Source organism: Rana temporaria, chromosome 1, assembly GCF_905171775.1.
Source record: "Rana temporaria chromosome 1, aRanTem1.1, whole genome shotgun sequence".
Classification (NCBI taxonomy): domain Eukaryota; kingdom Metazoa; phylum Chordata; class Amphibia; order Anura; family Ranidae; genus Rana; species Rana temporaria.
In genome coordinates, this window is record NC_053489.1 from 365,026,408 (window position 1) to 365,098,496 (window position 72,089).

Here is a 72,089-nt window from a genome sequence, read left to right on the forward strand (position 1 = left end):
CTGCAGTATGTCCACCATCTCTTCAAGTGACATATTCGTGGCTTTGTATTGTCTGGGCCTGGATCGGGACGTTCTTGCCTCTGGGCTTTCCTCGTCGGTACGGGGTATACCACGCACATATGACATCGCCATATTGTCGATTCACATTGAGAAGGGGCGTGGAATAGAGGAAAAGGTCCGTCATGGTCGGGCAAAGAGGGTGGTGTTTCACGCATGCGCTGGATATATAAGGAGAACAACGTGACTACGTTTGTTTACGCGGAGTAAGGACGAGCGGAAGTGACGACCGACTGAAACAAAGGTAAAAAATAAAATGGGGCCAGCAGAGGCCTATATATACTTGAGTCATGATATCAAGGCAGGGATAAGGGGTTTATGTTGATTGGACCCTTGACCAATTTAATCTTGGGGCCCCCCATGCAATTTTGCTCTCCATCTGCTCTGAGACATCTACAATATATAAATGCGAGACTCAAAAACAGAATATTTTACTGTGTATCAGATCAGGCAATGATTGTGATTGTTGGACAGAGGTAATTAAGCAGTGTATCATCTCATCAATGCAGAGGGGCATGATATATACACATGAACGGTGCCTTGATGAATGCTCTCATTACTTTTGCATTCTAATGCCACTTATTTATTTAGATGTAAACACAGGGTCTGCAGTTAAATCATTACACAACAATGGGGCAGAGCTGGGCAGCATTTAGTGGCAGCAGTAGACACTTAGCTAGATTCACATAGATGGCCGCAACTTTAAGGCGGCGTAGCTTAAGGCATTTAAGCTACGCCGCCGTAAGTTAGCGAGGCAAGTACTTGATTCTCAAAGTACTTGCCTGCTAAGTTACGGCGGCGTAGCCTAAAGCGGGCGGGCGTAAGGGCGCCTAATTCAAATTTGTCTGAGGGGGCGTGTTTTATGGTAATGAGGCTTGACCCGACGTGATTGACGTTTTTTTTTAACTGCGCATGCGCCGTGCGCCTACATTTCCCAGTGTGCATTGCGTCTAAGTCTGCCGCACGGGCCTATTGATTTCGACGTGGACGTAAACAACGTAAATCCCTATTCACGGACGACTTACGCAAACAACGTTAAATTTTCTAATTTCGAAGCGGGAACGGCGGCCATACTTTAACATTGGCTACGCCACCTAGGGGGCAGCTTTAACTTTAGGCGGCCTATCTCTTACGTAAACGGCGTAAATGTACTGCGGCGGCCGGGCGTACGTTCATGAATAGGCGCAAGCCGTTGTATCTTAGATATGTTTAAGCGTATCTCTGTTTGAGAATACACTTAAACATAGGTCGGCGCAGATTCTGACCTAACTCTACCTGAATCTAGCTAACTGTGTTTAAAGGTCTAGATTGTGATAAGATTAGGACAATTTAAACTGACCTAGTGTTTATATGTTTTTGGTTTTATCTTCTAGAAATTTTGAGTATGGATAAATTGCGTGAACCAGAAAATATGATGAGATTCATCAAAAAATACAGAGAACTCAGAAACCTGTGGGAGATTAAACACAAACATTATTATAACAACAATGTTAGAAGGGCAACAATTAAGCAATTGGCCATTTATATGCAGACATGGATTCCAGAGGCAGATTCAACCATGATAAACAATAAAATCAATAACATCAGGAATGCTTACAAGAAGCGATTTAAAGAGGTCCGTGCTTCTCGGAGGTCAGGAGCAGCAGCAGACGAAGTACAGGAGCCAAAGCTGTGGTACTACAAACACCTCCGTTTTCTGGACGATCAGATAGAGGCCAGAGAATCACTTTCCAGTCTTCCTTCCACCCTTCCCTCCACCGTTCCCTCCAGCGTTTGTTCCACCCACACCTGCAGAGGGTGCAGAGGAGCAGGCTGAGCTTGAAGAGCCAGATCTGAACATCTTCAGTCAGGTATAGTAGTTTACAACATATTTCCTGGCCTCAAATTATTGTTGGTTTAACGAGATGTTTTTGGAAACAAAATGAAAGCTTGAAAACAAAAAAAAAAGTTGTGGGCAGAAATTGGTGTCTGTTCAATTTAAAAAAAAAACATTCTAATTGCAACAGTTATGAGCTTTAAAATGTGTGTGATTGATGAAGCAAAAAATAAAACCATGTCCCTTTTTTTATACACAGAGCTCAGCCAAGAGGAGGAGGCTCCGGAATGTGGCAGCCAGGAGGAGGCAGGGGTGAGTGGCAGCCAGGAGGAGGCTGGGCCAAGTGGCAGTCAGCAGGTGCCCAGGCCCAGTGGCAGCACTGAATCACAGGTGCCTCCCCTCCAGATGCGACAAAAAAGACCTAAACGCATGTCCCAGCTGGAGGAGGAGTCTCTGCAGGTCATTCGGGAGGCAGCTGCAATCATGAAAGCACCCCTTAACCCTGTAGAGGGCTACAGCTGCTACCTCGCAGACCAGCTGCAAAGAATGGAGGAGGGACAACAAGCACAGGCAGAAGATCTTTTTGCCACTGTGATTCAGAGGGGAAAAAGGGGCCTGCTGACTGAGACCACACACCTCAGTGACCTGGCCCAGTCTTCTCCTCCTCCTCCTGTTGCCATATTCTCACCACCAGCACCTGCAAGGGGCCGTGGAGGGAGCCGTGGAGGGAGCCGTGGAAGGAACGCTGCAGGGAAGCGTGGAGGGAAGGCTTCAAGGAAGACCAGAAAGTGATTCCCTGGCTTCAAGCTGATCTGCCAGAAAACGGAGGTTGTTGTTGGAGTACCACAGCTTGGGGACATGTATGACATCTGCTGCTGCTCCTGATTTCTGTGATTTGGGGACCAGATTGTGATCCCAATTAGAGGGACTCCTCATGTTATTTATTTGCCTTTGGGATCCAAAGTCTGCATATATTTGGCTGATTGCTCAATTGTTGCCCTTCATCTTTATTTAAATGGAGATTTAATTTAACCACTTAAGACCCGGACCAAAATGCAGCTAAAGGACCTTGCCCCTTTTTGCCATTCGGCACTGCGTCGCTTTAACTGACAATTCCGCGGTCGTGCGACGTGGCTCCCAAACAAAATTGGCGTAATTTTTTTCCCACAAATAGAGCTTTCTTTTGGTGGTATTTGATCACCTCTGCGGTTTTTATTTTTTGCGCTATAAACAAAAATAGAGCGACAATTTTGAAAAAAAAATTCAATAAATAAATTGAAAATATTCAATAAATTTAATAAATAAATTGCAATATTTTTTACTTTTTGCTATAATAAATATCCCCCAAAAATATATAAAACAAAAAAAAATTTCCTCAGTTTAGGCCGATACGTATTCTTCTACCTATTTTTGGTAAAAAAAATTGCAAAAAGTGTTTATCGGTTGGTTTGCGCAAAATTTATAGCGTTTACAAAATAGGGGATAGTTTTATTGCATTTTTATAAATTATTATTTTTTTTACTACTAATGGCGGCGATCAGCGATTTTTTCGTGACTGCGACATTATGGCGGACACTTCGGACAATTTTGACACATTTTTGGGACCATTGTCATTTTCACAGTAAAAAATGCATTTAAAATGCATTGAGCTAGGGAGCTGCGGTGGCTCAACGCGATTGGCACTGCGCTGACAAGCCATTCACCTCTGCAGCTAGGGGTTCGGATCCCAGTCTCGGCTTCGTGTGAATTGAGTTTGGTGGTCTCAGCCCGGCTCCCGGTGGGTGTGCTATGCAAGGTAAGCCTGTGCTTAGTACGCCCACCCCCCTCCCACAAAAACCACCACACGCACTCTAAATTGGGTTAACACACACACTTTGACCACGCGGTCTCTAAAAGAGAGGCGAAGGACTAATGGGGCTGGTTGAGCGGGCTAATCCTCTCACTCCCTTATAGGGAGTCCCTCTGCCCTGTTGGGCTTCAAAGCGGAGCAGGTAGGGCGGGCTGTGTGGGAGGACCCCCTCACACACCCGCCATTGCCACCCGGGGCATGGAGAAAGATGGCAGATTGCCTCTGGGGGAGGCCTGCCTACTCCCAACTCCTGCAGTCCCGCTCCTCTCTCGAGTACATGCACAAAATACACTTTAAAAGAAAAAAAAAAAAAAAAAAAATGCATTGAGCTAGATTCACGTAGCTCTTACATCGGCCTATCTATAGATACGCTGCGTAAGTAGAAAGATGCGCCGTCGTATCTATGCGTGCCATTCTGGTAGCTAGATACGCCTGAATTCCCCTGACCGACGTAAGTCTAGGGTGCATATTTACGCTGGCCGCTAGGGTCGCTTCCGTAGATTTATGCGTAGAATATGTAAATGACCTAGATACGCCGATTCACGAACGTACTTGCGCCGGCTACGCCGTTTACGTAAGGCTTACGTCCGGCGTAACGTTACCCCTGCTATATGCGGCGCAGCCAATGTTAAAGTATGGACGTCGGAACAGCCGTCGAATTTTACATTGTTTACGGAAGTGGTACATGAATGGGGATGTGCGTAGGTTACGTTCACGTCGAAAGCATTGAGCCGACGTATCTTAGGGAGTATATGCAACGTGACTGTGCCGATCGTTAGTGGAAAAATTTACATGGGGTCACGGCTATTTTGAATACAACATGCCCACTACCTTCCACATTTGAATTAGGCGGGCTTACGCCTGCCTATTTACCCTACGCCGGCACAACGTACGGCGCCAGACCTTTGTGAATAATGGTCTGGGCGCCCTAGTTTACGTCGGCGTAACGCATATGAGATGCGCTATGCCGGCCAAACTATACGCTGAGCTACGTGAATCTAGCTCATTGTTTATTGTGAAAATGACAATTGCAGTTTGGGAGTTAACCACTAGGGGGCGCTGATGGGTTTATGTGTTCCCTGAAGTGTGTTTACAACTGTAGGGGGGTGTGGCTGTAGGTGTGACGTCATCGATTGTGTCCCCCTATAAAAGGGATGACACGATCAATGCTGCCGTCACAGTGAAGAACGGGAAAGCCGTGTTTACACACGACTCTCCCCATTCTTCAGCTCCGGGGACCGTTCGTGGGACTCCAGTGGCATCGGGTCCGCGGGTCCCGCGGTCCCGGAGCTTCGGACCGGGTCGCAGGCGCGCGCCCGCGACCCACGGCTGTGTACTAGTGCAGGACGTACCTGTACGTACATGTGCCCAGCCGTGCCATTCTGCCGACGTATATGTGCAGGAGGTGGTCCTTAAGTGGTTAAGTTAAATACTTGTCTATGTGTTTTTCTGGTGAATAGCCATAAAACATTTCAGAAATACAATGTGTAATTAACAAAGGACACAACCTCCTTGAGGGGGGGAACAAAAAAAATATGTTGTTGTGATAACTTGATAAAAAAAAATAATATCACCTGAAAAAAAAAAAGGAGATGTGGAGTAAAGAAAATTATTAGGGAGATCTGGCTTTTTTTTTTAAAAAAACATTTTTCATGAGATCACAAGCAAAAACTACAAGAAGTCAGTATGTGAGAACTCTGTCTAAATACCATCAGCAAAACAACGTCTTTATTCTAGCAATAGAACGAAGAAAAAAATGCGCTGCAATGAACGAGGCACTAATTTTAAAAATGTAGAATGTACCATCTCCATAACGAACGCTAGTTTTACCAGAACGAGTGCTCCCCTAATTTAGTCTGAGCATGCGTGGATTTTTAACCGATGGACTTGCCTACAGACGATCGTTTTTTTTTCTATCGGTTAGTTAACCATCAGATAATTTTAAAACAAGTTCCTAGTTTTTTTACCGATTTAAAAAAAAAACGATGGGGCCCACACACGATCGGTTAGTCTGATGAAAACGGTCCATCAGACCTTTTTCATCAGACAAACCGATCGTGTGTACGCGGCATTACACTTTTGAAGGCCCTGGAGCACCAGGATAATGAAAACACCCCAAAAATTAACCCATTTTGGGAAAAAAACACCCCAACGTATAATCTATGAGGCATATTGAGTCTTTTGAACATGTTATTTTTTTCTACAAATTTTTGGAAAATGTGGAAAGAAAATTAAAACACTTTTTTTTAACACAAAATTGTCCATTTAGACAATATTTCTAACACATAGCATGTACATACCAAAAATGACACCCCAAAATAGATTCTCCTACTCCTCCTGAGTATGGTGATGCCACATGTGGGAGACTTTTCCACAGACTGGCCACATACAGAGGCCGAGTACGGCCGACGACTGAGTATGGCTGGGTGTACGGCTTGGTATGGCTGGGTACGGCTGAGCATGGCTGGGTACGGCTGGGTACGGCTGAGTATGGCTGGGTGTACGGCTCGGTATGGCTGGGTACGGCTGAGCATGGCTGGGTACGGCTGAGTATCGCCAAGTATGGCTGAGCATGGCTGGGTATGGCTGGGTACAGCTGACTATGGCTGGGAGCATGGATGGATGAGTGTGGATGGCGGGATGGCTGAGCATGGATGGCGGGATGGCAGGGCGTGGATGGTGGGATGGATGAGTGTGGATGGCTAATACAGAGGGATGGATGGCGGGATTAGTGCTGCAGTTGTTACTGAGCAGCGCTGTGGGCACTACACATCCAGCCCACAATGCTGCTGCATCCGGCGTCATGTCTAGTTCCTCTCTTCCCTCTCCATACAGTGTGAGAGGAGAGGGGAGAGAGGAACCAGACATGACGCCGGGTTGTTTACATGTGATCGGTTTGCCATTTGACGTCAGCAGCCATTTACCGTGATCCGTGATGCGACTCGACGGTCACGGACACTCCTGTATGCATGCCCCATAAAGTAGCGAAGACCGTTAAATCTGGGAAAGCACCCGGCCCTGATGGATTTACCATACAGTACTACAAGACCCTCCTGCCTCTGTTAGGCCCACATATGATCAAAGTGTTTAACGCATTGGAACAGTCTATTAGGCACCCTCCGGCCGCACTTTTGGCACGTATATCAGTCATCCCAAAAGGGTGGAAAGACCAGTCTGATTGTAGTAGCTACCGGCCATTTCCTTACTCAATGTGGATTTGCAAATTTTCACCAAATTACTTGCCTCTCGTCTTCATTCTTAGGCCCTTTTCACACTACAAAATAAATCCGTTTTAATAATCCGTTTTAAAATCCGTCAGATAATGTTAAAAAACGGAAGTTATACGTCCTTTATAAAATATCATTAAAGTCTATGGGATTTTTTTATGTTCCGTAAAGATCCGTAATAGTCCGTTATAACATACGGACGTTAGTTATAACGGAATATGTGACGGGTCTTGCACTATTTTTTGTCAATTTTTTGTCCGTTGCAAGTAACGGATATATTAACGTCCGTTATATTTTAACATTGAAGTCTATGGCACACGGACGTTAGTAAATGTCTCCGTAAATGTCCGTTATGTTAGCGGACGTTAATTTTACTGAGCATGGAACAAAAATGACGTGCGGTTCCCGGTAAATATCCATAACCAGACCCTTCAGGTCTGGTATGGATATTCAGGGGAACCCCGCCGTCAATTTAAAACAAAAATGACGTGCGGTTCCCCCTAAATATCCATAACCAGACCCATTATCCAAGCACGTTGACCTGGCCGGCCGCAGAAAAGAGGGGGGGACAGAGTGCGGCCCCCCCTCTCTCCTGAACCGCACCAGGCCACATGCCCTCAACATGGGGAGGATGTCCCCATGTTGATGGGGACAAGGGTCTCATCCCCACAACCCTTGCCCGGTGGTTGTGGGGGTCTGCGGGCGGGAGGTTTATCAGAATCTGAAAGACCCCTTTAACAAAGGGGACCCCCAGATCCTGACCCCCCCCCCCTGTGTGAAATGGTAATGGGGTACACTGTACCTCTACCATTTCACGAAGGAAGTAAAAAGTATTGTAAAAAAAACACACTGACACAAAAGAATAAAGATCCAGCGTCGGGTGATCTCCGCTCCGGCGATGAGAAGATCCATCCATCCTGCGCAGCAGCATCCCGGACCTCCTCTCACCGCTGGGCACAGCCCAGCGAATGAGCGGCTGAAGCTGTGACATTTCTTATATAGAGGAGGCAGAGCCACCCGTCACGTGACCCCGCCCCCTCTGACGTACCCTCTGCTACGTCACTGGGGAAGACCAAGAAGAGGAAAGACCTTTCCTCTTCTCGGGCTTACCCAGTGACGTAGCAGAGGTACGTCAGAGGGGGCGGGGTCACGTGACGGGTGGCTCTGCCTCCTCTATATAAGAAATGTCACAGCTTCAGCCGCTCATTCGCTGGGCTGTGCCCAGCGGTGAGAGGAGGTCCGGGATGCTGCTGCGCCGGATGGATGGATCTTCTCATCGCCGGAGCGGAGATCACCCGACGCTGGATCTTCTCATCGCGGGAGATCACCCGCACCCGTCGCTGGATCAGGACAACGCAGGAAGCCGGGAACGAGTGGATTTTTCAGCGCTGGAGTTTTTTTTTTTTTTTTATAAAGGACTTTATTCTTTTGTGTCAGTGTGTTTTTTTTACAATACTTTTTACTTCCTTCGTGAAATGGTAGAGGTACAGTGTACCCCATTACCATTTCACACAGGGGGGGGTCAGGATCTGGGGGTCCCCTTTGTTAAAGGGGTCTTCCAGATTCTGATAAACCTCCCGCCCGCAGACCCCCACAACCACCAGGCAAGGGTTGTGGGGATGAGACCCTTGTCCCCATCAACATGGGGACATCCTCCCCATGTTGAGGGCATGTGGCCTGGTGCGGTTCAGGAGAGAGGGGGGGGCCGCACTCTGTCCCCCCTCTTTTCTGCGGCCGGCCAGGTCAACGTGCTCGGATAATGGGTCTGGTTATGGATATTTAGGGGGAACCGCACGTCATTTTTGTTTTAAATTGACGGCGGGGTTCCCCTGAATATCCATACCAGACCTGAAGGGTCTGGTTATGGATATTTACCGGGAACCGCACGTCATTTTTGTTTTAAATTGACGGCGGGGTTCCCCTGAATATCCATACGACTTCTGGAGCTGGACTTCAAGAAAGGGTGAAATGGTTTTTATTAACGGACGTTAGAAAGGAATGATATAACGGATGTATACGGATATATACGGATAAACATTATCCCTTTTCAATAAAGGAAGAATGGTAAAATATTTATCCGTATGTATCCGTTATTAAATCCGTTAATAAACGTCCGTTAATAGGTGTAATACGGATATTATAAAACGGACATACAATCCATAGTGTGAAGGAAGCCTTAGCTTCCCAAGGTACATTTGGACCCTTGTGTTTTTCTGAGTACCGATGCAGATGGGGCCTTCAATAGGGTGAACTGGACCTTTATGTTTGCAGTTTTGAAGCACATTGGTTTTGGGGACCAGATGCTTTAATGGATTACCAGTGTGTACTCAGCCCCACAGGCCATGGTCAAGATCAATGGGGTGTTCTCAGATTCTGTACCTGACAGGGTTGCCCTCTTTCACCCCTGTTGTTTGCCCTTTCGTTGGAGCCTTTCTTGAATAAAATCCGGTTGAACCCCGATATTTCGAGGATACAAATAGGAGATTCCAATGATAAGTTTCAGCCTATGCAAATGACTTACTCTTTTCAATGTCTAACCCACATTTTTCATTGCCTAATCTTATGAAGGAAATATACTGCTATGGAGCCCTATCAAATTTGAAGATAAATTATACAAAATCTGAAGGTATGGAAATTGCTTTACTTTCCTCTTTGCGTCAAACCTTACAACTCAATTTCAATTTTAAAGCAGAGTTCCTGACTTTTAATGTTTATTTAAAGTCTGTAGCTACAAAAAGTATAGCTGCTGACTTTTAATAAACAGACACTTACCTGTTCCGCGGTCCAGCGATGCGGCCGCACAGAGTATTGCTCCTCTTCCCGCTCCTCTCCTTGGCGCCTCCATTCACACTCTTGGCACCTGGCCGTGACAGCTTTTGGCTTCACAGCCAGTCGAGTCGCGCTGCGCTCCCGGAGTGGACAGGCGATCTCCTGGGACCTGTGACATGTCCCAGGTGATTGCCTAGAGCAGGGATATGCATTTAGCGGACCTCCAGCTGTTGCAGAACTACAATTCCCATGAGGCATAGCAAGACTCTGACAGCCACAAGCATGACACCCAAAGGCATGATGGGACTTGTAGTTTTGTAACAGCTGGAGGTCTGCTAATTGCATATCCCTGGCCTAAAGGAAGGGGCAGAGGAGGAGTTGCCTAGGCAGTCCCTAGGTGGAAGTAGGAAGTGGGACAGTAAGGAAAAAAAATACATGCCAAATGTGGCATGTAAGGGGGCGAGGATCAAGCTGCTTATCTTGGTAGAGATGTTGATTGGTGCAGACACAGAGATCTTAAACTATGGATGGTCATTGAGCAACAGTTTAGCTCTGTACCTTTACACAGGGCACTGTGATGCTATGCAGATTTACCAGCTTCTCTTAAAGGAACACTAAAGGCAAACATTTTTTTTTTTTTAAATAACAAACATGTTATACTTACCTCCACTGTGCAGCTCGTTTTGCACAGAGTGTCCCCGAATCCTGTCTTCTGGGGTCCCTCGGCGGCTGTCTCGGCTCCTCCTCGCAAAAGCTTTCCACCTTCATGCGAGCGAGCTCGCATGGTGGAAAGCTTTTGCGGGCGCGCTCCCGTGATACAACGGTGGACATAGCCGCCGACTGTATCACTTGGCCCCGCCCCCGGCGCCCCGCATCATCGGATTTGATTGACAGCAGCGCCAGCCAATGGCTGCGCTGCTATCAATCCGTCCAGCCTAGCCAATCAACAGCCAGGCTGGGAACCGAAGAGGATAACGAGGATGCGCGCTGGACTTTCGAGGGGTGAGGTAAGTAAAACTGGGGTTCGGGGGTGGTATCGCCGGATGTTTTTTCACCTTAATGCATAGGATGCATTAAGGTGAAAAAACATTTACCTTTACAACCCCTTTAAAACACGTCCCATTATAGGACTGTATCGCTTACCCCCGGAGGAGCCGCTGGTAAGATTTGGGATCGGCGTATTTAAGTTACCTCTATGTTGTGTCTAGGGGTGATGGTAGTGATGAGAGCAATAATAGAATGTCCAGGCCATTGGTTGACGTTTTCAATGCTTTATTCTCTGGTCAAACACGACCAACATGTCAACTTGAGGTAGACAGGATAGGTTGGTGAAGGAAGAATAACTTCGCAGAATCAGGCTATGGATAAAGAAGCAGTCCTGCCTTCTATAATTACATTCTTCTCGTCACCACTCTAGCCAGAGTGGGTAAAGTGCCCCCGGTCAGACCTCTTTCACAGGCCTGGCAGCCAGAGCGTCACTTAAAGCTTCTGGGAAGGAACAAGTCTCTGCCACCGACTTGGCTCTAATTGAATTAGGGTGTTGAGGTGAGACCTCTGCCACAGGCCTAGCGCTTGGAAGTTTGAATGATAGAGCAAATCCTCCCAGTATGTCTTTGGGGTCACCGACTGACAGTCTGAATGTGACCTGTCAGTGTCCGGTCACCCAGATCCCCGGTGGTTCATTCAAGCCCTATTGGATCACCTGCCTCCGGGTTCTCCTCAGACCGATCCCCCACCGAACAGCACCCAGCTTGGGATCTTCTCAATAGAAGTGGGAACCCAGTAAGTCACTGGGGTCCCCTGGCAGCATCAGTTGCTCCGGGCTATGAGAGCCCAGAGCCAGGAACTCCGCGTAGCGCGCGACCTTGGCCTGGTAGGCCATAGTGGTGGGGCCCGTGATGTGAGCACACCCTAAAGGTGGGTGCCGCACCTGGAACCAGGAACCTGCGAAGAACCCCGAACAACGGCCTCCGCCACAAAAATACCCCTCCCAGCATGCCCCGCGAGGGAAAACTCCTCCAATTGGCTGCTGGGAAGAAGCGGCTCCGCCCGGACCCCTCTGGCGCCACCTGCCTTCCAGAGATGAAACTGCATCTCTGGAGTACAGACTGACCCACAGGACAATCCAGAATTGGCGACAGCCAAATTTAACAAATCATTGAATGAGAGCAACATAACTCTCTCATTCCCCCACTAAATTTTATATAGCACCTGTACGAAAAAGTACACAGGCGCTACAGGACCTACACTTAGAATAGGATCTATGGTTTGTAGGACTTCTAGACTCTCTTCCATACAATAACCGTTGTTTCCTATACTGTGAAATCCTGGCTTTCCCCCAGGTATGGCGTCTGGCCCGTTTTGTAGTCTATTAGAAAGGGGATGCTTTAGATGCTTATACTAATGCAACTGGAGGGCCGATATGGATTAAAGTTCTGGCAGGCAATGTAGTTATGTCACTATTTTTGATCACTAGGATCCCCTGCGATTTACAGACAACAGCTGACACCATTTGAATTGTATTGCGAGGAAGAGGAACCCCTTCGTAATACCCTTCCAAGATATATACTTTGCTATTGCTAATAGCCCCTCCAGATGACGTTTTGATGACGGGCCTTAGCAAATGGGAAAGAGATTTGAATAAAACATTTACAGTTGCTACATATGGGTGTCCCTGTCCTAGGGGAGATGGGGTCCCTGTCCTTAGGGGAGATGGGGCCCCTGTCCCCAGGAGAGAAGGGGTCCCAGGCCCCAGGGGAGATGGGGTCCCTATTTTTAGGGGAGATGGGTGTCCCTATTCTTAGGGGAGATGGGTGTCCCTGTAGGGTGTCACTGTCCCCAGGGGAAATGGGGTTTCTGTCTTTAGGAGAGAAGGGGTCTCAGGCCCCAGGGGAGATGGGTGTCCCTGTCCTTATGGGAGATAGGTGTCCCTGAACCCAGGGGAAATGGGGTCCCTGTCCTTAGGGGAGATGGGGTCCCTGTCCTTAGGAGAGAAGGGGTCCCTGTCCCCAGGGGAGATGGGTGTCCCTGTCCTTAGGGGAGATGGGTGTCCCTGTCCTAGGGGAGACAGGGTCCCTGTCCCCAGGAGAGAAGGGGTCCCAGGCCCCAGGGGAGATGGGGGTCCCTGTTCTTGGGGGAGATGGGTGTCCCTGTAGGGTAGGGTGACCAGACATCCCCGGTTTCCAGGGACAGTCCCTGGATTGAGGACACTGTCCCCGGACCAAGTTTGTCCCCAGTTTTGTCCCCAGATTGGATTTGGGCAGGGGCAATTTCATAGACAGTAAGTGCAGAATAAAAAAGAAAAAAATTTGAATTACACACCCCTGTTCTGCCGCTCCTACTGGCTTGGAGGGGGGGTGTATTTTTTTGTCATTATCTGTGCCCCTTTCTGATGATCATGTGCTGGTCTGATCGGAGGGAATATTCTTCAGTTTTGGGTGCATGTCTGTTCTGCTCCCGCTCGCATGTTCTTCTGCCGTGGCTCAAGTCCCGGCCAGCCGCCTGCCTTGACTTGCCTGGCGGAGTGATCTTCCTCCGCTCCCCACCCAGTAGTAGCCGTGGCCCCGAGAGTAAAACTTGACAGGCTGTGAGACAGGCGGCAACTGGCAGAGAGTCGCTGATTGCCACCATTACTAGTAAAAAAATATGTCCCCGGATTTCATTTTAAAAATCCGGTCACCTTACTGTAGGGTGTCACTGTCCCCAGGGGAGATGGGTGACCCTGTCCTTTAGGAGAGATTGCTTTGTATATCGTAAGTGTCTGATAAAACATGTACATTGCTTTGTATAGAGTTTGATTAAACATGTGGATTGCTAGCGTGTGATAATATATGTGCATTGCGTATGATAAAACATGTGGATTGCTAGCGTGTGATCAAATATGTGCATTGCGTATGATAAAACATGTGGATTGCTAGCGTTTGATCAAATATGTGCATTGCGTATGATAAAACACGTAGATTGCTAGCTTGTAAAAAAAATACTATATGTGCATTGCGTATGATAAAACATGTGGATTAATATGTGCATTGTTTTGTATAGTGTCTCATAAAACATGCGGATTGTGCTAGCGTATGATAAAACATGTGGATTAATATGTGCATTGTTTTGTATAGTGTCTCATAAAACATGCGGATTGCTAGCGTGTGATAAAACATGTGCATTGCGTATGATAAAACATGTGGATTGCTTTGTATAATGTGCATTGCTTTGTTTAGAGTGCATTGCTTTGTATACTCTGCTTAGTGTAGCGTGCATTGTTTTGAATTAATTTCTTAGGTGACAGGCCCCGGGCTAATCCCCGGAAAAAAAAAATACTCTAACACCACTCGCCGCTGCACTGCGCCGAGTGGTGTTAGAGTATTTATTTTTTTTCCGAGGATTAGCGTGTTAATGAAAGGCCGCGCAGGCGCAGAGTGAAGTTGGTATCTAGGCAGACTACGTGAATCAGTGACGGTCTCGTGGACGCGCATGCGCAGGAGACTCTGTTGGAGAATCTGATGCGTTGGAAAATATGACAGAACAGCAGAATAGCGGGTGTCCGCTTCTCTGCAGAACAGAGCACGTGATCTAGGAGCCCGGGCAAACATGGCGGCGCCCTTAGAGCTGGTGCTGAGCACCGATGCAGCCGGCCAGGTGGCCAATTGTTCAGTATGGGATCCTCAGACAGGCGCCGTACTGCTCACCTACCGGGGAGGGAACAGTACACCCCACGCTCTGGAGCTGCTCGGCGGACAATACCTCCTCGGAGGACAGATGGGGAAAAACTACATCAACGTGTGGGAGCTGCAGAGAAAGGCGAGTGAGACATATTTAGGGTATTGTGTGTGTGCTCCTGTGTTATGGGTCTTCTGATCAATCATCTTTCTACCAACTATAGGACCAGCTACAACAGAAGATAGTGTGCCCGGGGCCAGTCACCTGTCTAGCTGCCTCTCCTAGTGGACTGTACTTGGTGGCCGGGATTGGAGAGAGTATCTACTTGTGGGAGGTAAGTCAAAGTAAACATTGCTGAGAAGTGATTCCAATGAGCGGTCTAAAGATGGCCATCAGAGATGAGCGTTAAACGCACACTCTTAGGACTTGTTTACATTTTTAGGGGGGCAGTTTCTTTTTTTTACCACCCCCTTAAAGAAGTATGGCCAAAGTAGGGTTGCACCGATACCGTTTTTTCATCTGCGAGGACTAGTACCAATGCTTTCGGTCAAGTACTCGCCAGGCAGCCTGAGTCAGCTGCTCTCACTCCCCTGTGCAGCCTGCTCTGAAGAAGAGTGGCAAAGGTGTGCGCAGTCTATTGGATTTGGGTGTGCACCCAACACTTAAACACACGTGTGTAAATATATATACATATCTGTAGCAATGAACAGGGCCAGTAAAGCAGTGGATGAGGACAGTAGGGCAGAGATTGGTGTCGGCAGTTTATTTTATTTTTTGATTTTATTTTTACAATTCTTTAGGAGCCCTATTGGGGGCTTTGGTGAAATATCAGGGGTCTAAACAGACCCCTGATGTCTCACTTTTGAGATAGGGAAAGGGGCTGAGGACAGTCTTTCTCTGCAGCCAAGCAGCAGGGGGAATCTGCTCAGCAAAGGGTGATTAGGATGTGCCTTGGCACACCCTGTGCGCATGCCTATGATGAGTGGAGACGGATAGTCACTGCTCTCTGCTCCCAGGAGACCAAAAACTGAGCAATCAGCAGTCATGCGATCACCCAGTTCTCAAGCTTAAAGCCATCTTTGTAGTGTTGTAGCATCTCAGCAATGTTACAGAATAGAGGTCCGTATGTATGTTTCTTTAGTAACCCCCAAACTCCTTTAACGGATACGTTCCTCTTACCAAAAAAAAATGCACACTTTTACAGGTTAAAATATGTGTGTATTTTCTTTCCAGAGCCATCAGATTATGGTGAGGAGGGAACATAACGCCTCTCAACAATCTGTCAAACGCCCTTTGAAAAGTGTTCTACTGCAAATCAGAAAGTGACACTTTTTTTTTCTTCCTGTGAGCCGCAGGCCAGGCCATTCCTGCCTCTTTGTTTACATGAGCTGCCAGGGTGGGAATGACCCAGCTTGCAGCTCATCGGATTAAAAAAAGAACTAGAGTTCGGCTAGACGTGAGTTTGGAGGATGCTTAGGCAAAACTTTACCTGATAAAAATAATGTTCTTTAGTAAGGAACATACGATCGAGATTACTATGTTACCAAAATTGGTGTGTGCTGTAAATTGCCTCCAGCATTGCTTCTGTTTCTTCTTGCTAGAGGCTGCCATTTTGCTGAAGCCCAGAGCCCCTGGACAGCAGTAAATCTTTAGGGCTGTCAAGAGATCAACCTCTACAAATTTGGCACAGTGACTAAAAATAGCAACTAAGCATGTGAGCAGGGTAACACCGAGTTACTGAATTTTAAACAGTATAGATACTCATTTTATGTTTTCCATAGCTATACCTGCAAAAAGTGCCAGTCTGAAACAATCTAGTGGGATCTAAGTTTCTGACTAAAGTTACATTTTTAGGCTCATCTCTACCAACATTTTTCGTTTCATATGAAATAGCAAACTGACAAATATCACAAGTTGAGCATTTCTTTGCTTTCAACATTTAATTTAGGAATTAATGGAATTTTCCAAATGAAAACCACATAGTGTACGCTATTAGAATTTCCATCCTGGTTCTTCAATTTTATGTTTTGAAAAATCGAGTCTCTCAAAATTCTACTGTTTACCTTTCTCACTATGGGACTTTTATGGGGATAGCAGATCTCCAGTGGCTATGCAACCTTTCCTGCCCACATGCATTTTGGCTAAAACCATCTTCCAGTTTAAAGGCATTCAGGAAATGATACTGCTGTATTCTATTATTTTTTTTTTTTTTTTTTTTTTTATCCCATTGAAGATTTTACACTGAACTACTTTGTCACGGCAGCATTTGGAATGCACTTGTGACATGGTCCCATTGATGTAAAAATTGCCACAAAGCATTGGGATTGTGGGTGGGATTCTGTCAAGAGAACCCTGTCACTTTGCCCATTGAGATGAAAACGGTGATCAGTGCCTAGCCACCCAACAACTTCATCAACACATAATTGTACTACAGATAAAGAGTTCTGGCTGCGCACTTGTTTCAGGTTAGTGACTTGGAGAACATTTAAAGTGGTTCTAAAGGCTGAAGGTTTTTTACCTTCATGTATTCTATGCATGAAGGTAAAAAACTGTGTGCAGTGGGTCCCCTCAATCCTTTATTTGCGCTCCCTCCGATCCAGCGATGTTCACCATTTGGGATGAGCCGAACACACCAAACGTTCGTGTGAACTTTAGAACCCTATTAAAGTCTATGGGACTCGAATGTTTGAAATCTAAAGTGCTAATTTTAAAGGCTAATATGCAAGTTATTGTCCTAAAAAGTGTTTGGGGACCTGGATCCTGTCCCAGGGGACATGTATCAATGCAAAAAAAAAGTTTTAAAAGCGGCCATTTTTTCAGGAGCAGTGATTTTAATAATGCTAAAAGTGAAACAATAAAGGTTAAATATTCCTTTAAATTTCGTACCTAGGGGGGTGTAAAGTTGGCATGTGAAATAGCGCATGTTTCCCGTAATTAGAACTGTCCCTGCACAAAGTGTCATTTCTGAAAGGGAAAAAAAGGCATTTAAAACCGGACTTGCGGCTATAATGAATTGTCGGCTCTGGCAATTCAGAGAGGATTCATTCGTAAAAAAAAAAAAAGCGTGGGGGTCCCCCCAAATCCAATTACCAGGCCCTTCAGGTCTTGTATGGATATTAAGGGGAACCCCGCCGTCAATTAAAAAAAAAATTACGTGGGGTTCCCCCCAAATATCAATACCAGACCCTTCAGGTCTGGTGTGGATTTTAAGGGGAACTCCACCCCAAAAATCTACACCAGACCCCTTATACGAGCAGGTTAACCTGGCCGGCCGCAGAAAAGAGGGGGGGCAGAGTGCGGCCCCCCCCTCTCCTGAACCGTACCAGGCCACATGCCCTCAACATGGGGATGATGTCCCCATGTTGATGGGGACAAGGGCCTCATCCCCACAACCCTTGCCCGGTGGTTGTGGGGGTCTGCGGGCAGGGGGCTTATCAGAATCTGGAAGACCCCTTTAACAAAGGGGACCCCCAGATCCTGGCCCCCCCTATGTGAATTGGTAATGGGGTACCCCTACCATTTCACGAAGGAAGTGTAAATAGTTGGAAAAAACACACACCGTAGAAAAAAGTCCTTTATTAATAATAATAAAAAAAAACAGCGGTGGTAATCTACTCGGTCCCGGGTCCCCGCTCCAACGTTGTCTGCTTTCAGCGACGAGTGATCTCTCCGGTCCATCGATGAGAAGATCATCCGGCATCCAGAGCACAGCATCGGAGGCCGCCTCTCTCCGCCGGACACAGCCCAGCGGAATGACGCGGCTGGAGCTTTTGACATTTCTTATATAGGGGAGGCGGGGGCACCTGTCACGTGACCCCGCACCCTCTGCTACGTCACTGGGGAAGCCCAGTCTTCCCCCTTGCGTCAGAGGGGGCGGGGGTCACGTGACGGGTGGCCCGCCTCCCCTATATAAAAAATGTCAAAGCTCCAGCCACGTCATTCCGCTGGGCTGTGTCCGGCAGAGAGAGGCGGCCTCCGATGCTGAGCTCTGGATGCCGGATGATCTTCTCATTGCTGGACCAGAGAGGAGATCACCCGTCGCTGGATACAGACAACGTTGGAGCAGGAAGCCGGGACCGAGTAGATTACCACCGCTGGATTTGTTTTCTTTTTTTTTTTATTATTATTAATAAAGGACCTTTTTCTACTGTGTGTGTGTGTGTGTGTGTGTGTGTTTTCCAACTATTTACACTTCCTTCGTGAAATGGTAGGGGTACAATGTACCCCATTACCAATTCACATGGGGGGGGGGGGGATCTGGGGGTTCCCTTTGTTAAAGGGGTCTTCCAGATTCTGATAAGCCCCCCGCCCGCAGACCCCCACAACCACCGGGGAAGGTTTGTGGGGATGAGGCCCTTGTCCCCATCAACATGGGGACATCATCCCCATGTTGAGGGCATGTGGCCTGGTACGGTTCAGGAGAGGGGGGGGCCGCACTCTGCCCCCCCTCTTTTCTGCGACTGGCCAGGTGAACGTGCTCAGATAAGGGGTCTGGATTTTTGGGGGAACTCCATGTCATTTTTTTTTTAAATTTGGGGTTGAGATCCCCTTAAAATCCACACCAGACCTGAAGGGTCTGGAATGGATATTTGGGGGGAACCCCACGTCATTTTTTTTTTTAAATTGACGGCGTAGTTCCCCTTAACATACATTCCAGACCTGAAGGGCCTGGTAATTGAATTTGGGGGGGACCCCCACGCTTTTTTTTTTTTTTTTTAAATGAATGAATTCTCTCTGAATTGCCAGAGCCGACAATTCATTATAGCCGCAAGTCAGTTTTAAATGTATTTTTTTTTCTTTCAGAAATGACACTTTGTGCAGGGACATTTCTAAGTATGGAAAACATGTGCTATTTCACATGCTAACTTTACACCCCCCTAGGTACGAAATTTAAAGGAATATTTCACTTTTATTGTTTCACTTTTAGCATTATTAAATTTACTGCTCCCGAAAAAATGGCATTTCTTTTGCATTGATACATGTCCCCTAGGACAGGACCCAGGTCCCCAAACACTTTTTAGGACAGTAACTTGCATATTAGCCTTTAAAATTGGCACTTTAGATTTCTCCCATAGACTTTAACAGGGTGTTCCGCGGCTCTTCGAATTTGCCGCGAACATCCCAAATTGTTCGTTGTTCAGCCGAACAGGCAATGTTCGAGTCGAACATGAGTTTAACTCGAACTCGAAGCGCATCCCTCTTCAAGATGGCCTTGGCTGCCCCGTGTCTCTTCCTCTTCGTTGGCTGAGGCAGCAATGGCAGCCCATTGGCTCCCACTGCTGTCAATCACAGCCAGTGAGCCACTGCTCTGTACGTCCTTATAGATGCATAGAGCAGCGGCTCGGGAGCCAGCAAACGGCTTTCTCTGGGGCCATTGCTCGAGGGGGAAGGAGACAGGAGTACCAGCGGCGGACCCAAAAAGAAGAGGATCGGAGCTGCTCTGTGCAAAACCACTGCACAGAGCAGGTAAGTATAACATGTTAGTTGTTTAAAAACAAAACAAAAAGATTTATTATCACTTTATGCCATAGACACCCAGGGGCCTAGCATCTTCAGTCAAGAAATTGCATACTTTATTTTTTAATTACAGGTATCCTTTAATGTATTGCATAATTTAAATGTAAATATCAGATTAGGAAATGAATACGTGCTTTTGAGGAAAATGTAAAGATTAATCTCATAAATATTTGTTTTTATTAAAAAAAAAATTTTTGTGTGTGCTTTTGTTGTCACTTTTGAATTCAGCCTTTTTTTTTCTTTTACATTTCCACTGTGGTATCTAGGTTTGTACAGGAAATCTCCTTGCCATTCTCAACAGTCACTACCAGGATCTGACCTGTCTCACGTTCACAGATGACAGCAGCCATTTTGTGTCTGGTGCAAAGGATAGCCTGGTCCTGGTCTGGAACCTTTTCACGTAAGGGATTTTTTTTTTTTTTTTTTTTTTTTCCATAAGAGCGGTTTGAAAGGTCTGCTCAACATGTAGACATATATATAATTTGCTTTTGATTGATGAGTGTGAGGAATGTCAAAAATAGATCTGTAATGCAGATAAATGTAATAAGGTTAGGTGGAAAAGGGGTTGCCCAAAAAAATAAATCTAAACACATGGTCCAGGTACCAACTTTGCCAATGGTAAAGCACCTAACAAAAATCTTTGTATAAAATGACATGCAGTACAGTCCTTAGATTGGCTAGGGATATATATCCGTTTGGTGATCATGTTGATGTTCAAGACTCTATCTTAACCACTTACCACCCAAGCCAATTCCGGCATTTCTCTTATGCCTCGTACACACGATCAGAATTTACGGTGGAAAAAGTCAGACGGAATTTTTTCATCGGATATTCCGACCGTGTGTGTGTGCGCCCCATCAGAGTTTTTCCATCGGAAATTCCAACGGATTTAGATTTTTTTTCGATGCTAAAAATTTCTATCGGAAATTAAGTTCGCCTGTATGGAACTCGGACGGAGAAAAAACAACACATGCTCAGAATCAAGTCGATGCAATGCTCGGAAGCATTGAACTTAATTTTTCTCTGCTCAATGTGGTGTTGTACGTCACCGCGCTTTGGACAGTTGGAATTTGGTGCGACAGTGTGTGTGCAAGACATCTTGAACGGAATTCCGTCAGAAAAATCCGTCGGAGTTTATCCCGACGGAAATTCCGATCGCGTGTACGTAATATGTAAAAAAAAATTGCTAGAAAATCACTCGGAACCCTCAAACATATACACATACAGTGGCTATAACTGTCAGGTTTCTGTTCTCATTCAAAATGAGACAAAGATAAATCATTTCAGAACTTTTTCCACCTTTATAATGTGACAACTCGATTGAAGTGCAAACTGAAATCTCTTAGGTGGAATAAAGTAAAAATAAAATAATGTGGTTGCATAAGTGTGCACACCATTATACTAACACTTTGTTGAAGCACCTTTTTGATTTTATTACAGCACTCAGTCTTTTTGGGTATGAGTCTATCAGCATGGCACATCTTGACTTGGCAATATTTGCCCACTCTTCTTTGCAAAAACACTCCAAATCTGTCAGATTGGGAGGGCTTCTCTTGTGCACAGCCCTCTTCAGATCACCCCACAGATTTTCAACCGGATTCAGGTCTAGGCTCTGGCTGGGCCATTCCGAAACGTTATTCTTCTTTTTCTGGTGAAGCCATTCCTTGTTGATTTGGATGCTTGCTTTGGGTCGTCATGTTAAAGGATGAAGTTCCTCTTCATGTTCAGCTTTCTAGTGGAAGCCTGAAGATTTTGTGCCAATATTGACTAATATTTGGAACTGTTTCCTCTACCTTGACTAAGACCCCTGTTCCAGCTGAACAAAAATAGCCCCAAAGTATGATGCTGCCACCACCATGCTTTACTGTGGGTATAGAGAAAGGATCACCGCTCCAGGTGGATCACTATGTAGAGATGGACTGACTCAGGATACCGTGGGTGCTGGCGATGCACTGACCATGCATACGATATGAAGAAAGAGGATGGATAGCCGCACTCCAATGACCAAACGGTTGTCTTTTATTCAAAAAAACACAGCAAGTACATCACTTCACAAGGTGCAACAAAGGAACAGGTAGATAGCGTTTCGCACTGAGCTAGTGCTTAATCTAGCCATGATTAAGCACTAGCTCAGTGCAAAACGCGTCGGCTATCTACCTGTTCCTTTGTTGCACCTTGTGAAGTGATTTACTTGCTGTTTTTTTTTTTTAATAAAAGACAACCGTTTGGTCATTGGAGTGCGGCTATCCATCCTCTTTCTTCGTACCTTTTACTGTGGGTATGGTGTTCTTTTGGTGATGTGCAGTGTTTTTGCGCCAAACATATCTTTTGGAATTATGGCCAAAAAGTTCAACCTTGGTTTCTTCAGACCATAACACATTTTCCCACATGCTTTTGGGAGACTTCAGATGTGTTTTTGAAAAATTTACCTGGGCTTGGATGTTTTTCTTCGTAAGAAAAGGCTTTCTTCTTGCCACTCTACCCCATAGCCCAGACATATGAAGAAGGGGAGATTGTTGTCCTATGTACCACACTGCCAGTACTTGCCAGATATTCCTGCAGCTCCTTTTAATTTTGCTGTAGGCCTATTGGCAGCCTCCCTGACCAGTTATTATTTTTTTGCCATACTGGTGGCTAGTGAGGCTGCACTGCAGAACACTGGTGGGCACAGGCGGCACTGCAGTGGTGCAGGTGTGGCACTGGTGGGGCGCAGGCGGCACTGGTGGGCACAGATGGCACAGGCAGCACTGGTGTGGCTCAGATGGCACTGGTGGGGCAGAGATGTAACAAATAGGGGCACTATTGGGCACTGTTTAGCACTCACGTTTTGTCGCTTATCTCTCTCCTCTTCTCTCATGCTGCAATGGTGTGAGGAAAGGAGAGAGATTTAATTGGCCCTTTACCGCGATCGTTGTTTCTGCGGGTCCCGTGGACCCGGCGAGCAACATTGATCGCGTGTGCCCGCTCGGGCGCACGGGAACGATTCTCGTCTATAAGGCGGTGATTAAGTGGTTAAAATTGCGCACACACGTGTTGGATGGTGGCAAGCTACAGTACTTTAAAAATCTCCAAAGGCAACGCTTTAAAAACGCTTACAGATTACCAGTTTAGAGTGGCAGAGGAGGTCTAGTGCTAGAAAACTTGCTCTCGCTCGAACCTTTGCAGGGATACCTCACATGTGGTTTAAACGCTGTTTACCTATGTGGGTGTGACCTACGTATGCATTAATTTTTGCGTGCAAGCACAAGGGGATGGGGCGCTTTGAAACATATTTTTTTATCTTATGTTTATTTTTACACTTTCCCTTTTTAAAAAATTTATCACTTTTATTCCTATTACAAGAAAGTGAAACATCCCTTGTTATAGGAATAGGGCATGACCGGTCCTCTTTACGGAGGGATCTGGGTTCTAGAAGTCTCCTCTATGCTAGAAAGCCTGAGATAAAAAAACAAAATGGATCTCGGGCATTCCTGCAAAAAGTGGCAGTGATTACATCTACCAGAGCTGGAAGTGACGTCAAGACCACTAAGATGTCTTTTACAGTGTAGGGAATCCCCAACTGAAAAAAAAAAGATATCTAGATAATGCCTGTAGCTGTAGGCATCGTCCAGATATCCCCACTCAAAGTAAATGACGTCTACCCTGGGGAAGTGGTTAAGAAGAACTGATTACTACGGATGAAGTCTCTACCATTCATATTCAACATTGCGGCTATTCTCAGGTTTGGTAAAGACCACCTTGATCTTCCACAACACTAATGGAAAAAGGACTGAAGGGACAAACATTCAACCTACTGGTAAATGCATATAGCATTATGTCTGTAGAAAGCGCAACACTGTGCAAGCACCTTTTCCAGACTGCAGAAAGTATAAAGTTGTAGGCCTCATGTACTCCCTTGGGGGGCCTAAACAGTTGGGAAGCTTAATACTTGGAGCCAATGAATTCCTTCTGGTTGGATTTCCTTTCACTTCCTGTCCTGAAGATGCAAAAGAAAGTGAGACGATCTCTACAATGTGAGGGAAATTACCATTTATAAGCAGATGTCACCAGATAAGCACCCACATTGAAAGCTTTCCCTTTTAACTCTTGTTTTCTAAAAACCATTAACATTTTGGATCACTTTCTGTTGGTTTGACAAGTCGCAGAACAAATGCGGGGCATGCATCTACAAAGCGTGGTCAGAGGCAGTAATAACAAAATTATAATGCACCCATTTTTGAAGGTAAAAAAAGTGGATTTACTAGGGTGTGTTTTTTTATTTTTTTTTTTTTTTTTTTTTTTTTTTTTTTTAGAAGCCTGGAAAGCATCAATGATCAGCAGATCACTGGTGCCATGAAGGGTATCCTGCAGGCTGTCAGTGTAAGCCATCTGCTCATACACCACTTACGGGCAAGAAGATACACTGACAGGAAGCATTGAACTTCCACAGCGAACTACAAGCCAACAGTTGCAAAGGCTGTTGGTAGTTGTAGTTCATTCATTGACAGTGCTCTGCGAATGAGTGACACGACCGCATGGCAGAGCCCCACACAGCCACTTTTTTTTTTTTTTAAAGTGGCTGCTGGTACGTGGAACGTCTCCCCGTACTGCTGTCACAGCGAAAGCTTGGGTTGCCGAGCCGCTTCAGGCGCAAACATGTTACACCCTAAAATGGGTGGAGCATGTAACCTGTTTTTCAGAGCTGAACTTATCCTTTAAAAATGGCTATACATACATACACTTTATTTCTAAATTAATTATGTAGCCTGAAATTCTGTGGTTATGTAACAAAATAACAAACACAATGATTGTATCCAACAAGATTGTCCATAGTTCCTGGTTTATCTCAAACTAATAAGTCTCTTATTCAGTGTATTGCAGGCTGAAGGGTCTCGAGGGCCTGAACCAAGACATATGTGGACCCAACACACACTGCCCATCACAGATGTACAGTGTGGTTCTGGAGGCCCTCAAGCTCGGGCGGTAACTTCGTCTTTGGACCAGACTGTTAAGGTAATTGTAGTCATATAGACCACATTTCTGAATAAATCCGGATATTAAGTTGCTGATTAAGGAAAGAACACAGACTCGCCTGTTCAATGAGCTGCTTGCTTCCTTAACAGTCTTCTACAATGCAGTGAAAGTAATACAACTTGATCAAAAGTATGTGGTAGAATCCTGTGTACGACAGGGGCAGGCACCCAGCTTTTCAAGTTTCAAGAAGACTGTTTGATGCCTTTAAAATGGTATTAAACCGAAAACCAGAAATGCAATATAATTGCAGCTTACCAATCCTTAGATGTGCCCGGACAGCAGCATTGTCAATCTGGGGGGAGGGGATTGTTGTACTAGCAGATTCAAATACACTAACAAATTGAAGCCAAATTCCAGCTAATACTTTAGATAAAGGTTTTACATATAAACCTTTTATATAGTTTGCATATATAAAAGCTTATTATAAGCACCACTGCCAGTTTTAAGTGGTTTCTCTCATCCCTTGTAACTGATACATCTGCAGGACAGCTTGTTCTGTTGAAAAACCGACTTGATCACCATATGACCATCCAAGAAAGCCTAAAAAACAAAAACAAATGCAGCCACCACAAGAATTGGTAAGCTGCAATATGTTTGCTTTTGGGTTTAATACTGATGTAAATGCTTGCTGAATGTGATATCCTTTAAAATAGCCTTTTGAAAGCTAAGATTAAACAAGAGCTTATGTGATTACAGCCTTTTTTCTAATAGCATAAACAGAAGAAATCATGGTGCGTGGCAAAAGAAATTCTCTAGTGAGCAAGTTGAAAATCCATTTTATTTCTGAGCATGGCTTGTTATCCTAATAGGAGTCCTGGACACATTCAATTAGCTAAGATACAATTAGTGACTAAGCTTTAAATCCCCTGTTAATGGAAGCTCATTTTGCTTGGCTCCTTTAAGGCATCTAGCTTGTAGATGGGATTTTGTCCTGACATTAAAGTCATTTCTAAAGAACAGTCATTCGCTTTATCCCACCACACTAACAACTAGGATATCATTGTACAGGCACCATATACTAGAATATCATATACACACATTGTATACATAAACTGGACATCAAACGATGCATTTTTTTATTATTTTTTGTTTTTTTACATACTTTCACCAGTGCAGTACAGCATCATCATTTTGTGTGGTGATCATGAATACTGACCGGTGGCAAAAAAAAAAATGGGATCAGGATTTTTCTTCCCCCTTTTTATACTCACTAATCGCTGTTACAAGCAATAGTTTTAGCTGTCATTAATGGGTTTCATTCATGAAAGCTTGATTACCATTGTGATCTGTGATTGTCTACAGCTAATCACATGGTACAGGGTGTTGTGATTGGCCCACGTACCATGTAATAGCTATGGGCTAATCACAATAGTAGGCAAAACAGTAATGCATGGAAGCCATTGTAATCATGTGATCTCTGACTGATGTGAGCGGCCAGGGACCGGTCACAGCGGTCGTGGGTTCACGCTGCTGTGCCTGCAGCTGCTGTTTCCTAGCAGTAAGGCCCCTTTCACACTGAGGAGTTTTTCAGGCGGTACAGCGCTTAAAATAGTGCTGCTATACCGCCTGAAAAACTCCTGCACTGCATACTCAATGTGAAAGCCCGAGGGCTTTCACACTGTGGCGATGCGCTGGCGGGACAGAAAAAAATCTCCTGCCAGCAGCATTTTTGGAGTGGTGAGAGGAGCGGCGTGTATACCGCTCCTTCACCGCTCCTTCCCAATTAAAACAATGGGAAACCGCGGCAATACCGCCCGCAATGCGCCTCTGCAGAGGCGAATTGCGGGCGGTATTAACCCTTTATCGGCCAATAGCGGGGGTTAATACCGCACCACTAGCGGCCGAATCCCGCGAAAAATCCGACGGTATAGCGCCGCTATTTTTAGCGGCGTTATACCCCCACCACGCCTCCCGCCCCAGTGTGAAAGGGGCCTAAGTCTTCTATTAGCAGACTGCAAGTGGTTAAAATGGTAACAAGCAAATATGTATTAAAGTGTATTTCTTTTGCTCTTATGACTTAAGGCGGCTTCAGTAATTTTTTCATCTCTCCATCTATTAAATCTTCTGCCCTTGTTTTAATTTTGGATAGTAAAACATTTTTTTTCTGCCCGTAAATACCTTATACAGCCAACTTCCTGTTTCTTGTCGTCTGGTAAAAAGCCTAGGCTTATGACATCATGCACAGCTCTCTCTCTCACTCTTGTGAGAGTTTGCCAGGAAGGGAGGGGGGATGCATCATAGGAGGGCCAATCAGAGCTGGATAGCTGGATAGCTGGAGTGGGCTGGATGACATTCACAGTATATAAGAAAATAATATGCAAAGTGGTTGGAGGGAAGCTTCAGAATTGCAAAGATGTTTTTATTACAGATTATGTGAGCAGCCTTCAGTTCCTCTTTAAAGTAGTTCTAAAGGCTCAAGGTTTTTTACCTTAATGCATTGAGGTAAAAAACCTTCCGTGTGCAGCAGCCCCCTCAGTCCCCCTTTTACTTACCTGAGCCCTATCATGATCAGGAGATGTGCATGAGACCAAATTTTTATTTTTATTTCAGTTGTGGGACATTGCCTCTGGGGAACTTTTGATGTCTGTCCTCTTTGATGTCAGAATCATGTCAGTAACATTTGACCCAGCTGAATATCACTTATTTTGTGGTGGTAGTGATGGCTCGATATTCCAGGTGGATCTTTGTGCATGGGTAAGTGCCCTTTCTAGAATTTGAAGAGTGACCTAAACAGGGTTTCCAAGCAGTGACATGTCATTTTGTTTCTATAGCCAGTGCAGCGGGAGAAGACCTTCAATGCCGAGCAAGAAAAGGTGTTTAGAGGACACAGGTAGGACGTTTTCTGCTAAAACAATTGCTTCCCTGAACCTTTTTGTTGGCTCTGTTTCTACCCATACTTATTCAGTTTATATGCTATCTGCCTTTTGTGTTTTGTAGTCATATTAAACTGCAAAGATTGCCTACCACTGCATCCTTACAGCAGTAATAATAGTTAACAGACTTCTCTATAGTGGAAATATCCGTCAATAACTGGATCATCTAACGAAAACTGGAAATACGTTAAAGGATCACTCTTTGTTTACCAGGAAGTTTTCCAAAAAAAATCAATCTTACTAGGATACTTTTAAAATAATATTTATCATGTTTTAAGCTTACAAAAAAAATACTTTAAGGGCTCATTTACACTTCGAACTTCAACACACATTAAAGGAGGGAGAGAGAGATGATATTTTTTTTTTATTTTTTTTTACTAGTGCCGTATATACTTGAGTATAAGCCGAGATTTTTCAGCCCTTTTTTTTTTTGGGCTGAAAATGCCCCCCCAGCTTATACTCGAGTCAGTGTACCTGGAAATATAGAGAGGCTGCGGGTGTCCATCGTTTAAAACTTGCGGTCTCCTCTTGTCCCTTCCGTGATAGGCAGAACACTGACTGTTGAGAAACGCCTATCACAAACGTTCTCTCATCCTCGCCCATCCCAGCAGACACTGTGTTCAGTCAATCGCGGACACCTTTTCATCCTCGGACATTTGTGATTGGCGGAACACTGAACACAGTACAGTGTCTGCTGGGAAACGGAGTCCGAGGATGAGAGAACGTCTGTAACGGAACCCCAAATGGGACAGGGGTTAAAGCCGTTTAGGATATTCCACAATCCGGCGAACACGACCCATACGAATCCCCCCCCGTTAACAAGACACACAGCTCTGTTTGAGGTTCAAAGCAGGGAATGAATCTTTATTGCAAGCACATGGTTAACACATTTCTCTTCAAAATACATCCCTCCCACCCTTGGGAAACAGGGTGGGTTAAATTGTCCAATGATAATGGTGATACAGGTCAGGTGTGTTTAAACTTCTCCTTCAGTAAACAGTCTTGGGGGGGGGGGGGTGCTGGAGTGATTTCCCCCCCCCCCCTTTCCTCGCAGCAAGACACTTAAACATCCCATAATAGGCAGCCAGACTGTCTACCAAGCTCCAATCCACATCACCACAGTAGCAGACTTAATTACCACAATAGAATGCAATTACAGCCCACCTCATCACAGCAAGCTTGTAGTGCACAACAGCCAACACACAATATATACAATGTATACCACATTTAATCTGACTAGCACAGATCATAGTGGGGTTCTTATTCACCCTGTGCCCCTATTAGAGACACAGGGTGATCTACACATAAGAGGCATCGGGAAAGCTGAAACGGGAGTATCTCATATTTTCTAAAAGCTTCTGGGTCCCACGGTCCCTTCCGTTACAACGTCCATGATAGGCAGAACTGTGTCAGCTGCCTATCACGGAAGGGACCAGGAGACCGCGAGTTTTAAACATTGAATGGACGCCCACAGCCTCTCAATTTCAGGCACAGTGAGGTTGCAATGGGCATAGTGAGGCGCGCAAATAGGCTGTTGACCCTCTTTTCCTCTTACAGTGGCTGCTGCATTCTCGCCCTAGGCTTATACTTGAGTCAATAAGTTTTCCCATTTTTTTTGTGGTAAAATTAGGTACCTCGGCTTATACTCGAGTATATACAGTAATTATTTCAGTAATTTAAAGAGTAAAACTATTCTATAGAATCATTACACACAGTGATATATTTCAAGCATTTTTCTTTTAATTTGATGATTATGGCTTACAGCTAGTGAAAACACACAATTCAGTATCTCAGAAAATTTAGAATATTACTTAAGACCAATAAAACAAAAGCATTTTTAACACAGAAGTGTTGGCTTACTAAAAAGTATGTCCATATACAGTATAGTATGCACTCAATACTTGGGGCTTCTTTTGCATGAATTGCAGCATTAATGCAGAGTGGCATGGAGGCAATAAGCCTGTGGCACTGCTGAGATGATATTGGAAGCCCAGGTTGCTTTGATAGCTGCCTTCGGCAAGTCTGCATTGTTGGGTCTGGTGTGTCTCGTCCTTCTCTTGATCATTAAACCAGGTATTGGCACTTTTGGCAGTGTGAGCAGGTGCCAAGTGGTCAAGCATTCCCTTCATTTTATATCTGCCCCTCAGATTTACAGCGACTGCACTTCCAGATGCAATTTCAAGTGCACTTTGCACTTGTAGTGCAAAGTGGATTTGCCTTTTGTAAATAACTCCCCATGTGTTCTGACACCTTTCTATGTGAACCAACAATTACTTTTTCAGCAGTTTAAGCTATAGCAGCTCTTCTATTGGAATGGTAAGCCTCTGCTCCCGACGTGCATCAGTGACCCATGGCCACCCATGACCCTGTTGCTGGCTCACCGCTTTTCCTTCCTTGGGCCACTTTGGTAGATCCCAATTACTGCAGACCGGGAACATCTGCAGTTTTGGAGATGCTTTGATGCACTTGCCTTCCCTTTACAATTTGGCCTTTGTCAACATCACTACAGTCCTTTTGCTTGCCCAGTTTTTCTGCTTTCAACACATTAACTTCAGGGGCAGCATGTTTACTTGCTGTCTAATATAAACCATCAACTTTTAGATGCCATTGTAACAAGCTAATCAATAATATTAACTTTTACCTGTCAGTGCTCATGTTACAGCTGATCGGTTTACATCCACTGAGCATAAAGGTACCCATAGGTATGAATTGGTTGTGATTTGTCTTTGGGGAGTGGTACACATTCTTCAGAAAACAGGGAGTTAGCTAGGTTGGAATTTTTCTGCCCATCACTACCACCAGATCCACAAGATGAGACTAGAAGCCTGATTGTTCAAAAATTAAGTGGCTACAATGTGGGAACTAATTACAACAACAAATTCTACCCACGCACCCCCTAAGGCCTAAAACATAACTCGGGGTTTGACAAGTTTGCTTGGAATCTAGGAGCCAGCTAAAGTTAGGAGCCAAACGCACCCTGTCCCGCCAAGCTTGCGCGCAGAAGCGAACGCATACATGAGTAGCACCCGCATATGTAAACGGTATTCAAACCACACATGTGAGGTATCGCCACGATTGGTAGAGCGAGAGCAATAATTCTAGCCCTAGACCTCCTCCTGTAACTGAAGACATGCAACCTGTAAACATTTTTAAACGCCGCCTATGGAGATTTTAAAGGGTAAAAGTTTGTCGCTATTCCACGAGCGGACGCAATTTTGAAGCGTAACATGTTGGGTATCAATTTACTCGGCGTAACATTATCTTTCACAATATAAAAAAAAATTGGGCTAACTTTAATGTCTTATTTTTTTTAATTAAAAAAAAGTGTACTTTTTCCCAAAACAATTGCACTTGTAAGACCGCTGCGCAAATACGATGTGACAAAGTATTGCTATGAACTCCATTTTATTCTCTAGCGTGTTAGAATAAATAATATATATATAATGTTTGGGGGTTCCAATTAGAGGGAAGGAGATGGCAGTGAAAAAACTCATTAGAAATGCTGTTTTTTGCTACTTGTAATGTAACCTGTAATGCCAACGGCCACCACAAGATGACCACTCTTAGATTCCTTTTGCTGGCCTCAGCTTCCTTCTGTGAAGGCCGCAAAGCCACAGCCTTAATTACCGGGGGGCCCACCGCGATCGCGCCGCGCTGGCCGGTAATGGAGGCCGCGGCTTTGCGGCCTTCTTCAGCCCTAAGCTTCCCCAGGCGCCAGGTCGCTATTGCGACCTGGCTCCCGGATTTTGTCGAGGCCTGACATAACTTATTACCAAGAGTGAAATATGTCCTTTTTTTTTTTCTAACGGGAAGAGCACAGAGACCCCTCTAGGAGGATTTTTTAACCACTTGACCACTGGGCACGAAACCCCCCTTTAATCACCAGACCAATTTTCAGCTTTCGGTGCTCTCACAATTTGAATGACAATTACTCAGTCATACAACATTGTACCCATCTGAAATTTTGGTCCTTTTTTTCACACAAATAGAGCTTTCTTTTGGTGGTATTTGATCACCTCTGCGGTTTTTATTTTTTGCGCTATAAAAGAAAAAAGCCTGAAAATTCTGTAAAAAATAAAATAAAATTCTAGTTTCTGTCATATTAGCAGGTTATTTCTCACACACAGCATATGCATACCACAAATTACACCCCAAAACACATTCTGCTATTCCTCCCGAGTATGGTGATACCACACATGTGAGACTTTTACACAGCGTGGCCACATACAGAGGCCCAACATGCAGGGAGCACCATCAGGCGTTCTGGAGCCAATTCTGACATTTCTCTCCTACATGTAAAAATCATAATTTATTTGCTAAAAAATTACATAAAACCCCAAAACATTATATATGCTTTTTTTTCAAAGACCCTAGAGAATACAATGGCGGTTGTTGCAACTTTTTATCTTGCGCGGTATTTTCACAGCAATTTTTTGAACGCGTGTTTTTAAAAAAAAACTGTTTTGTGCTTGAAAAAAAACAAAACAGTAAAGTTAGCCCAATGTTTTTGCATACTATGAAAGATGAAGTTACGCTGAGTAAATAGATACCTAACATGTCACCCTTCAAAATTGCACACGCTCGTGGAATTGCGCCAAACTTTGCTACTTAAAAATCCCCATAGGCGATGTATTGCAGAGTATGGGGGGGGGGGGGGTATTGCAGAGTATGGGGGGGGGGTATTGCAGAGTATGGGGGGGGGGGTATTGCAGAGTATGGGGGGGGGGGGGTATTGCAGAGTATGGGGGGGGGGGTATTGCAGAGTATGGGGGGGGGGTATTGCAGAGTATGGGGGGGGGGTATTGCAGAGTATGGGGGGGGGGTATTGCAGAGTATGGGGGGGGGGTATTGCAGAGTATGGGGGGGGGTATTGCAGAGTATGGGGGGGGGTATTGCAGAGTATGGGGGGGGGGGGTATTGCAGAGTATGGGGGGGGTATTGCAGCAGTATGGGGGGTATTGCAGCAGTATGGGGGGTATTGCAGCAGTATGGGGGGTATTGCAGAGTATTGCGCAGTAATGGATGGCTGGATCTGTGACTGCAATTGTCACAGATCCAGCCACAGTGCTGCTGCCACCCGCTCCCTCCCTCTCCTCTCACACTGTACCGAACGGTACAGAGAGGAGAGGGAGGAACCGGCGTCATTACATGACGCCGGTTTGTTTACAAGTGATCGCGCCGTCATTTGACGGCGCGATCACGTGGTAAGGAGCCGCTTCCATTGGCTCCTTACCGCGATCCTTGTTGCTGCTCGGGCGCGCGGGTCTGATTCTCTGGGAGGACGTATATTGACTCCCTCCCAGATTAAGGGAACCGCCTTGTAGCCGTATTTCGGCTATAGGGCGGTTACCAAGTGGTTAATGAGGACTCGATCACAAATAGATCTAACTGATTTATACTACAGAGGGTAATACTGTATATTATATTCAAAATTTAAGCCTAAAAACCCAACATGTTTCACTTTCTAAAGTAAGGCTTCATCAGGGGTGACATTGTAAGTGAAAAAATCAATATGTGCATCAAATATGCCACATGGCTAATTAGGGCTACAACTGACGATTATTTTCAGAATCGATTAGTTGGCTGATTTTATTGTTTCGATTAGTCGATTAATCTGATAATAGCCGAAAAAAAAAAAAAAAAAAATTAGCATTTTTAAATGCAAAACACAAATTGCCGCAAGAACACATTACATGCTTTTCTGCAGCTTCTATATTGAAGTATATTGAACCAAAAAAAAACAAAATGGCACCGTTTTGCGTTAAGTCCTTGCCCTTTCCATATACGCAACAGCTGAAAAAAAATCATGGATGTGAAAGTGTCCCATAGGAAAACATGTAAATGAACTGGTAGTGTGTTTTTCTAAAAAAAAAAAAAAAAAAAAAAAACACCAACCAAAACCAGGCCTGAGATGTATGTAACAACATAATGGGGTTAAAAAAACAAAAATGTACAAAGAGCAAATAATCGCTACTGTAATGGGGTTCATTTTTTTTACTGTGGGACAGTGAAAGTAATATTTACAGTAGCGATTTGCTTTTTGTACTATAAAGGGCTAATTGTTTTTTTTTTTTTTTTTTTTTAACCCCATTATGTTACTGGCCAATTAATCGATTATGAAATTAGTCGATTGCAATTTTCATAATCGATTAGTTGTCGATTTAATCGATTAGTTGTTTCGGCCGTATGGCTAATTGCCTCTCCCCACTGTTTCAGTCCCTTTTTTGTAGTATAATGGGTGCACAATGATTACACCATCGCACCATCATGCTGCATAATCTAGAGGAAAAGAGATTTCATCTCCAAATACAGAAAGGTTTCTTCACAGTAAAAGCTGTGAAAATGTGGAACAGACTCCCTCCAGAGGTGGTTCTGGCCAGCTCAGTAGATTGCTTTAAGAAAGGCCTGGATTCTTTCCTAAATGTACATAATATAACTGAGTACTAAGATTTGTAGGTAAAGTTGATCCAGGGTAAATCCGATTGCCTCTCGGGGGATCAGGAAGGAATTTTTTCCCCTGCTGTAGCAAATTGGATCATGCTCTGCTGGGGTTTTTTGCCTTCCTCTGGATCAACTGTGGGTATGGAGTTGGGTGTATGGGATTGTACTGTGTCGTGTGTTTTTTTTTTTTTTTTTTTAACTAGATGGACTTGTGTCTTTTTTTCAACCTGACTAACTATGTATAATGCGCCGTTATGGCACCCACATGAGGTCATCGATCATTGCTACAGCCCTGCATTCACAGTGCTCTTTTCCGTCTGTTTTACTAACCGATTATGATTTCTTAAAGCATGCATTTATCCTGCTATCGTCATCCAGGAACCTTCATTATCGTGAGCTGACAATGCTTTTCTACATTTGCTGTTCATGATATATAAAGGGGCAGTCCGCCATACATTTATCTCATCTTATATTCTTTACTACAACTAATTAAATGATGTTGTCAGTGTATGAAAACATTCAGGTGTTTGGTATCCATCTATATGAGTATGTATACAAAATCATATATAAAGGTCCTGGGAATGGATAAATATAAAGCATAAATCATCTTGGCTCCCCATTTCATTTTCTGCCACACAGTATTAGTGGTGTGAGCAGTTATACGTGTGGGGTAAAGTATTGATGGGCTTCTGTTTTTTGTGGTGAAAAGTAATTTTATATGCTTTCCACCTTCACAAAAGCTGTACATAGAAAAATAAATCATCTTGGCCATGTATAAATGGCAAAAAGTAAAGCCTTTGTTCAGGCCATGATGTGTCCTTGAGTCCAACTAAAAAATAATCCACTTTACCTACATCTTTTCCAGGTCTCCTTTCCTGGGGCCAAGTTTCACATCATGCGCTACACAGAATTTTAAATAATCAGGTTTACTGCCATGTTTTGGCTGGACATGTCTAGCAACAGCTCTTCCTTTAGCACCAAATCATTAACATGTTCCAAGACCATCACCTAAGCTGATGCAAAGTATTGCCTACGTAAGCACGGGCAACTGGCAACATACATTGCTCTACCCGAGCCACAATTGTAGAAGGATTGAATTGTCGGGTTTTCCCCTGTTTTTAGGGTTAGTGAATTCATTCACTGTTGGTACATATGCACAGACTTTACAGTAACCACAGCAATATGGTCACTAATGGGGTTTAAACCCTTACATATATGCAGTGAAGCGACTGGCCTTTAGTTGATACACAGAAACAGAGCCTCCTACATAAGTTGTATCTGTTTTATCTTCGGTCTTCTTTCAACGTCCATTCAAAGTCCAGAATTTTATAAAGCTTGTCAGAACTGTCAGAAAACAGGGGACGGAAAGCTGAAATTACACATTGCAAGAGCTCAGTGAGGAGAGTTGAAAGAAGGGAAGGGACACTGCCCCTTCACACAGGGACACTGCCCCTTCACACAGGGACACTGCCCCTTCACACAGGGACACTGCCCCTTCACACAGGGACACTGCCCCTTCACACAGGGACACTGCCCCTTCACACAGGGACACCGCCCCTTCACACAGGGACACCGCCCCTTCACACAGGGACACCGCCCCTTCACACAGGGACACCGCCCCTTCACACAGGGACACCGCCCCTTCACACAGGGACACCGCCCCTTCACACAGGGACACCGCCCCCTCACACAGGGACACCGCCCCTTCACACAGGGACACCGCCCCTTCACACAGGGACACCGCCCCTTCACACAGGGACACCGCCCCTTCACACAGGGACACCGCCCCTTCACACAGGGACACCGCCCCTTCACACAGGGACACCGCCCCTTCACACAGGGACACCGCCCCTTCACACAGGGACACCGCCCTTTCACACAGGGACACCGCCCCTTCACACAGGGACACCGCCCCTTCACACAGGGACAGAGTTGAGGCTGCCTGGGAGACTTTGTTGCTGAGAAGCACAAAGTCAAAAGAATCTGGTGAGGGACACTGAACACAGCAATGTATGCAGGAATAGCAGCACTTTACATTGGAGCTCCTTATGAAGTTATATTTTGGAGCACAATGACACTTTGCAGGACAGATGTATGTATGTATGTATGTATGTATGTATGTATGTATATATATGTATATATATATATCTATATCACAAATTTTTTTTTTTTTTTTTTTTTTGGGACTGTATCTGAGCATTTGTTTTTCAGATTTTTTTACACAAAGTATTTTTATTTTTCTTGTTCATTCAAGGTATATATTGTGTTTGTGGCAGCATGATGGGGGCTGTGAATAGTAATTTACAGTCCGAACAATTACCTATAGTTCAAGGTAACCAGGATATTGGAGGCTTTCTTAGATATTTGTGATGTCAACCTTTTAATAAGGAATATGAAATGTGCAATATCCCAATGTAGGGCCGAAACGACTAATAATGAAATTAATAAATTATTATTTTCATAATCAATTGATCGGCCAGCCGATCAGTTGGTCTGCATACAGAATGCATTATTTGTTTACATATTGGGGTTTACAGTGCAGCACACATACAGCTCAGTACACTATCCCTACATCAGTAAGTGTCTGAGAATTTGTGAGAAGAGCAATACCTCATGGGACATGTAGTCCTGGACAGGAAGTGAGTGCTTCTAAAGGCAGAAGGATTTTTTTACCTTTACTGTAGGGGCGCTCTATACTATACTTTGCTTGCTATTGGGGCACACTGAAGGCAGGAGGAGCCGGAAGTGTCAGGGGACCCCAGAAGTGGATAATCTGGACTGTTTTGTGCAAAAACCATTACATAGAGCAGGTAAGTATAGCATGTTTGTTTTTAACAAAAAAAAAATACTTTAAAAACTCAGAAGATCAGCATTTGAACCCAAAGACGGTAGGGTGGAGACTGATAAACTGGAGGTAATAGAAGGGATTACATTTAAAGTAAACTTTTATCAGTATTGTGCATTATATTTAAAATGATTGATTTTATCCATGGGGGGGAAAAAAAAAACTCTGCTTTTAGTACTACTTTAATATAAAAGATTTAGATCTCCCTTCCCCCTTCATATAGTTGTGTCTGACTCCTAGGTAAAATGCCCATGTATCCTACTTCTGGGTGTATTTTTATTATTATTATTATTATTATTATTATTAATTAAGTAATATATAATTGCTTTAACTGTTCCACAGTAAAAAAAATAAACCCCTTATTGTAGCGATAATTGGCTTTTTTTTTTTTCAGCTGCTGTATATTTGGAAAGGGTTAAGGAATTTTTTTCAATGCAAAACTGTTTTTTTTTTTTGTTTTAATATACTGCAATGCAGAAGCTGCAGAAAAGCATGTAGTGCGTTTTTGCCGAAATGTTAGTTTTTTTTTTTTTTATCTGCCCAACAAATTGGTAAAAAAAAAATAACATAAAACATGCAAAAACGCAAATCGTACCAAAATCGCGTGATCAAAAAAATAAACGCATGGCAAAAAGCACTACAGCAACGGATCAAAAGCAAACTGCTTATGTGTAAACTGTGCCTTATGCTGGCCACACAGATCAGATTTCAGACGAGAATATAAATGCGAAAAATCTTTGTGCATTCGCTGAATGAATGTCGTTTGAATTTTTCACTTGCTTTTACATTCTGTTTTTAAAATACCGGTAAATGTAACTTCTAAACGAAAACCGTATACGCTGTCTGAAGTTTTCCCAATTTTATAAAAGCGAACAACATTTTTAAAATTACATTTTTTTTTTTAAAAGCATATAATGTATAACAGTTCTGTTTGAAAATCTGCAAAACTGTTCAACTTTTTTTTTTTTTTTAATAAAAAAAAATGTGATCGGAGTCTGATATTTACCAGATTCAACTTCTAAACGTATAATACAGTATATCTCTACTGTCCTGTTATTCTTAAAGTGGTTTAGAGATTTTGCTCCCTAACCATATAGTTGGTTGTTTATATGTAAAAATTGTTATAGGTGTCACCGGCGCAAAAGAAATTTAAAACCGTGATCTGCTGCAGTACTGTGTAAACCCTAAAAAATATATGTACCACTGCCTTGAGATATTTAAGAATAAATTGCCTTTTATTTTAAGCTTTACATATTTAACTAAAATATACACCACACATTTCAAAAGTTTTAAAAGCAGCTGTCTCTTTAGAATTACATATAAGGTATGAAACAGAAAATATCACACGTGGATAGCCTGGTCAAAGGGAAATTTTTTAAAAACCTGCTGTTTTTTTTTTTTTTTCTCTGTCCTGTATTTTTGTTGTTGTTTTTGTAGTGTCCTGTCATGTATTATCTTAATGTTTTAGTATGTCTTGTCTTAAGTTTTTTTTTATGTAAAAAATGTATTTGAAATTGGCTAGATGAAATAACTGTACTTTCTATGTATGTGCGAATTCATCAATGTTTGTATTATAACTTATAACTCCATGATAAAATCAGAATGGAATAAAAACCTGTTGGAGAAACTATGCTTCGGGAAAATATTCCAAAATGAATTAAATTCATTATTTTCCTCAAAATTCTACAAACTATACCTCTATAATGACAACGTGAAAGAAGTTTGTTTTGTAATGTTTGCAAATGTATTAAAAATAAAAACAAACAAATTATGTGTACATAAGTATTTACATCCTTTGCCATGACACTCAAAATTGAGCTTGGTGCATCCCGTTTCCACTGATCATGCTTGAGATGTTTTTACAACTTCATTGGTGTCCACCTGTGGTAAATTCAGTTGATTCGACATGATTTGGAAAGACATACACCTGTCTATACAAGGTCCCACAGTTAAAGGGATTGTAAAACAAACAAAAAAAAAAAAAATAACAAACATGTTATATATCCACTGTGCAGGTTGTTTTGCACAGAGTGGCCCCGATCCACGTCTTCTGGGGTCCCTCAACGGCTGTCTCTGGTCCTCCCCGCAAGAACTACACACATTCATGCGAGAAAGCTTGCATTGTGTGTAGACCTTGCGGGCTCGCTGCCGTGATACAGCGAGCGGCCATAGCCCCTCACTGTATCACTCGGCCCTCCGCATCACTGGATGTGATTGACAGCAGCGCCAGCCAATGGGTACGCTGCTCTCAATCCATCCGCTCTAGCCAATCAGCGGCCAGGCTGAGCGGCGAAGAGGATGTCGGGACCGAGCGCGGGAATTTCGAGGGGTCTGGTAAGTATAAAGGGCATTAAGGTGAAAAAACGTTTTCCTTTACAACTCCTTTAATGGTGCATGTCAAAGCACAAACCAAGCCACAAAGTCCCAAGGAATTGTCTATAGACCTCCGACACAGGTTTGAATCGAGGTACAGAAAAATGTTTGCAGCTTTGAAGTTCCCAATGAGCACAGTGGCCTCTATCATTCGTAAATGGAAGAAGTTTGGAACCACCAAACTGAGTGATCGTGGGGAGAAGGGCCTTAGTCAGAGTGGTGACCAAGAATCCGGTGGTCACTTTGACAGAGCTTCAACATTTCTCTGTGGAGAGAGGAGAACCTTCCAGAACAACCACCATCTCTGCAACACTCCACCAATCGGGCCTGTATGGTAAAGTGGCCAGACAGAGAAGCCACTCCTCAGTAAAAGGCATATGACAGCCCAACTGGAGTTTCCTAAAAGGCACCTTAAGGACTCTAAGAGCATGAGAAAAATTCTCTGGTTTGATGTAACAAAGATTGAACTCTTTGGCCTGAATGGCAAGCATAATTTCTGGAGGAAACCAGCCACCGCTCATCGCCTGGCCACTACCATCCCCACAGTGAAGCATTGTGCTGTGGGGCCATTTTTCAGCAGCAGGAACTGGGATAGGAGTCAAGATGGAGGGAAAGATGAATACAGCAATGTACAGAGACATCCTTGATGAAAACCTGCTCTAGACCTCAGACTGGGGCTAAGGTTCATCTGCCAACAGGATGTCAATCCTAAGCACACAGCCAAGATAACAAAGTAATGCCTATGGGACAACTCTAAATGTCCTTGAGTGGCCAGCCAGAGCCCAGACTTGAGCCCAATTGAACAAAATAGGTTTGTCAAGCTTGTAGCATCATACTCCAAAATACTTGAGGCTGTAATTGGTGCCAAAGGTGCTTCAACAAAGTATTGAGCAAAGGCAGTGAATACTTATGTACGTGGGATTTTTTTCGTTTGAAAGGTTTGCAAATTTATTAAAAATTACAAATAAACCTCTTTCACGTTGTCATTATGGGGTATGTTTTGTAGAATTTTGAGGAAAATAATTTAATCCATTTTGGAAAAAGGCTGTAACATAATGTGGAAAAGTGAAGCGCAGTGAATACTTTCTGGATGCACTGAAAAAGCTATCTGCAGTTAATCTCTAAAAATATTGGAGAACTATTTTACTGCATATAAATGCCATATTGAGATAGCATTGCATTGTGAATTTTTTTTTTAATAAGCTGATACTTTACATCAAAATACCAGATGTCAGATACTGTTTGACTAATCAGTAAGGGGTTGTAAAGGTATTTTTTTTTTATTTTTTTTTCTTAAATGGCTTCCTTTACCTTAGTGCAGTCCTCCTTCACTTGCCTCATCCTTTGATTTTGCTTTAAATGTCCTTATTTCTTAGAAATCCTCACTGCCTGTTCTGTAACTCCACACAGTAATGCAAGGCTTTCTCCCTGGTGTGGAGTGTCGTGCTCGCCCCCTCCCTTGGAATACAGGAGAGTCAGGATGACCACTAACACACAGCTCCTTTATCTGCAACGTAGAGAGCGGTCCTGACTCTCCCGTATTCCAGGGGAGGGGTCGAGCACGACACGCCACACCAGGGAGAAAGCCTTGCATTACTGTGTGGAGTTAGACAGAAGAACAGGAAGTGAGGATTTCTCAGAAGAAATAAGGACGTTTAACCAGTTAAGCCCCGGACCAATATGCAGCCTAAAGACCCAAGGTGTTTTTACAGTTCGGGACTGCGTCGCTTTAACAGACAATTGCGCGGTCGTGCGACGTGGCTCCCAAACAAAATTGGCGTCCTTTTTCCCCCACAAATAGAGCTTTCTTTTGGTGGTATTTGATCACATTTTTAGTTTTTGCGCTATAAACAAAAATAGAGCGACAATTTTGAAAAAAATGCAATATTTTTTACTTTTTGCTGTAATAAATATCCCCCAAAAACATATATAAAAACATTTTTTTTCCTCAGTTTAGGCCGATACGTATTCTTCTACCTATTTTTAGTAAAAAAAATCGCAATAAGCGTTTATCGATTGGTTTGCGCAAAATTTATAGCGTTTACAAAATAGGGGATAGTTTTATTGCATTTTTATTAATTTTTTTTTTTTACTACTAATGGCGGCGATCAGCAATTTTTTTCGTGACTGCGACATTATGGCGGACACTTCGGACAATTTTGACACATTTTTGGGACCATTGTCATTTTCACAGCAAAAAATGCATTTAAATTGCATTCTTTATTGTGAAAATGACAGTTGCAGTTTGGGAGTTAACCACAGGTGGCGCTGTAGGAGTTAGGGTGCACCTAGTATGTGTTTACAACTGTAGGGGGGTGTGGCTGTAGGAATGACGTCATCGATCGTGTCTTCCCTATAAAGGGAATGACGCGATCGATGCGCCGACACAGTGAAGCACGGGGAAGCCGTGTTTACACACGGCTCTCCCCGTTCTTCAGCTCCGGGGAGCGATCGCGACGGAGCGGCTATAAACAAATAGCCGCGCCGTGGTCCCGGATCGCTCCCCGAGTGGACCCGACCTCCGCATGTAGCGGGGGGGTCCCGATCGGACCCCCCACCCGCTAATAGGCGAGGACGTACATGTACGCCCATGTGCCTGTACGTGCCATATTGTGGACGTATATGTACATGCGGGGGTCGGGAACTGGTTAAATACAAAATGGAAGGATGAGGTAAGTGAAGGAGGACTGCGTAAGGTAAAGGAAGCTATTTAGGGGGAAAAAAAAAAAATATTCTTTAATGCTCTAATTGCTTAAAAACGGCTTGCTGAAACAGGAAACTGCCCAGGTCAAATATCTCAGTTGGGTGGTTGAAATTTTGAGAAACTGTGTGTGTATATGTATGTGTATGTGTGTGTGTGTGTGTGTGTATATATATATATATATATATATATATATATATATATATATATATATATATATATATATATATATATATATATATATATAATTTTGCTTGCTAGATGAGTGTTTTGAATATTTTTGATGTTGCTGTGTTTTGTGATCAGCTTTTGGATGCAAAGATTTTCCAGTGTATATAACAATCATTTTTTATTTTAGGAGCACTTTGCTGTACTTCTGAATGACCCAAATGTTTTATGCTTAAACATGTTGATCATAGGGCTTTTGTAAGGCCACCCCCTATGTATACTTAATAATAGGCTGAGGTAAATACATGTTCATTGTAGACGGTGTAAAAAAATAAAGCGCCCTTCTTAATCTGTTCACAGGGACCAAATAACTTGTCTTTCTGTTTCTCTGGATGGGAGTATGCTGGTATCAGGATCTCATGATGAAACGGTCTGTGTTTGGGACGTACAAAGCAAGCAGTGTCTGCGTACAGTCAACCACAGAGGTATTGTCTTGTGTTTTTGATTGTAGTCCAACATTGCCCAATACTTTAAACTAATATTAAACCCAAAACCAAATATATTGCAGCTTACCATTAATTAGATGTGGTGGCTGCATTCGTGTTTGTTTTTTTTTTTCTTTCTTTCTTTTCACCTGCTGATCTGGCCAGTAACACCATCTGTATTAGAGAGCCTACACTCTGGATAAATGAGCAAGCAGCACCATCAGTCTGGGAGGGAAGGGTAGTATTAAATGTACTGTCAGATTTAATCGTTTTACCCCCAGGCCAGTTCTGCCATTTTTGTCATGCATGTAAAATCCTGTATTTTTTATTTTTTTTGCCCTGCTCTCTCCTCTGACAGTCCCCCCCCCCCCTCTCTCTGATGTCATGAGCGCACTTTCCTTCTCGTCCTCTATTCAGCTGCATAATGAAGCACATTTAAAAGGAATCACATGCAGATATGCTGCCATTACTGTAAGTGTTTGTTAGAAATGAAAAGGTGAAATACCTTTTCTGACACTGCAGCCATGCAAGTCATGTGGTCCCCCTGCGCTGGCCGGCCTCGACCTATGGAGAGAAGCGGGAGGGGCAGATATTCCTCTCTGCTGACTGGCCGACGTCCCAGGGCAATCTCAGCCAGTCCCACTTCTCTCCAGCACAGGGGGATCACGTAACTGCAAAGCTGAGGTGTTTTAAAACGGTATTTAGCCTTTTAATTTCTAACCAACACTTACACTTTCATTAATAGCAGCATATCTGCATGGGATACATGTAAAATCACTTTAGCGTACAAACACTTTAATGATTTAAAATGCACAAAAAAAAACAACATAAAATAAGATGTTGCGCCGGGTAAACCGATGCCTAACATGTCACACTTTTAAAAATCTGTACTCCTGTGGAAAGGCACCAAACTATGGTACTTCGTTTATCGCTCTGATGTTAACAGCGTGTTGCATATGCATGAGGGAAAAACTTGTATGCATTTGCGCATGAACATGGGTGCGCTTCAAAACCTTCTTTTCTTTTCTTTTTTTATCAACTTTTTTGCTATCACAAGGAATGAGCAAAATCCCTTGTGATGGCAATAAGCGTGACAGGTCTCCTTATTAGGAAGATCTGGTGTTTATAACACCTCAGATCTCTCCTATGCCCTCCAAAAGCATCTGTTCGAACTGACATTGGTTCAATCAAATGCTTTACTAGGCGGTAATGGCTTGTAAACATCAAACCTTATCCAAAAGTGACTACATCCTTTTTGCTTTTGGTTACATAACAGAGGCGAGGCAGATATGGGTGTAGGTGCAGTATAACCACATCAATCTCATTGGATGTACCCGTACACTAACAAATTGAAGCTAAACTCCCGATTGCACTTCAGTTAAAGCTAAAATCAGTTACAGCAAACAGGTTTTTTTTTTTTTTTGGGGGGGGATTAAGGCTCAGTTCACACTTGTGCGATGCGTGAACCCTGCAAATCCACTGCGGGGTCCCGCATCGCACCTGACTCACACGGCAGTTCACACTCATATGAAAACTGCTGGGAGTATCCATACATTGTATACAATGTATACATTGTTATTGTTACCCATGCGATCTGATTCTGGTGCGGACCAAAAAAAGGGTCCTGTACGAGTTTGGTCGGAATGCGATATCAGCCATACTACCTGTATGGCTGAAATCGTATGTGATTTGCACTGCAGTGCGGTGCGAATCACATGCCATCTCGCAGAGCGCAACAGTGTGAACTGGCACTTCGGTTGTACCTGAATAAGGCCCCGTCCACATTCAAGGTTTGGGGAATTGCTGTGATTCTGCCCACGATCCCACATCGTTTGCCTCAATTATCGCACAAAATCATGGCAAATCGCAACACTCAAAGCTTGTCACCCAAAAAGGAACAGGTGCTTCTTGTTGGGCGATAAGTTTCACACTTTCTGGTTTTCTGCACAATTTATCGTGACAAGTCGCATCATGTTTAGGTGCCTTTGAAAATTAATGGCACCAATTTTCTAATTGCAGTGCAATTTGAGGTCACGGGAAGAATCCCCGCGATTCTGCCCAAATTGCCAAATGTGAACGGAACCTTAATAAAAGTTTAATCATTGTAAGCACCCCTGCCATTGGTAAATAGTTGGTCTCATCCCTGTAAACTGATACAATCTACAAGAGAGTTTGTTCTTTTGAAAGACTACATACTTGCCAGGTCACTAGAAGGGGGGGGGGGGCCTAAAACGGAATGAGTGGATTGGTAAGCTGCAATATGTTTTTGCTTTTGGGTCCAATACTGCTTTAAATATTTCCTCTAAATTGTTTTCAATTTCCCCAGGTCCAGTAACAAATGCCTTTATCATACCTGCACCTGGCAACATGCTTCGAGCAGACAGTAAGCCTAACTTTCCCCTGCCTCGATTCAGCAAACATTTTCAGGGTGCTGAGGGCTCTGACGGCCCAGAGAGTGATGGAATTATTCTTCGACTTGGAAAATATCAACATGTGAGTATTGTGCATTAGTTTACTGACTTTTTGTTCTGGCCAGTAAGAGTCCAAGTTATAGTTGGCATAGTTTTCCCGTTCTCTGAATGGAGCAAATGTTGGATGAATGTTTAGAAGCAACACATGCTTGAACTGATCACAGGTTGAGAAAGGAATGGCGGGGTGAGGGAGGGGGTGGGAAGGTCACATGTGGAATGGGCATGGCTTGGCTGACATTTTGGAGGAATATAAGGATGGGGGGGGCACACACTAGGGGTTATTCACTAAAGGCAAATCCACTTTGCACTACAAGTGCAAAGTGCACTTGAAATTTCACTGAAAGTGCACTTGGAAGTGCAGTCGCTGTAGATCTGAGGGGGACATGCAAGGAAAATAAAAAAAACAGCATTTTAGCTTGCACATGATTGGATAATAAAATCAGCAGAGTTTCCCCTCTTTTTAGATCTATCCCTCATATTTACAGCGACTGCACTTCCAAGTGCAATTTCAAGTGCACTTTGCACTTGTAGTGCAAAGTGGATTTGCATTTTGTAAATATCCCCCACTGTCACACAACAACTAGCCTGTGGCATCATATACTTCATTATCATCAACCAGTAGCAGATCTAGGGAACATGATGATGGGTGTGTATGGGTTCCAGCATAGAGAGTGAAGAAAACATCCTACTTGGTCTGCTGGCCATAGGTGGGAGGGACATACTGATAGAGAGGAGACACTTTGACACAGATAAAGTTGTGGTGGTTGTATATGATTGAAGAAGGCATGGGAAATGCAGTAGTTGCTTTCTACTAAGCATGCACTAAAATACACACCCTTTAGCATTTAGTAAATGTATGTGCATTGTTTTGTCCAGTAGGCTCCTGGGGTTTGTTAAAAAGCCTACTAAATACTTACTAGTTGCACTCGGCAGCCGCAGATTGTCAGTCTTAAACAAAAATGGCTCTACTCCCATCTCTGCCTTGCAGACACATGGGCAAGACTGTGGTCAAAGTAAAGCTAGGGAAGGTAAGGACTATATTTCTAAATCATAAACTCGATAAAAATAGAAGCTGTGGCCATCAAAGCTGGTGCTATACCTCAATCTATCATAACTAAAAAATGCAAAGGTAGTTAAAACAGACGCGACAGGGCTCAATTTGTGGGGAAAGGTAGTTGATTTTTATTTAATTTTATCATTTTGTATGGTTGTTTAATAAAGATTTGATTATTTATTGCATGCTCTGTGTGGTGCTTGATTCACTATTCCACCTTCATTACTTCCTGTAGTCATGTTGATTTTCAAATCTCTAACTGAAAAGTTAAATGAGGAAAGCTTACAAAACCTAGGATTCGCCCCAGAATAATATCTCTACCCTTGATTAGATAAGCACACTTGAGATGAGATTTAGGCAACATGATTTGACAGTGGTTTTGACTTTTCTTACAAGGTGTCAGATTTAGGGCTTCTTGTATGAATTCTCTGCTGAAAACACTGGCCCCTAGAATTGTACTTGTAAGGCTTACCGCTTTTATGTTCATTTAAAGCTAAAATAACATTCAAGCTAATTTGTGATTTTATCAAGAAAATATTTCAGTGCCCTTCCTTCTCATTGTAGGGATCAGAAGACACTTACCAGCAGAGGGCAGATCATCTTCACCAACTCCTTGGTGAAAGTGAAGGAAAGGTGAGGTCTTTAGTAATATCAGTAAATTTGGCAATTTATTGCGTGTTCGTAACTTGTCTCTATTTTGGCTTCATCATTTCTCTCCTCTCCCGTCAGAATCTTTCAGGTCTTGTTGAGCAACTTCGAGCGCGGACAGCAGAACTGGACGAGGAGCTGGGTATGGTGCGAAAGATAAACAAAGATCTCTTTGACTTTTCAGCTAGCATTCTCACCAAACCATGAAGCTTGGAAAAGATGCACTAAAATGTATAGTTTTTTTTTTTTTTTATGGATGTTCTGCAGCTTTAGACTAGCTGTACAAAGTGGTTCTGTGATCAGAGGTGCACGATTATCTGTTTTAAATGAGATAAAATAGATAATGGGGCAAAAAGTCAAATTGGCAATTTTGTTTTTGTTTTAGGCAGCTTGTTTATCCATCACAGGTATCCTCAGCAATGATCTAAATGTATCAATTGATCGTGTTTATTTAATAAAAAAGAGCAATATACAGAAACCAAGAGCAACTAATAAGGGCTTGTTCACAGCACCCGATTGGGCAGGCACGCTAAACACATCATGGTGTGTTTCAATGCTATTCATTTTAAATGGCACCCCAGTGCATCTGCAGAGCACACCCATGCGTTAAAGTGCATTCTGGGGAAAAAAACACAAGCATAATTATGTGAGTTGCAGCACATGCCACCCAAGCAAAATCAGGTGTGAGCAGGTCAAAAGAACTCCTCGTTTGCTGATCTGACTATAACAGAATTATGCCCCGGTACGCACTGCCACGACTTTAAAGTCATACGACTTTGAAGCCGAATCCCAGCGTGACTTTGGCATGACACGCATGTAACTTCTTTAACAGAAATCGATGCAAGTCGTACCGAAGACAGACCAAAAGTAGTGCAGGAGCCTTTTTCTAAGTCGGAGTGACTCAAGTCGCACAGCTAAGAGCAGTTCCATTTCACTGAATGGGGTGCGACTTCTGATGCGATAAGTTCTGCAGAGTCGGAGAGCATGTTACATCAGTGTGAACTGGGCCTGAAACATGTTTGGTTCCCAGTAGTCAATGCTCATTGGATACTATTGTTGCTCTTTACACTGCCTGACTAAACAAGCGTTTGTAGCATAGTGTACTCTGTTGGTTTTACGTTAATTTGTATCCTTGGTAAAAGGCATTGAGCAATGGATGTGCTGCACATGTGTGGTATATTTTAGCACATTATTAAAAATTATGCCTTCTTCCTCATGATAGACACCCTTTGGATGTACAGCATAGAATACTTTAGGAAACGGTCTTTTGCAATTTAACCAATAGAAGTATAAATTGTGTACACAATAACATCTGTTTTCTATCATTTTGTAATAAAGAATTTTGTTTTTTTAAATGATCTGTTATGTATTTTACTTAAAAACTATGTTCAATCTATGTTAATAGATTTGCTAATTTTTCAAATATTGTCGTAATGCCTGTATTCCCTACAGACCTGTTTATCTGGAATGCTCCCTGGACATTCATGGGATCTTAAAGTAAATCCAATCACTAAAATCCCATGCAATATTTAACACTTTTATGTCATTTCCAAATCTAAATTTCAATCTTTTAAATATACAGCTTTTGCCAAGATAATACTGCATTGCAGGTCATTGTTCAGGCACTTGCTGTTGGATACAACTGTCTTCTGTTTGGGATCCTGAGTTTGCCACCCTGTCACATGGACCCCTGATGGAGGCTACAGTGCTGACACACATTGCACAAGCATTCTCCACCATTGTCAGGAAGCTGGTGCAGCATAGTATAAAATGTGCAGTTGATGTTTTAGCGAGCACTTGTAGAAGGATGAAAACTGTTTGTTCTGAAAAAAATAAATACACAACAATTTTAAAGGTACAATTATGCACGCTATAATATAAAAAAATAATTCTGTGCTTTGGTAAAAGTGTGTAGATATAAATAATTATGGATGCTGCCTACCCCAAAAACTCCACTAGGTGGAGTTGGTAGTATGTAATGTGGAAAGATGCGAAAGGGGTAAGTGATGCTGCCAATTGATGTATAGTGCCTCATATATTAAATTCCTATGTATACTCAATGTGAAATAGATTGATAAAAATAATCAAATGCAAATATTCATATTAAAAAGTGCAATGTGCTTAGTAGTGCAAAAAGTGACCATCAAGCCAAAATAAATTAATGTAGTAAAAATATATTTGCTCTAGTGCAAGGAATTCACCGTCTAAAAGCGACAAAAATAGTGTCTCTGTGACGTAACTTCCAAAGTGACTTGTGCCTGGATCAAAAACGACTTAAGGCAAAATGGGTGAATTCCACTCATGCTCCCCTCTCAACTGACACTATTTTTGTCGCTTTTGGACCAAGTTACTAGCACCAGAGCAGGGGTAAAGTGCATTCAAGCAGAGTTGCCTCTGGTCTTGGTGCCAATGAAGTTACCTCCTCCACAGTGGGTTGGACCATATGGTGCATTCACATAAGGATGGATGGAAAACATTGATACTCATAGCATAAATCCAAAAATTTGTGTTCAATCAAAGCAAAAAAGTATATTTTAAAACAAGCACAGATGGGGTGTGTATCCCAGGTTATAGGGATCGGACACGCTTAGTTGTAAATGAGACCAACTGCATGTTCTGCCTGTGTACTGTACAATTGGCTGGTGCCAGCAGACATGGAGTCCCCACAGTACCTGCCCCAGGGCTCCTGCTGTGTGTGTTCACAACAGGAGCTGGTTGCCGGTAGCACTTGTGCACGTCCTAGACCCAGAAGTGTCATGTCACGTACTAGGTACGTGATCTGGCACAGAGCGGCCACCCTGCCGCAGTATATCTACGGTGGGTAGTCGGGAAGTGGTTAAAAACTGACCTCACTTAACAGGAAGGCACACTGTGATCAGTTCTCTAGCTATGCTGGGAACTTGGTGTATACTCTCCTCCAATGATCAGACATGTCCCAACACACACCCCTGCTGCACAGCCATTGACTGGGAATCTCAGAGTGCTGCTGCTCCCCCAAATAACAAATTAAAACAGATTTTGTGTGGGGGTGTGTTTTTTTTTTTTTTTTTTTTTTTTCAGGCTTTTTTAATTTAATTTTTTAGCAAAAAAGTCAACAGTGATTAAATGCCACCAAAATAAAGCTCTATTTGTGGGGAAAATCATACATTTTGGGTATTGCATGACCTTGCAATTGTCATTCAAAGAGTGACGGCGCTGAAAATTGGCCTGGGCAGGAAGGGGGTTTAAGTGTCCGGTAAGCAAGTGGTTAAACTAAATAGGTTGTTTTACAAGGTGATCAATTTTCAAACGCATTAATACTCGTCATGTCTAGAGGATGATGAATTGGATGAATTCTTATCTTTTCCTCACTTCTCTGGCAACCTGTGCTCTATCCTGCTTGTCCGTGATATTAGAGAGGGGATAGCCACACAACCAAGTATAGTATATTTTTAAGTACAGTTGTATAGCAGAGCTGTTGAGATTTAAAATGGTTTGGTTTCCTCCAGACTTTTGCTGCATTGCACTGTTGACAGATTCTGAAAATAAGTTTGTAGGTTGTGGAGATCAGACAGAGCATAGACTCTTACTGCATGCATCCAATGCATGTATGGTCACTTCAAGTTGCATTGTAGGAGCTTGTTCACATGGCCTTACGGAAACACTGCCATGTCAGTATCAAAAATGCTGACCGACAACCAAGCACAAAAGGACAGCATACAGGACTTGGCGCAGTTTTTCTCAACTTCTGTCCTCAGGACCCACTAACAGGCCAGGTTTGCAAGATAACTAAAAGGGGTTATAAAGGTTTGTTTTTTATTTTCTAAATGGGTTCCTTTAAGCTAGTGCATTGTTGGTTCACTTACCTTTTTCCTTTGATTTTAAATGTTTTTTTTCTTTGTCTGAATTTCTCACTTCCTGTTCCTTCCCACTAAGCTCTTCTGGCTGACTAACCCCAAGCCAGAACGGCTCGGATGATGCGGGCAAGCTTACTGAGGAGAAACAGGAAGTGAGAAATTCAGACAAAGAAAAAAAACATTTTGAAGGAAAAGGTAGGTGAACCAACATGCACTAGCTTGACCACTGGGCACTTAAACCCCCTTCCTAACTAGATCTTGACATAGTGGGATTAACTCCTATCTTTAGGAGTGACTAGGCAGAAGTGTTAACTTCAAAGCAGAACCGCCCCACCCAGGGTGCGGTCCCACTGACTATATCCCCTCAGCCTGCACCAAGCAATTCAGTTTTTCCGGCCTAGTCTAAGGAGAAGACATGGCTCCCTTCAGGCTCATGGATTGGAGGCTTTTAGTTTGGATTCATTTTTTGAATTTTTTATTCATTTATTTATTTAAGTTTTTTCCTGCGATCCTCAATCAACTGCCGACTGGGTGACAGGCTGGATCCCAGATCCTTGTATTCGTCCCAGTTTCGGCCATCGAGCGTGTGCCGACCATAGCTGCGTGCTGGGTCATCCACGACATACCCGTCGCTCTACGGGTGGCCGGGGAGCTATACGCTCCAGGGCTTGCATCGGACCGGTCTACAGGGCCGAGTTGCAGTAGCCTGGCCGACAGCCACCTCCGTTACCATGCGGTAGATGTGCTTCGATCAACTGCCGACTGGGCGCCAGGCTGGATCCCAGATCCTTGTATTCTTCCCAGTTTTGGCCATCGAGTGTGTGCCGACCATAGCTGCGCGCTGTGTCGTCCACGACATACCCGTCGCTCTACAGGTGGCCGGTGAGCTATACACTCCAGGGCTTGCATAAGGACCAGTCTACAGGGCCGAGTCGCAGTAGCCTGGCCGACAGTCATCTCCGTTACCATGCGGAAGATGCACTGTCCAGGATGCTTCCAGCATAAACCCACAGGAAGGGTAAGTAGCTACTACCTTGCTTTAGCAAGAAGACAGAGCTGGGTATCCTTGGAGAGGTGAGTAAAGGGCCTTATCCCCCTTCTTCCCTCCCCCTCGGCTCTCTGAGCTAGCTGCTGGGCAGGGGTTCCTCTGGGGAGCTTCACTTGGGGAACCATAAGTCACTAAATCGGTGTTTAAGCTGCATAAGAGATTCTGTTTACCTGTGTGTCCTGCTCCATGCTGTCGGCGGCCATGTTTGGTGTATCCATGCTGTATTTCTTTACTTGCATGATGTATAAAGCCCCATAAGAGATTCTGCTTTCCTGTGTGTCTTGCTCCATGCTGTCGACACCCAGGTTGGTGTCCATGCTGTATTTCTTTTCTCACTGGTGGCCATCTTCTGTAAGCCACATTTTTCTGGTGATTTCTGCTGAGGTGTACTGACTGCTGCATTACGCTGCTGCACCGTGGTTTTCTGCCCTGTTGGCCTCTAGTGACAGATCAGCTGCCTTTGTACCATGGATCAGACCATTTAAAAAAAAAAAAAAATGCAGATGAACAGATACACGCTGTAACTGAGCAGTCTGAAAGACTGACAAAAATCGCAGCCCCGCAAACAGCCTTCGATCCCAGCTTTGGAGAGCACAGATCGACACACACTCTGCAGGCAGCAGCTCTGCTAGCTAAACCATATATTACGGTTCCTGGGGGGGGGGGGGCTCGTCTCTGCTGCAGCCAGGAGTGGTGGGTTACTTGTTTGGGGGTCCCTGTGTCAGGTGTGTGGACAACTCGGCGTCAGAAGCAGACACTTTTTCCCCTGAGACACCTGAGCTGGCAATGTATGCCCCTGCACCCGATTTATCGGTGGACGCTATGCGGCAATCCTAGATGCCTTCGTAGCCAAGGTGGAAGCAGTGTGTGGGCGAATAGGGGCTAGAAAGCGGCCCCCTCCCTCCACATATGCTGGGGACAACTCAGATGCATTGCCAGGTCCAGCTAGCACTCATGACCCTGGCCCTGAGGTATCTGAAGATGCAGACCAAGAACCCTCTTGAAGAGAGTTTCTTGAAAAGATGGACCTCGCCCCCGATAGTGGACCCTCCTGTGTCCAGATTAAACAAGCTCCATCATACCAGTGGAGGGGGCTCCTGCGTTCAAAGACCCTGCGGACGAGAAGGCTGAGGCGATCACCCACAACCTGTACACGGTAGTGTGTTGACGGTATGCCCAACCATAGTTGGGGCCCTGGTGTCTGACACGCACGGAAGGGGCAAAGATGCTGCTCAATGGGTTACAATTGTCAGGCTTCCTCAAACGAGGTAGCCCTAGCTGACCTACTAGTACAAGGCCAAAAATTAATTTCTGAATCAGCCTTGGTCACTATTCCTCTGCTGGCCAGAGCTCAGGTCAGGCGGTGGCGTTACGCCGTCTACTTTGGTTAAGATTTGGTCCGCCAACCAATCTTTCAAGAAATCCCTGATGGACTTGCCCTTTAACCACTTGCCGTCGCCGCACCGTCATAATACGTCCACAAGATGGCACTCCTGGGCGAGATCACGTATTATGACGTCCGGCGCGTGAACGGCGATGGGGCGCGCGCGCGCGCCCCACCGCCGTTCACGATGATCAGATTCGATGCAGAACTGATCAATCACCAGGTCCAGGCCAATAAAATCTGGCCTGGACCTGGTGATCGCTCCTACCAATGGTTGTCTTCCCCTGGCAATGTTTTGTAAACATTGGCAGGGGAAGTACTGCTCTCTCCCTCGTGTCGGTCTTTCCGTTCCAGACCGAGAGGGAGAGAGCATCTAACAGTGAGTTGCACAACACTACACTGACACCAGGTCACGTAGGCACACTTTTAACCCCCTGATCACCCCCCGATCACCCCCCAAATTAACCCATTCACTGCCTGTCACTGTGTCACCCAGTACAGCAATCAGATTTTTTTTTGATCGCTGTACTAGTGTCATTAGTGACAAAAATAAGTGTTAGGGTAATCAGTATTAGGCTCTAAATAGTCTAGGGACCCCCCCTAACCCCCCCAATAAAGGTTTAACCCCATCATTACCCCCTGTCACCAGTGATCACAGTATAAGTGTCACCGGTGACGCAGTTTAGCTAGTTAATTTTTTATTGCATCAAGGCACCCGCCATATTTTTTGCAATAAAATTTTAACCCCCTGATCGCCCGGCGGGTGATCAAAGTTTGGTTTTAGCGCCAGATAGGGTCTGCGTCGCCCCAGGCAGCGGCCAATAGCGCTAACACCCACGCACGCACCATACGCATCCCTTTAGTGGTATAGTATCTGATCGGATCGATACTTGATCTGATCAGATCTATACTAGCGTCCCCTGCAGTTTAGGGTTCCCAAAAACGCATGGTTAGCGGGATCAGCCCAGATACCTGCTAGCACCTGCGTTTAGCCCCTTCGCCCAGTCCAGCCCACCGAAGTGCAGTATCGATCGATCGATCACTGACACAAAACACAAAAACACATAACTGCAGCGTTCGCAGAGTCAGGCCTGATCTCTGCGATCGCTAACAGTTTTTTTGGTAGCGCTTGACTCAGTCGCTAACAGGTCAGGTGCTTTTTTGCCTGTGAATCTCACCACTGTACCCCTAAATTTAGAGCCCAAAATGGCAAATCGATGGTACAGTGATGAAGAGGCCTACTTGTTTATGAGCCTGACGGATAGTGATGAGGAGGTCACGCATCTGTCAAATTCTTGCTCAGAATACGATCCTGTAGACGACAGTGGCTCCCTGACAGATAGCTCTGACGACGGAGTGGTCCCTGCTAGGGTCAGGCGTACCAGACCCCGATCTTCTGCTGTCGCTGAGGTGCAAGAACCGCAGGGCTCTCGTATGGAGGAGAGAAGTACTAGCGCCGCTATTCCTTCTGGTGAACTGGCAAGCACCAGCGGCCTAGTACATCCTGGTCATATATCCAGCACTGCAGTAACACTTGGTGACGTGGCGAGTCCCATAAGTGCAGTTCAAGCTGGAGAGGTGGCAAGCACGAGTAGTGTCCCGCTGCCACCAAGAAGAAGAAGACGACAAAGACAGGCCCGTCCCCATAGTGCCCTTCCTGCTGCATTCGCCAATCCTGATTGGGTACCCACCACTTCTGCAGCACCCGTACTTCCCCCATTCACTGGCCAACCCGGAATTCAGGTGAATACAGTTGATTTTACGTCACTGGATTTTTATTCGCTGTATTTCACGGAAGATCTCTATAGATCTATTGTGGACCAAAGCAATTTGTACGCTGGTCAATTCTTCGCCGCTAATCCCCAGCTGTCCCTTGCCAGAGATTGGAAGCCAATTACGGTTTCCGAATTTAAGATCTTTCTGGGCCTTTCCCTCATCATGGGCATTACTAAAAAGAGTGAGCTGCGGATGTATTGGTCCACGCACCCAGTTCACCATATGCCCATTTTCTCTGCCTCCATGACCAGGACACGATACGAGCAGATCTTGCGGTTCATGCATTTTAGTGACAATGAACTCTGTCGTCCTCGGGGAGACCCTGAATTCGATCGGCTCTACAAAATTCGGCCCCTCGTAAACCACTTCAACGAACGGTTTGCAGCCTTGTATAATCCCAATCAAGTTGTCTGCGTTGATGAGTCCCTGGTTAAGTTTTCTGGCCGCTTGTCATTCAAACAATTCCTTCCCAGCAAGCGTGCCAGATACGGGGTCAAGTTGTATAAGCTCTGTGACAGGGCAACAGGCTATACATCTAGCTTTATGGTTTACGAGGGAAAAGACAGTCACGTAGAGCCGGAGAATTGCCCTGATTACATAGGGAGCGCTGGTAAGATAGTGTGGGAATTGGTGTCACCCTTATTCGGAAAGGGGTACCACTTGTACGTGGACAATTATTACACAAGCGTGCCACTTTTTAGTCACCTTTTTGATTATGGAATTGGCGCATGTGGCACCGTGCGACCTAATCGCCGGGGCATCCCCCAACGGCTTGTAGAATCCCGTCTTAGTCGGGGGGAGAGAGCCTGCTTACGGTGTAATAATTTGTTAGCAGTGAAGTGGAGGGATTCACGGAATGTTTTCGTTCTGTCCACGCTTCACGCAGACACGGCAGTCCAAATTCCTACGGCGACTGGTGTTGTGGAGAAACCCCTCTGTATCCACGAGTTTTAACATGGGAGGGGTGGACCTCAATGACCAGTTGTTGGCGCCGTACCTAATTGCCCGGAGGTCCAAACGCTGGTACAAAAAAGTGTCAGTGTATTTGTTTCAATTGGCTTTGCTGAACGCTCATGTGCTATACAGAGCTTCAGGACGGACTGGATCCTTCCTAAAATTCCAGGAAGAGATCGTCGAAGCCCTTCTGTTTCCAGATGGTGCTGTGCCCCACCTTCCCAACGCAAATGCAGTGAGCCGGCTGTATGAGAGGCATTTTCCTTTTGTCCTCCCTGGTACCCCTACCCAAAGAGCCCGCCAAAAAAGATGTCGTGTCTGCAGCAAACTCGGATTTAGGCGTGACACCCGCTTTTATTGTCCCGACTGTCCTGACCAACCTGGTCTCTGCATTGGTGTATGTTTCAAACGCTACCACACACTAATTGAGTTTTAGCGTAGGGTACAGCACCACACAGTCCTAGGCACACCAACACAGGGTCTCGGAATATGTGATGGCCATCACATTTTGAGAGACCATAATCTGCAACGTTCAGTTTACAGTTTTCTTACAGTTTTTATAAAAGTGAAAAAAAGTGGAAAAAAAATTAAAAAAACTTACACAAAAACACAAAAAAAAAATATAAAATAAAAAATCCAAAAATAGTTGTGGTTGTATTTTTCTCCTCTCTTTATTGTTCTCTTATGTTCACTCTCTACTGTCCACTCACTATTGTTCTATATCTATTCTCTCTATTTTTACAATGTTTTATTGTATTTGCTTTGCAGGTATGGTATGTTATACTGTAATGTTTGTTTTATTGTTAACCATCATTTGTTTAGCAGGTACGCCATTCAGTTGCATCGCGGATTTATTTAGCGTGACAGCAACAGCGTTTGCTCCCACGATTTATAAAGCTGTGACTCCAACGCTGTAGGAGGTGATTTCACCACCACGGTTAAAAAAAAAAGCATATATGCCGAAGCATGGGGGCAGCAGGGGCGGAGGAGCGATTTTGCTCCTAATGCCGCGTACATACGGTCGAAATTCCGACCGAGGCTTGCCCGTGGAAAAGTTCGACCGTGTGTATGCGGCATAACTTTTTATGCGGGAGGATGCCCCCATGCTTTGGCATGTATATTTTTTAGGCACAGGTTGCGTTAAAAAATGTTTTATTTTTTACTGTATTTATTTTTTTGGTATTTGCTTTGCAGGTATGGTATGGTAAGATCTTAATGTTAAAATGTAATGTTACTTTGTTATAATGTTAACCATCATTTGCTTAGCAGGTACGCCATTCAGTTGCAGCACGGATTTATTTAGCGTGACAGCAACAGCGTTTGCTCCCACGATACATAAAGCCGCGACTCCAACACTGTGGGAGGTGATTTCACCACCACAGTTAAAAAAAGAGCATATATGCCGAAGCATGGGGGCATTAGGGGCGGAGGAGCGATTTTGCTCCTAATGCCGCGTACATACGGTCGAAATTCCGTCGGAAGCTTGCCCGTGGAAAAGTCCGACCGTGTGTATGCGCCATAACTTTTTATGCGGCGTACATACGTGTGTGAGCGGCATAACTTTTTTGCGGGAGGATGCCCCATGCTTCGGCATATATAAATGGTGCATGTATGCCCATCATTAGAAGTGGGTGGATGAAGGGAGGTATTCTAATGGTGGGCATACCCACCGATCAATCTTTTTTTCGTTCAGCCAACAGGCTGCATGAAAAAAAAAAAAGATTACAATACATGTCCAACAAGAACCATCAACGTATGGTATGTTGCTGGACTTTGAATGGTTATACCAGAATGATGCCTGCGGGTTTAGGTATCATCTTGGTATTATTCTTTTCAGCCAGCGGTCGGCTTTCATGTAAAAGCAGTCCTAGCGGCTAATTAGCCTCTAAACTGCTTTTACAAGCAGTGGGAGGGTATGTCCCCTCCCCGGATATAAACTGCGCCATTGGGAAAGTGGGAAAACATTTTATCACACCGATCTTGGTGTGGTCAGATGCTTTAAGGGCAGAGGAGAGATCTAGGGTCTAATAGACCCCAATTTTTTCAAAAAAGAGTACCTGTCACTAACTATTGCTATCATAGGGGATATTTACATGCCCTAAGATGGCAATAAAAATTATAAAAATAATAAAAAAAAGTAAGGAACAGTTTAAAATAAAATTAAAAAAGCAAATTAAATAATAATAAAAAAAAAAAAAAAAAAAAAAAAGCACCCCTGTCCCCCCCTGCTCTTGCGCAAAGGCGAACGCAAGCGTCGGTTTGGCGTCATATGTAAACAGCAATTGTACCATGCATGTGAGGTATCACCGCGAAGGTCAGATCGAGGGCAGTAATTTTAGCAGTAGACCTCCTCTGTAAATCTAATGTGGTAACCCGTAGAGGCTTTTAAAGGCTTTTAAAAATGTATGTAGTTTGTCGCCACTGCGCATTTGTGCGCAATTTTAAAGCATGTCGTGTTTGGTATCTATGTACTCGGCCTAAGATCATCTTTTTTATTTCATCAAACATTTGGGCAATATAGTGTGTTTTAGTGCATTAAAATAAAAAAATATGTATTTTTGCCCAAAAAAATGCATTTGAAAAATCGCTGCGCAAATACTGCGTGGTAAAAAAAAATGCAACACCCACCATTTTAATCTGTAGGGCCTTTGCTTTAAAATAATATATAATGTTTGGGGGTTCAACTTAACTTTCTTGCAAAAAAATAATATGTTTTTATGTAAACAAACAGTGTCAGAAAGGGCTTTTTCTTCAAGTGGTTAGAAGAGTGGGTAATGTGTGACATAAGCTTCTAAATGTTGTTCATAAAATGCCAGGACAGTTCAAAACCCCCCCAAATGACCCCATTTTGGAAAGTAGACACCCCAAGCTATTTGCTGAGAGGCATCTCGAGTCCATGGAATATTTTATATTTTGACACAAGTTGTAGGAAAGAGAATTATTATTATTTTATTTTATTTTTTTTGCACAAAGTTGTCACTAAATGATATATTGCTCAAACATGCCATGGGCATATGTGGAATTACACCCCAAAATACATTCTGCTGCTTCTCCTGAGTACGGGGATAACACATGTGTGAGACTTTTTGGGAGCCTAGCCGCGTACGGGACCCCAAAAACCAATCACCACCTTCAGGCTTTCTAAGGGTGTAAATTTTTGATTTCACTCCTCACTACCTATCACAGTTTCGGAGGCCATGGAATGCCCAGATGGCACAAAACCCCCCTAAATGACCCCATTTTGGAAAGTAGACACCCCAAGCTATTTGCTGAGAGGTATGTTGAGTATTTTGCAGATCTTGCTTTTTGTCACAAAGATTTGAAAATTGAAAAAAGAAAAAAAAAATATATATATATATATATCTTTCTTCATTTTCAAAAATAAATGAGCGCTGTAAAATACTCACCATGCCTCTCAGCAAATAGCTTGGGGTGTCTACTTTCCAAAATGGGGTCATTTGGGGGGGTTGTCTGCCATCTGGGAATTCTATGGCCTCCGAAACTGTGATAGGCAGCGAGGAGTGAAATCAAAAATTTGCGCCCTTAGAAATCCTGAAGGCGGTGCTTGGTTTTCGGGGCCCCGTACGTGGCTAGGCTCCCGAAAAGTCCCACACATGTGGTATCCCCGTACTCAGGAGAAGCAGCAGAATGTATTTTGGGGTGCAATTCCACATATAACCATGGCATGTGTGAGCAATATATCATTTAGTGACAACTTTGTGCAAAAAAAAAAAAAAAAAAAAAAGTTTGTCATATTCCAGCAACTGGTGGCAAGATATAAAATATTCCATGAACTCAAAATGCCTCTCAGAAAATAGCTTGGGGTGTCTACTTTCCAAAATGGGGTCATTTGGGGGGGTTGTGTGCCATCTTGGCCTTTTATGGCCTTCAATACTGTGATAGGTAGTGATCGGTAGTGAGGAGTGAAATCAAAAATGTATGCCCTTAGAAATCCTGAAGGCGGTGCTTGGTTTTCGGGGTCCCGTACGCGGCTAGGCTCCCAAAAAGTCCCACACATGTGGTATCCCCGTACTCAGGAGAAGCTGCAGAATGTATTTTGGGGTGTAATTCCACATATGCCCATGGCATGTGTGAGCAATATATCATTTAGTGACAACTTTGTGCAAAAAAAAAAAAAAATTGTCATATTCCCGCAACTTGTGTCAAAATATTAAATATTCCATGGACTCAACATGCCTCTCAGCAAATAGCCTGGGGTGTCTACTTTCCAAAATGGGGTCATTTGGGGGGGGTTTCTGCTATTTGGGCATTTTATGGCCTTCAAAACTGTGATAGGTAGTGAGGAGTGAAATAAAAAATTTGCGCCCTTAGAAATCCTGAAGGCGATGCTTGGTTTTCGGGGTCCCGTACGCGGCTAGACTCGCAAAAAGTCCCACACATGTGGTATCCCCGTACTCAGGAGAAGCAGCAGAATGTATTTTGGGGTGCAATTCCACATATAACCATGGCATGTATGAGCAATATATCATTTAGTTACAACTTTTTGTAATTTCTTTTTTCTTTTTTTTTTTTTGTCATTATTCAATCACTTGGTACAAAAAAAAAAAATATTCAGTGGGCTCAATATGCCCCTCAGCAGATTCCTTGGGGTGTCTACTTTCCAAAATGGGGTCATTTGGGGGGATTTTGTGCTATTTGGGCATTTTATGGCCTTCAAAACTGTCTTAGGTAGTGAGAAGTGAAATCAAAAATTTGCGCCCTTAGAAATCCTGAAGGCGGTGCTTGATTTCCGGGGCCCCGTACGTGGTTGGGCTCCCAAAAAGTCTCACACATGTGGTATCCCCGTACTCAGGAGAAGCAGGAGAATGTATTTTGGGGTGCAATTCCACATATAACTATGGCATGTGTGAGCAATATATCATTTAGTGACAACTTTTTGTAATTTCTTTTTTTTTTTTTTTTTTTTGTCATTATTCAATCACTTGTTACAAAAAAAAAAAATATTCAATGGACTCAACATGCCTTTCAGCAGGTTCCTTGGGGTGTCTACTTTCCAAAATGGGGTCATTTGGGGGGGTTTTGTACTTCCTTGCTATTTTAGCACCTCAAGAATTGAGATAGGCAGTCATAAAATAAAAGCTGTGTAAATTCCAGAAAATGTACCCTAGTTTGTAGATGCTATAACTTTTGCGCAAACCAATAAATTTACGCTTATTGGCATTTTTTTTACTAAAGACATGTGGCTGAATACATTTTGGCCAAAATGTATGACTAAAATTGAGTTTGTTCGATTTTTCTTATAACAAAAAGTAGAAAATATCATTTTTTCTCAAAATTTTCGCTCTTTTTCCGTTTATATCGCAAACATTAAAAATCGCAGAGGCAATCAAATACCATCAAAAGAAAGCTCTATTTGTGGGAAAAAAAGGACGCAAATTTTGTTTGGGTACAACATTGTATGGCCGCGCAATTACCAGTTAAAGCAGCGCAGTGGAAAATTGTAAAAACACCTCTGGTCTTAAGGCTGACAAATGGTCCGGTGGGAAAGTGGTTAAGGGCGACAAACTTTTTGGAACTCCCCTGGATGACATAATTAAAGATGCTACAGGAGGTAGAGCACACTGCTCCCACAGTCCAAAAAGGGGAAGGCGCCACGCCTTAGGCAAGGGCCCTTCTTTACCGCGCACAAGCGTTTTTTTTCGTCCGCCCAGTATGGCGGGTAAAAGACCACAGGCCGATAAAGCGCCTGCTCAGGGACTGCGACGTCCCTGGTTTCGCAAACTCAACAAACCTGCAGACAAAGCTACGTCCGCATGAAGGTTTGCCCCCACCCATCTCTCAGGTGTGGGGACTTCTTCGCGGAATCGTGACCCGGTGGACATCTCAGGTCCCCGACCGGTGGGTTTGCAAGTAGTGTCTTTAGGGTACAAGATATAGCTTCTATCCTGCCCACCAAACATATTTTTTTTCCCTCCAACCGCCAGCTACAACCGATTTGTCAGGAAGCCCTATTTGCGGCAGTTCAAGACCTGCTGAAACACGGGGTGGTTATTCCTGTCCCAGTACAGGATCGGTTTCAGGGGTTTTACTCCAATCTGTGCATAGTACCAAAGAAGGAGGGCGTTCGCCCAATTCTGGACCTCGGGGCCCTCAATTGCTTCATGTAGGTTCAAGATTCCGGATGGAATTGGTTCGCTCTGTCGTCACTGCCCTCCAGCCGGGGGACTTTGTGGCATCCTTGGACATCAGGGATGCCTATTTACATGTCCCCATATGCACAAAGCATCAGACTCTGCGCTTTGCGGTCGGGGAAGACCACTATCAAGTTGTGGCTCTCCCCTTTGGCCTGGCATTGGCACCAAGGTGATTGCCCCAATACTCGCCCTACTAAGACTACGTGGCATCGCTGTCATGGGCTACTTGGATGACCTGCTTCTGAGGGCCGCTTCAGCCTCAGAGGTGAGCGTGTCTATAACATCAGACCCTCAGACACTTGGGTGGCTACTGAACATTCAGAAGTCAGTAATGGTAACGACTCCAATGCCTAGTATATCTGGGATTGATTCTGGACAGAGGCAAAGGTTTGCTTCCCTGTGGAAAAGTTGCAGACCCTTCAGGCTGCTGTGCGGTAGTTGACATCCCAGAAGGGTCGTCACTCCGCTTTGCATGCAAGTCCCAGGCCTCATGGTGGCCTCCTTCGAGGCGGTACCATAGGCACAATCTCACACGCGAGTTCTACAGAAGGAAATTCTGTCCAGATGGGACAAGCGCCCATCATCCCTGGATTATCTAATCGGGGTGAGACACTTGGTCAGGGCCTCCCTTGTTGGTGGCTGACCTCACCGGCACTTCTGTCCAGGAATTCGTTCCTTCCTTTCACTGGATAGTCATCACAATGGACGCCAGCCTTACCAGTGGGGGAGTCTGGGGGGTTCAGTCGACCCAGGGTCGCTGGTCTCCAGAGGATTCCCATTTGCCGATCAAGGTCCTGGAACTTCGGGCGATCAGGCTGTGCCTCTCCACATGGTATCAGAGGCTATGAGGGCATCCAGTCAGGATCCAGTCGAACAATGCCACGGCGATGACATATGTCAACCATCAAGGAGGAACAAGTAGCTCGGCTGCAGCGTCAGAAGTCGCTCACATCCTAAGGTGGGCAGAAAGGAGCATACCGGCACTGTCGGCCATATACATTCCAGGTGTGGAAAACTGGCAGGCGCACTACCTGTGTCGCCAGATGCTGGACCAAGGAGAATGGTCTCTGCACCCGGAGGTGTTTCAGCTCCTTTGCCCAAGATGGGGCACGCCAGACGTAGATCTCCTGGTGTCTCGACTCAATCGGAAGGTATTGAGGTTTGTGGCCAGATCAAGAGACCCATGGGCGGATGCGACAGATGCGTTAGTGGTGCCGTGGAGTCAGTACCGGCTAATCTATGCCTTCCCTCCTGCTAAAGCCCCTGCCTCTTCTGCTTCGCAGAGTGGAGGCAGAGGGGATTCCTATGATCCTAATTGCTCCGGATTGGCCTCGGCGTCCTTGGTACCTCGATCTAGTGCGGCTAGTAGCAGACGTCCCTTGGCGTCTACCGCTGAGAAAGGACCTGCTGTCGCAAGGTCCCATACTGCATCCTGCTTTACAGTCGCTGGCTTAACGGCATGGCTATTGAAAGCCAGGTACTAGGAGACCGGGGCCTGTCGGATTCTGTGATTCCTACCTTGAGGAAGGCTAGGAAATTATCCTCTAGGACAGGGATATGCAATTAGCGGACCTCCAGATGTTGCAAAACTACAAGTCCCATCATGCCTCTGCCTCTGGGTGTCATGCTTGTGGCTGTCGTTCTTGCTATGCCTCTTGGGACTTGCAGAACTACAACAGCTGGAGGTCCGCTAATTGCATATCCCTGCTCTAGGAGGATTTATTATCACACTTGGGTGGACCAAAGAGCTTGCTTAAGCACGATTTAAGGGGCAGATATCTGGCCTGGCTGTTTTTCTTCAGCGACCCCTGGTGACTCACTCCCTAGTGAGAACATTTGTACAGGGGGTTCGGCATGTGGCCTCTCCGGTCCCTCCTCCACTACCTCAGTGGGGATTTGAATAGCAGATGCACCTTGGCGTCTACCACTATGAGAGGACCTGCTGTCGCAAGGTCCCATAGGTCATTCTGCTTTACAGGCAATGGCTTTAACGCCATGACCTCTAGGTGCCTCAGAACCACTGTTTGAGAACATTAGGGAAGTTCCCTTGGTGACACTTTCTCAGAAAGTGGTCCCTTTTGTGACTGTTATGTCAGTTAAGACAGGTTCTGAGCTGGCAGCCTTGTCATGAAAGGCTCCTTATTGATCTTCCACAAGGATAAGGTGGTGCTGCATCTGCAGCCTTTTTTCTTCCTAAGGTCACTTCGACCTTCCATCTCAAGGAAGACATTGTACTGCCATACTTGTGTCCTCATCCGTCGAATCCTAAGGAGACGACGTGGCATCCCTTGAATGTTGTCCGAGCTCCGAGATAATACTTGTCTGTTACTGCTCCGTTCTGGAGTTCAGACTCACTGTTTGTTTCGGTGGCTGGTCACAAGAAGGGCCCAGCGGTCTCATCGGCCACCATTTCGAGGTGGACCTGACAGATCCTGACCAGGCTTACGCCATAAAGGGTCGGGCGCCTCCCTATCACGATGCATTTGACTAGAGCAATGGTGCCTCTTGGGGTTTCTGATATCAAGTGTCTGTTTCCCAGGTGTGTAAGTCGGCGACCTGGTCGCCCGGTCACACTTTCACTAAACTTTACAAGTTGATGTGAGTGCATCTTCGGATGCTTCTTCGGCCACAAAGTTTTGCAGGCGGCTGTTTAGAGTTGCAACTCCTCAGTTGAGGAGCTCTGTTTTGGGGTGAAGTTTCATTTTTTTTTTTTTTTTTTTTGCTGTTCCGACCCCTCATTTTGACACTGCTTTGGGACGTCCCACTAAGTCAAGATTAAGGCTGTGTTCTTCTATGAACGAAAGAGAAAATAGAATTTTATGCTCACTGTAAAATCTCTTTCTCTGAGTTCATGGACGGACTCAGCACCCTCCCCTCCTTTTTATGTTTGTACTACTTTTTGACGAACTGATCTGCAAGATGCAGAGAGAGGGGTTACACCCAGAGGGCCTGCCCCCTGGGTGGGGCTATAGGGTGTGTATGATAAGTTAACCTTTTAGATAAGTTTCTGCCTAGTCAACTCCTAATGGAAGGCTAATACCCACTAAGTCAAGATTAAGGCTGTGTCCGTCCATGAACTCAGAGAAAGGATTTTATGCTCACCGTAAAATATCTATTTTTTGCTGAAATTACTGTTTACAGGGTATAGAGACATAATAGTTAACTGATTAATTTTAAAAATAGATAAAAATCTATCATATAATGTACCTTCAGTTTCGTTTTTGCATGCTGTTGTGATGTACAGAGACACAGAGCCAATACAGGGCAGTGATGGTTTGTAAAACGAAACTGATTGGTGTTGAGGGGTTTTAGACACACAGTAATTACACCTCCTTGATTAGTGACCACAGAGAGAAAGCTCCCTTGACTTTTTTCATCAGGAAACAGACAACCAGGAAGTGTTCAGAACAGAGAAGGATTACAGCAACATCAGAGCAAAAATGAACAATGAGCACATGAAACCACGACTGCAGTAAGGTAAAGGAAGCTATTTAGCTAAAAAAAAAAAAAAAAAAAAATTCCTTTAGTGACCCTTCCATTAGACTGCACTAGTGTGCTGGTTTCAATATACACACAGAAGATAATAAATGAATATTAATAAAACAACCAAAATGAATGGTGCATAAAACATAAAAAAACTAAAATCCTAATAAACAAAGTGTATAGATGTACAAAGAGATAGATAAATATCTATATTGAACATCAAAGTAATTGTGTTAGTAAACACCAAAGTGACAATAAACCAAGTGTGTTGGTAAACAATTGAGTATAAAGTCCAAAAATTCCATTGAAATGAAAGTGACTTTATAATCAGTTGTCTGTAGGTAATCCACCACCGTGAAGATTGAAGGTTTACCAAACGAGTTGGACCCAGCGAGGCTTACGCCTGATGAGGCAAACAGGCTTGTTGATGTATCTCACCCAGGAAGAAATAAACAAGTACGGCTTCCAATGGAACCAGGCAGAGATATATCACAGAGTTAGCATCAATGAATATAGACCATGGATGGAGAATCACTGAAGTGAAGCTTACTGATTCTCATTTGAATGTCTTGTGCTTCTCCCTCGAACATAAAGACCTAAAAAATATGGGTGTGAAACATAAATCGATGAAAAAGTCCAATACAAATATTTCCTAATGATGATAAGAGTCAAAGACTCAGTCCACTATGAGGAACAACTTGGAATAGCACCAACAAAAAAAAGTGAGAGCCTTATCATCAGAAAAGCTGTGATCTTCCAGCATGGACCCCTGAACCAACAGGAAGTCATGCAAGCAGAATAGACTTGGTTAACAAAGATCAGATGCCTCTACCACGTCTCCTTAATTACTGCTTAGACTCCAGGGCCCGGATTCAGAGAGCAGTTACGACGGCGTATCTCCGGATATGCCGTCGTAACTCTGAGTTGCGGGGTCGTATCTATGCGACTGATTCATAGATTAGTTACGCATAGATTTCCCTAAGATCCGACCGGCGTAAGTGTCTTACACCGTCGTATCTTAGGCTGCATATTTACGCTGGCCGCTAGGTGGCGCTTCGGTAGATTTACGCGAGAAATATGCAAATTAGGGAGATACGCCAAAACGTACATCCGCCCGGCGCATTTTTTTATGTCGTTTACGTTAGGCTTTTTCCCAACGTAAAGTTACCCCTGCTATATGAGGGGTATCCTATGTTAAGTATGGACGTTGTTCCCGCGTCAAATTTTGAAAATTTTACGTCGTTTGCGTAAGTTCGTGAATAGGGCTGTACGTAAGTTACGTTCACGTCTAAAGCATTGACGATTTGCGGCGTAATTTCGAGCATGCGCACTGGGATTCTTTCACGAACAGCCAATGCGCCGTTCGTAAAAAACATCAAATATGCGGGGTCACCATTAATTTAAATAAAACACGCCCACATCATCCACATTTGAATTAGGTGGGCTTACGCCGGACCACATATGATACGCCGCCGTAACTTAGGGCGCAAGTTCTTTCTGAATACGGAACTTGTGCCCTAATTTACGGCGGCGTAACGTATCTGAGATACGTTACGCCCGCCGAGAGATAGGCAGATCTCTCTGAATCCGGGCCCAGGTAATAAATGGTCTCCCTTTACACTTATAATGGAAAAAGTGATCTAAGTGCTCACCGTTTAACTTTAACCACTTGCCGCCCGCCAATGACAAATTGATGTCGGCAAAGTGGTTGTAGAATCCTGACTGGACGTCATATGACGTCCTCAGGATTCTGAGCCGCTGCGCTCCCCCGGGGGCACGCATCGCGGCGATCGTTGTTGCAGGGTGTCAGTCTGACACCCCGCAACACCAATCAAGGTAAAGAGTCTCTCACGGAGATCCAATCACGGCTGATCACGATGTAAACAGGAAAAGCCGGTAATCGGCTTTTCCTCACTCGCGTCTGTCAGACGCGAGTAGGGATGAGCCGAACATACCCGGGTTCGGTTCGCACCAGAACGTTCGAACAGACCGCGGGTTCGCGCGAACATTTAGAACCCCATTGAAGTCTATGGGACTCAAACGTTCGAATTCAAAAACGCTAATTTTAAAGACCAATATTCAATTAAATGTTGGAAAACGTCTTTTAGAACCCGGGTCTTGCCCCAGGGAACATGTATCAATGGAATTTTTTTTTTAAAAAACAACCGTTTTTCCGGAGCAGCGATTTTAATGATGCTTAAAGTGAAAAAAAAAATGAAAAATTCCTTCAAATATCACACCTGCTGTGTGTCTATAGTAGTGGCACGTGTTTAGAAATGTTCCTGCACAACATGAAATTATTATAAGAACAAAGTAATTTAATACTGCTTGCGCACGTGCTGTGTGGCAACAATATCTCGATTATTTTAGGGGTGGTGGGGGGGGCCATTATTTTTTTGTGAAAGCAAAATTGTAGAAAAAAGGGCACCCCTCAAACATACTGTAATTGGAGCGCAACAAAGAGCCACGTGCAAAGTATTGCATCAAAAATTGTTATTAGGCACTCCTGTTACACAGGGGCACAAAAATTTGTCCGTAGACACAACACTGCAACCCCTCCCAATATCTGTAATTGGAGCGCAACAAGGAGCCACGTGCAAAGTATTGCATCAAAAATTGTTATTAGATTACCCTGTTACACAGGGGCACAAAAATGTGTCTGTAGGCACAACACAACACTGCAACCCCTCCCAATATCTGTAATTGGAGCGCAACAAGGAGCCACGTGCAAAGTATTGCATCAAAAATTGTTATCAGGCGCCCCTGTTACACAGGGGCAGAAAGATTAGGCCTTAGGCACAACACAACACTGCAACCCCTCCCAATATCTTTAATTGGAGTGCAACAAGGAGCCACGTGCAAAGTATTGCATCAAAAATTGTTATTAGACGCCCCTGTTACACAGGGGCAGAAAAATTAGGCCTTAGGCACAACACAACACTGCAACCCCTCCCAATATCTTTAATTGGAGTGCAACAAGGAGCCACATGCAAAATATTGCATCAAAATGTTTTATTAGGCGCCCCTGTTAAACAGGGGCAGAAAAATTAGGCCTTAGGCACTGGTGGCGGAGCACAGAAAAACAAAATTTCTTACTAGCTATCAGCAAGAAAAGTGAGGAGGAGAAGGATATTCCATCAGCAGCATAACAGGACAGTCACTCAGCATCAGCAGTCTCAAAGGGATCTGACATTTCAACAAAAAATTATTTTTCAGTAACATCAGCATCAGGTGCTTGGTAGCTGGTGTTGATCCAAGCCTGATTCATTTTGATGAAGGTCAGTCGATCAACAGCGTAGGTGGAGAGGCGCACCCTGTGATCGGTCACAAAGCCTCCAGCAGCACTGAATGTGCGTTCTGAAAGAACACTGGATGCAGGGCAAGCCAGTAGCTCAATTGCGTACTGTGCAAGCTCTGGCCAGTGATCCATCCTCAAGACCCAGTAAGCCAGAGGATTTTCCGTGGGGAAGGTGTCCAAGTCGGATCTTGCCGCTAGGTATTCCCGAACCATGTAAACCAGACGCTGGCGATGGTTGCTGGAACCGGTCAGACCTTGGGGATGCGGACTAAAAAATTGTCTGAACGCATCGGTCAGATGGCCACCTTCTCCACTGCTCCTTCTCTGACTCACCGAAGCCTCAGCAAGACGTTGTCCAGGGCCAGGTTTTGGTAATCCCCCTGGTTCTGGGAACGCATTGCACAGACCCTTCTGCAAGGCCACCTGCAGAAGTTTCATCTTCTGCTCCCTCTGCGATGGCAACATAAGGTCCGCTACCTTACTCTTGTAACGTGGATCAAGGAGAGTTGCCAGCCAGTAATGATCCCTCTCCTTGATAGCACGTACACGAGGATCCTTACCCAGGCTTTGCAGGATCAGGGAGGCCATGCAGCGTAGGTTTGCAGAGGCATTCGGGGCAGAGTCCTCTGGGTCACTGAGGAGGACAGGATCCGCAGCCACCTCATCCCAGCCACGTAAAAGTCCACGTGTTCCTTGGGACTGTAAATGATCCCTTGAAGACTGCTGCTGTTGATGCTGTGTGCTAGGCTCCACCTCCATGCTGCTGATACAATCATCCTCCTCCTCCTCCTCTTCCTCCTCCTCTTCCTGTGTTCTGGGTGGGCAAGCAGGAACAGTGTCTGGATAAAGGGGGCCTTGAGAGGTAAGGAAGTCCTCCTCTTCCTCCCTCTGTTCTGCCTCAAGGGCCCTGTTCATTATTCCACGTAGGGTGTGCTCCAACATGTGAATAAGCGGGACAGTCTCACTGATGCATGCACTGTCACTGCTCACCATCCTCGTGGCCTCCTCAAATGGTGACAGGACAGTGCATGCATCCCTGATCAAGGCCCACTGGCGTGGTGAAAAAAAACCAAGCTCCCCTGAGCCAGTTCTGCTGCCATATTGGCACAGGTACTCATTGATGGCCCTCTGCTGCGTGTGCAGCCGCTGCAGCATGGCCAACGTAGAGTTCCATCTGGTGGGCATGTCACAGATTAGGCGGTTCTTGGGCAGGTTGTATTCCCTCTGGAGGTCTGTCAGCCGAGCAGTGGCATTATATGACCTCCGGAAATGCACACAGACTTTCCTGGCCTGCTTCAGGACATCCTGTAAGCCCGGGTACCTGCCCAAGAACCGCTGCACCACCAAATTGAGAACATGCGCAAAACAGGGCACATGGGTGAGTTTTCCCTGTCACAGGGCAGAGAGGAGGTTGGTGCCATTATCGCTGACTACCATTCCAGGCTTCAGCTGGCGTGGCGTCAACCACCTCTGAGCCTGCCCCTGCAGAGCTGAAAGAACCTCTTCCCCAGTGTGGCTCCTGTCTCCCAAGCACACCAGCTCTAGCACCGCATGGCATCTCTTGGCCTGCATTCCTGCATAACCCCTCGTACGCCTACGGAGCACGGCTGGTTCTGAGAAAACATCACCACAGGAAGAGGCCACAGAGGAAGAAGAAGAGGAGGGGGTGGAGGAGAGAGGTGTGTCACAAGCAGTAGTAGTGTTTTGGAGGCGTGGTGGCGGAACAACCTCCAAAACTACTGTACCTTGCCCTGCGTCCTTCCCAGCTGCCAGCAGAGTCACCCAATGGGCCGTAAAAGACAGGTAACGTCCCTGTCCATGCCTGCTGGACCATGAGTCAGCGGTAAGATGCACCTTACCACTGACCGCCCTGTCCAGCGAGGCATGGACATTGCCTTCCACATGCCGGTAGAGAGCCGGAATCGCCTTCCGTGAGAAAAAGTGGCGTTTGGGTACTTGCCACTGAGGTACTGCACATTCCACAAACTCACGGAAGGGGGCAGAATCTACCAACTGAAAAGGTAACAGTTGAAGTGCTAGTAATTTTGCTAAGCTAGCATTCAACCGCTGGGCATGAGGATGGCTGGGAGTGTACTTTTTTCAGTAGATTGCCCTCATGTACTACCACTACTAGGTTGTGACACACCTATTTCTACAACTTCAGTGCAGGCTTCAGAGAGGACTGGGGGTCTAGTGGGGTTGGAGGTCACAGAAGGGCAAGGGGAGGTACGCTTTGGTCTTTGGTGTGGGTCTTTCTGGTATGCTTGCCAACGAGCTGCATGGCAGCTCGACATATGTCTGGACAAGCATGTGGTGCCCAAGCGGGTGATGTTTTGGCCACGCGAGATACGCTTGAGACATATGTTGCAAACAGCAAAGGTACGATCTGATGGACATGTTTCAAAAAAGGCCCACACCAAAGAACTTTTGCTATACCGTTGAGACACAGCAGTGCCACGTAATGCAGTTGGTGTGCTGCCCTTAAGCTGACCCCTGGAGGGCATCCTGCCTCTTTGGAGATGTACCTGAGCTTCGTCCTCCTCCTCCTCCTCTTCCTCCTCCTCTCTCCTATCAGGCACCCAGGTAGAGTCAGTGACCTCATCATCCCCCCCCTCCTCATCATCACTGTCGAAAACCTGGCAGTATGCTCCAGCTGGGGGAACATCACTCCCAGATTGTTGTCCCTCTCGGCCACCCCCTCTCCCTGGGCTCACATCAATGCCTTCCTCTATCTGTGTTCCGTCATCAGAGTCTTCAAAACGCTGCGCATCTTCATGTAGCATGTACCCAACACTGTGTTGAAACAGTTCGGGGGACTCCTCAGGAGGACACGGTGGGACTAGGGAAGGATTGTGTGATGCCATTGTGCATAGGGTAGAGGACGCCTTGGCAGCTGCTTTGTGTGAGTGTGAGAGAGGATGAGGAGGACAAGGACGGCTTGGTCATCCACTCAACTAATTTCTCTGCTTGGTGAGGCTCAACACGGCCAGCTCCCGAAAAGAAGGACGAGCGGCCACGTGCTGAAGAGGATGCACCACATCCACCACCAGCGTTACCTCTAGATGCAGAGCCTACTTGCCCTTGTGACTCTCTGCCTCTCTTTGTCCTTCCAGCCATATTTATGCATTCAGGTGCTATGTAACAAAACAGACACAGTCATACCAACTGCGTTCAGGTGTTAGTAAACTCCAC

At 44.6% G+C, this 72,089-nt stretch overlaps 1 protein-coding gene across 1 annotated transcript; it reads left to right on the top strand.

The window, feature by feature from the left end:
• The first annotated feature begins 14,184 nt into the window (after positions 1-14,184).
• WDR18 (WD repeat domain 18) lies at positions 14,185-48,318 on the top strand. Its single transcript, XM_040322189.1, has 10 exons — positions 14,185-14,515; positions 14,598-14,708; positions 20,158-20,291; positions 24,742-24,883; positions 27,455-27,598; positions 27,676-27,734; positions 42,666-42,790; positions 45,117-45,283; positions 46,880-46,948; positions 47,045-48,318. Exons 1-10 carry the CDS (start codon positions 14,306-14,308, stop codon positions 47,168-47,170), a joined length of 1,287 nt encoding a protein of 428 aa, XP_040178123.1. The 5' UTR covers positions 14,185-14,305; the 3' UTR covers positions 47,171-48,318.
• The last annotated feature ends 23,771 nt before the right edge of the window (positions 48,319-72,089 follow it).

What these genes read in the sequence shown, in the direction of transcription:
- WDR18 (XM_040322189.1), top strand. Translation starts at nt 14,306, where the DNA reads ATGGCGGCGCCCTTAGAGCTGGTGCTGAGCACCGATGCAGCCGGCCAG. An exon ending in TGTGGGAGCTGCAGAGAAAG is followed by an intron (nt 14,516 to 14,597) that starts GCGAGTGAGACA and finishes TACCAACTATAG; the next exon opens with GACCAGCTACAACAGAAGAT. An exon ending in GACTTGGAAAATATCAACAT is followed by an intron (nt 45,284 to 46,879) that starts GTGAGTATTGTG and finishes TTCTCATTGTAG; the next exon opens with GGATCAGAAGACACTTACCA.